Below are 72,089 nucleotides of genomic sequence, written 5' to 3'. Positions count from 1 at the left end.
TTATGGCTTAATATGTCTGTTCGATGCTTTGAACCTTAGAGAGTTAGAAAACCAAGAACAACCTATTCCTAGATGAGGTAGATAACTGTAATCTGATATAGATCTTGTAGAAAACTTGATCGACTTTTAATGTTTAGATCATTTCGGAAAGATTGTATCTGTTGAATATTCCTATGCGAGTTTAATTTCTGTATTCGCTTTTGCTTATGTAATGGCAAGTCGTGCTTTGTTTGTTAGGACCCTGTCGTATGGAATGATTTGGGGTACCTGTTTCAGTCCTCGGTTCCGAGTTGACTGTTGTTTTGTGGTAGTGTCGTATTTGGTCATATCCTTTGTGTGGGTGTCGAATGATGATTCGTGTTTGACTCGATGGTTGTTCCCTCCTTCTTGAACTCTGTTCGTCTGACCATGTGTATTCCTTGGGTTTTGAGTTCGTCTGAGTATAGTCTAGTGTCATATGGGAAAGTAGCTTTCGATTGGGGGCCGCGCCCAAAGTGGCTGCTAGGTAACCCGTCGAAAGTGAGTCTAATAAGTGATAACCTAACAGTAGATTAGAATGTAATCTCTAAGTGAGATAAAATTTGCCTCACACATGGGACGAGTGCTAACATAGACCCGACATGCTGTGAGAAGGCCTGAAATGGCAAACCATCATCCTTGTCTTCACGAGAGGATGTGTGGGTCCACATGAGGCTTGGATGGGCCGGAGGCTCAGATTTGGTTGCCAGGGTAACCCAATGTATGGGGCCGGGACCTATGAAGACCTACCATGGTAACCGTACCAGGTTGTGTGATGACACTTGTCCCTACGTTCACTAGTGTGTTGTCGTTTTGTCCTGTTAGGAGTACCTTTGTGGGTTGTCCTTTTGTCTCTGCCCTTGTGAGTATCAGTTTCATGTTAGACCTTGGGTGGTGATGGCTCAGTCTTATGGATGCTCTTCTGGACCTTTGTCTTAGCTTTGATTATGTTCAGCTGGATCCTTTTCTTTTCCGGGATCGTTTATGTATTAATTGACCGATGTGGTCATTTGTATATTGTTTATATTTCGCCTTGATGGCCGGATTGTAAAGGTGTAACCTCATGTATTCTTAACTTTATTATTTATCAGAGGGGTCTTGCAGTTGAGCAGACCCGGAGATGTAGCCCTTTAGGGGTGAACTCCGAGATCATTATGGTGTTATGTGATGTTATTCTCTTATGTTTCCCTTATTCAACTTTATCATGTATAAATAGCTTATGTTAGAATGGATAAGTGGATAAATGGAATTAACTTTAAATACTTATATGCAGTCCTTTCTTGAATGCCTATTTTGATCGAATGCATAAGTGGTTTAGATGAGATTTATCGTAGATGCATGTATGCAATCGTCTTCTAAAATGCAATAAATCGGAGTATGAAAGAATGTAACTTAGAGTAATGGAATATATTCAGTTGTTGTTAAGGAAATTAAGTAAGCTTGAAAAGATCTCATATGTTTATGATGAAATTCTAGTGTGTTAGAATATTAGATGTATGGCTTGTAATTTTAAATGAAAAGCTTGAATGAAGATTATGAATAGATCTTAATGGATGAATCTTTGCTTGTGATTTATATTTCCATCTTTTGAAAGAAATTATCCTGATTAAGAATTATCTCGTTATTAAGATAATCGGCTTATTGGATTAATTGTGTGAGTTAAGTGAATTGTGAAATTTAAGTAATCTCGTTGGGAAACTCTTTAGGTGTTAGTTGATGTCTTCCGCTATGTAATCTGAATCTTTGATATCTTGTTGTATCTTAATGTGGTGTAACTTTTTTTTTTTAAAAAAAAAAAAAATTTATTGCACTCTATTCTTGTGTTGTGGCTTATCCCTTCGGGGTTTCTTGGCGGGGCATTACAAGAATCATGATGATAGTGATACTCCTTCAACATCATGACAACAATATTTCCAACTGTAGACATCTAAAATTGTCCTAGCTTAATTAAATAAATATTTTTTATTTAATTATTTTATTCCAAGTCTTTTAAATTAAATAAATTCTTATTTATTTAATTAATTTACTTATCCTCTTCTAGCCCTTTTCCTATTTAAATAAATATTTGTATTTATTTAAATTATTCTTTCCCTAAATTAAAAAAATATTATTTATTTAATTCGTCCCACTTCCTCTATTAATTAAATAAATCTTTATTTATTTAATTAATTCATTAGCTTTTTCCCTTCTATGACACATGTCATTTATCTCTTAATTTTCCTCTACCTACCCCCTTCATTATTTTATTATTTTTCCTAACTACCCTCTTATCATTTTATCATTTTCTCTACCTACCCTATAATCCTAGCCGACCATTTATTTATTTCACCTCTTAATCTTATCCCTCCATTTTTTAAAGTGTCTTTTATATAAGAGGATTTTTTTATCTTTTCAATCCTAGTCAGCAAACTAATCTAATCCAGCAATCTTCATGCAATCAAGTGACTACACAACCACAATCCGTTCTTTGTTGAGCTCTTGTGCACATACAAAATCTGAGAGCCAATATATCAAACAAGATCAATGGAGATAGGATACAATGAAGATTGAACCCTACTTGGCATGTGAATGGTATTATTGTTTCAATGTGTTGATTTGCATGTTCTTAGGTTTCTTCATTAGTGTATGGTGAATGTTTTATTGTAGAACTAGGGTTTGTTGTGGTTGGATCTTTATGGTTCTACAATATTTTGTCATCATTCATTTTTCACCTCACACACCAACAATATCACCCTTTATCATTGATGGCAATCCATAGAAAAATAATTTTTGAATGCAACATGAACATAATTCTCCCCTTGACTATAATACTCCCCCTTTCTTCAATTGTCTCCTTTTGATATCAATAGAAAAGTCTTCATGGAGATGAAATATAATATAGTGAATAGCTCCCCCTAAATGTATGCTTCTCTTTAGGAATTCAGTGACTATATGAGAGTGACATTACTCTCGATTTCTTCCTTAAATACTCAAATGTCACTCTAGGAATGGGCTTTATGAAGATATATATAATTTGTTCATTTATGGCAACATACTACAACTTTTCATTATCTTTTGCAACCTATTCTCTTAATAAATGATACTTGATAGGAATGTGCTTTTTCCTATAGTGCATAACTAGAATCCTTAAAATATTAATTGCACTTGTATTGTCACAAAGTGTTGGAATAGGATGATGATATTCTACCTTTATGTCCTTCAATTCTGCTTCATCTAAAGAACTTGTGTCCAACATGATACTGTTGTTATATATTCTTCCTTTTCTATGGATAAAGAAATGAAAGGTTGTTTCTTGCTTAATCAGGGCACTATATTGTTTCCATGAAAGAATGCTCATCCACTTGTGTTGTTTCTATAATCAATACTTCCACACCAAATTTGCATTTGTGTATGCTACTAGGGTGAAATTTTCACCTCTTGAATACCACAAGCCAAAATCCAAAGTGCCCTTAGATATTTAAATATTATTTTTATTGATTGCACATGACTTTATTTTGGTGTTGCTTGAAAACATGCTACCATGTCAACTACTCGCATAATGTCTAGTCATGATGTTGTTACATATAGTGGGCTCCCAATCATTGACCTATATAATGTTTGATTTTCTTCAATAGACTAATCATCTTTACTTAATTTACAACTTGTGTACATGGGTGTGTTAATTGATTTGCAAACTTCCATCTTAAATTTCTTCAATATTTCCTTGATGATTTGGTTTGTGCGATAAATATGCCTTTTTCAGATTGAGAAATTTGTAAACAAAGGAAGAATGATAACTCACCAAGCATGTAGACATCTCAAATTCCATTTTTTTTCCTTTGTGAACTCTTGGCACATTCTATTACTACTACCTCCAAAAATGATGTCATCAACATAAACCACAACAATCAAATTATTGTCACCTTCAGTCTTCATGTAGAGATTACTATCTATAATTCCTCTTTTGAAGACTTGTTGAGATATTTGTCAAGTCTTCAATATTGGCCTTTGGAGGCTTTCTTTGGCCCATAAAATTCTTTCTTCAACTTGCATAATTAATCCTTAATTTTTCAATAATAGAAATACTTCCTACTATTCAATGTTTACTTATTCCTCTAAATTACCATTAACAATGACATCCATTTAATAGACTTTAAATTTATTGGAACAAGAAAACACCTGAAAATTTTTAATAGCTTCTAATCTTGAAACAAGAGAAAATGTTTCTTCAAAATTAAGCCTTCAACTTCACCATTACCTTTACAAACTAACCTTGCAATGTTCCTAACTACTTGACCATATTCATTCAATTTAATTCTTAATACCCACTTGGTACTAAATACTTTATTATTTTTTGATCTTAGAACAAGTTCCCACATGTCTCATTCTTTTCAATTTGATTCACCTTTTCTTCTATAACAATAGTATAATGTTTGTCTTCTCTAGCTTATGAAAAGTCCTTAGGCTCTATTTTATATATCAAGGATAAATTTACATGTTTTGATGCACTTTCTAAACCTCTACTAGTCTGTATCCTAGTATTTTTGTCGCCTAGTCCGTATCCTAGTATCTTTGTTGCCAAAAATTAGATTTTTTTAGTGATGCTTCTAAACAAATCTAGATGGTTTCTTTGTATCTATTCGTCCTTTTCCTTCTTTTCCAACTTCTTCTCCTTCCTTGTAGCTTGAGTTATTACATTCTACTTCCTTGTATGTTGAGTCTTATAGGTGATCATTTGCTTGTATTTTCTCCTTTTGATTACTTGCTTAATCCACTTTTATATTTGCACTTTCTATAGTCATTTGCAGTATTTTATTGTAACATCTATAAGCATTTCTTCTTGAAGAATAACCAAGAAATATGCCCTCGTTGAATTTTTAGTCAAATTTTCCCAAATCCTCGTCATCTCTTCTAAAATAGTACTTGCTTCTAAAACCTTTGAACTACTTTTTTGTCGATGGTCTTCCCTTCCATAATTAATAAGGTATGTTTCTATTGTTGACTCTAATTTTTCCTCTATTCAAAATCTAGAATTGTGTTAATTTCTTCTCTCTAAAACTTGTCTAGTAGATTAGAATCATTCAACATTGTTATAGCCATCTCTTTTATGGTTCAATTGTTTCTTTCTACAACTCTATTATTTTGTGGAGTCCTTGCAGCTACAATATATCTTTTATTCCGTGATGCTCACAAAAGCCTTCAAAATCATTTCAGGTAAGCTCGCCTCCATGATTTGATCGCAAACACTTCATCTTCAACCCAATTTTATTTTCAACCAAGACTTTAAAATATTTGGACTTCATGAATGCTTTATATTTTTCCTTTAAGGAAAGTAATACATGTAATCTATAAGTAATAATTAACAAGAAGTATGAAATAACTCTCACACAGTAATCTTTGAGTTTTTGTAGGCCAACGTAGGTTTGTATGAACAAGCTTCAATGACCTTCTTGTTGATTACTCCTTTGATTTGAAGCTTTCTCTTTTATGTTTCCCATGCTGACATTGCTTCCAGAGAGTATTTTAAAGTTTTGAAATCTTCATCATATCTCTTGCAACTTGTTTGGTGTTTATTTTCACTAGATTATCAAAGTTTATATGGCCCATTTTTCTATGCCATAACTAGCTTTCATCAATTTGCTTCATATAACATTTTCCTCTCTTGATCTCACTGAGGATGTACAAATTATTTGTCGATCTATTTTCATCAACAACAAATTTTTTGGTTCTTGACTGAGTGTTCCCTTGATCACACATTTGACTCACACTAAGAGTATTATGCTTCAAACCTTCAACATACAAGACATTATCTATATTTGTCTTCCCAGTGTCAAGAATAAGAGTGTCTTTTCTTGTTATCCTTGTTGTAGTATTGTCTCTAAATTTTATTGTAACTCTATTGACTTCCTTCAAAGGGAAATTTTCTCTTGTTCTTGCCATACAGCTTGAGAGTCCACTATCAATATACCATTGTTTTCCTTCATTTTAGGTATGAAAGGCTATTTTCACAAGCATATAATTTTCCTTCTATTTTTTTTATCTTTCTTTCTTTTCCAAACTATTGTGGATTCTTCTTTTTCCTTTCCAAGGTTATCCTCATTTTTTATGAGGTTCCACAAAATCACTTCTACAAGAACCTATTGTATGACCATAGTTGTTGCACTTATAGCACATAATGTTGAAATTCAGTAAGGGAAAAAATGAGTTCTAGTCTCTCTTTAAGAACCTAAAATAATTTCTTTCTCATACCCTACAATATATTACTTTATGACCAAACTTGTTACAAAAAAAGCAATGACTAAAGAAAGAGTTTTGGAACTTGGTCATGTGAGACAGCCTTGGAAGGAAAGATCTTCTAAATTTTTCATTGTTCTCCTTTCAAATCATGTAGGTATTTTGTGGGATATCACTTTCTTCTTTCTTGGTACTATGACTATTGATGGAGCTCATAAGTGCATCGACGTAGCCTTTAGGCTTTTCTTCATTTACCTTATTTGGTAATTTTGTAGCCTTAGAACTTGAATATTGTTTGGTAGTCTTTTGATTTTCCTCAAAGCCAAGACTAGTCTTAATGAATGGTGATATTTGGGAATTGATAACATCCTCCAATATTTTGGTGTTTTTCCAAACTTTGTGCTTCTATTCAACTAGGTAGTTGCTTCATCTAGTTCTTTTCTCAAAGAAACAATTTCATATTCTAGCTTTTTGTAGTCTTCTTCCTTTGTATTTAGCTAAATTCTCACTTCCTCTTCTATCCTTTTTGCCTCTTCAAGTTGAAGCCTTAGATTGATGATGATCTATTCTCCTCCTTCAAGGATTTGGAATTTCTTTTTTCTTCAGTCACAATTTTCTTCTTCATATTTCTATAGCTGTAACTTTTGTTTTGAATTATTTTTTACGAGCTTCTTGATTTTTATTAAGGCACAAATGAGTTATTCTTAAAGATCCACCTCTCCATCCATTTTCACAATTCCTTCATGTTCTGAATCCATTTTATCTTTTCCTTTTTCTTCATCTTCCAAGGAGTCATTATTTGCCTCTATCGCCATGAAGAGAGTTTCTTCTTTATCATTGTTGAAAATACTTTCATCACTTTTTTCAGATAAACTACTATCTTTTTTGGAATAGAGGCTTTTATTGTTCTTGCAAAAGTTCTTTTCGTGTGTACCTTGTTTGTGACTCTTTTTTTATTGATGATGCCTATTTCCTTTCTTCATGTTATGATCTTCTTCTCGCTATTATCATCTTCTACCTATGGACACTTAGCAGCAAAATGACCTATTTTACCACAATCAAAACATTTGAAGGGTAATTGATCTTTATATTTGTCAGATCCTTTCATGATCCTTCTCACAAAGTTGGCTTTCTTTGCATCAAATTTGTTGTTGGAGTTATCACTTGATATGGGATATTCATTTCATCTTTTTGGAAGCTTTAAAGTTTCCTTCTTGATTTGATGGCTTCTCCTTTTCAATCCTCATTTCATATGTCGTGAGGATCCCATGCAACTTGTCCATATGCAGTTTATAAGATCTATCGTTTCTTCACTGGAAAAAACTTTTGCACCAAATCATAAGGTGTGAGACATAAGCACCTTTGGCATGATCATAGAATCTTCAAACTTCTCACCAAGTCCGCAAATGGTTTTGATTTCATCCACATGAGATAGGCTACAATATTTCCAGATTTCATCTTCAAGCTTTTTAATTGTCTTCTATGGGTTCAAATATTGAACTTTTTAACTTTGTCATTGCCTTCATAGATATTCTTGAGTTTGTCCCAAATTTCTTTCACTGAATCACAATGCATTACCTTGACAAACTCTAATTCATATAGACCACACAAGATAGAATTCATGGCTTTTGTGTTGTTTTCACTGGCCTTCTTTCTAACAAGATTTGTCAATCGATTTGATGGAGCTATATAACCATTCGCAACTGATTGTCAAATATCAAAGCCAAGAGCCACTAGATAAGTTTGTATTGTATATTTTGTTTCGTCAAACAATGGAGCTCTATTTGAAGAAAACCCTTCTTGACTCTCCATGTGTGCTTTTGAGACCTACCTTCTAGCAATTAGGTTATTCTTGAAGGAACCCACTTTGATACCAACCTATGAGCACACACACTTATTTTCAAAGGGGGTTGAATCAGTATAAGATAAAAAAAAATTACTTATTTAAATCCAACAACCATGAAAATTGAAACCATATAAGATCTACTATGAGACACAAGATTTATATGGAAATCCTTTTGGAAGAAAACCAGAGAGAAATTACTGCTTGGATCTATTGTCCAAATCTACTAAACAATAAATTTTTCTTTACAAATTTGAATAGGCACCAACACACTGGAGACACCAATCCCCAACACTAAGCACCAAATTAGCAAGAGACATCAATCTCTTCTATTGAGAGGCACCAACCTCTAAATGAACAAAACTTTTCCTTCTTGAAAATAGATTCTTCAATGGATGAAGATCATTTGAATTTCCTTCATAAAATTTTCTCACAACTTCTTCATATATACTCTCTTCAAAAATCTGTTCAAAATAGGAACGTATGACTTTAATTGTGTGCTTTCATTTAACCCCACACAATTTTTATTTATATCTTCCTTATGCATCTTCACCAAAGGGAGGCAATCCTAGAAAGGGGGTTGGCCTAATTTGGAAGTAATAAATTTATTCTATTTTCCCAAAGGGGGGTGACCAAACTAAGAGGATCGGCCCATTACAACAACCCTTAAATAATATTATAATTATTTTTAATCATCTTGAGAAGTGGGCATCCAATTTGGATGAGGTCGATCAACCCAATAAGGTCAAGATTTAAAGTTTAAAATAAAATAAATAGTAGCAAATATTTTTATTTGATAGCAACAAATATTATCCTTATTTTTGTTTCATTTTTCTTGGCATGTTGATTCTCATTTGATAGTAGCAACATGATGGCAATGATACTCCTTTGACATCAATAAAAACAATATTTCCAACATGATTTTCATTAGTATGATGGATCCAACATCTTCATATGTTGCTCTAATATGTTTACATTATTATGATATGTTTATAGGGATCTATAGCAAATTTCTTGTTGATTGTAGTAATTAATTTTATAATTTGTTCATACTATCAACATTTAATTTTCTCAAGAATATATGTTACTTTACTTTTCCATTTAAAGTTTAACTCATTACTTAAGTCACCCTTCTAGAACATTTTAATATCTAATTTGATGTCTCTAAATAGTGAAAATATGTGACAAAGTTAAATAGTGAAAGCATGTGGCAAATGGACCATGTTTCGCCTACTAAATGCAATCATAAGGAAATAAAATCTATCTTAAGCACAAGACAAACTATAGAAGAATATGCACTAGGTTGGTCTTGTGGCTAAGTCAAAATCACTAAATCCTGCACATTAAAACATGCTTGTGAAATATAAATAAAATTTATAATACTTTATGTAGCGATCTCGAAAACCTTATGTAGCATTCCAAAGAATTCCATATAACAATCTTAGCAACGTTTTGTAGCATATACAAAATAACTTACAATACATACAAAAATTCTTATGACATTCTTAGGCAATGTCCAACATATATAGAATTTATGATGTAACATATATAAAAATTATTATGGCGACTACAACACAATATGCAATGCCCTAAAACATACAAAGAACATACTACATTATATAAAGAAATTTCTACAATATATGAAGGATGTCATTAAACAAATTGTAGCACTTATCCCACATCAATATAAAAAGAACCTACATCATCCTATAGTACTTATCTTGTAGAAACCTCGACGGCCTACAAAAAATGTCAAATAGTAACCTACAAATCTCATGTAGTGTTCTACAACAACCTATAGTATTTATTTTGTAGCAATACAAAGAATGTCTCATAACACACTACAATGCATGTCCTATAGAAATATAGAGAACATCTTGCGACAACCTACAAGTCTATCAAAAAATACCTTGAAGCATCTTACAAAAATATGTATCAAATTGATTAATAAACACCACCAAATAGTTTTATCAATGCTTCCTTTATTAGTTAGCTCCATCTTACAACATAATCATACATAAACACTATTGATTATTTTATTAACCCTCTATATCTCATCTTACAACATAATATCTATGATGACTCCACATTAGTTAGCTCCATGCTCTAATCAATTAACTACTCTTCAAAACCTAATCAAAGAAGGTGCTCTCATCCATTATTATTGGTGTTGGTGTGGAAGCTATTACTTCCATATCTTCTAGATTTGTATACTTTAAATAGTTTAAAAAGATTACGTAGATATAGTTGTGATGCATTTTGGTTATTTTCATTTCATTGAGTGTGATTTGTGAAATTTTTCATGTTGCAAATCTACTATTTTTGTTCTAAAGTGTTTATTACTATAATACTTGAAACTTATAGGGTTAAAGATGAACCAATACTTCATGAATAGAACTAATCCATTGAGAAAGTAGAACCCTTCTTAAAAAATTGTGTATCTCACCTACTACTAAAAAGATGGTTAAAAAAATAATCATCTTGGCATCATTTTCTCTTTATTGAAATTAATATAATTCTAATTTGTTTGAATGTCATTCAAGACTATTAGGATTAGGTTGTGTCCACAATCTGCATGAGAATGATATTTCTATCAAATCCAAAGTTGTCATTCTATTTCATTCATTTTGGTTCAAAATTTGAGGGGTTGTCATTTTGAGATTGCATTCATTTTATCTCTCAATAGGAAAGACATCATAAGAATGTGACATGCATAATCTTGTAATAAAGATTTTTATTGAGGATTAATCATTGATCAAAATCTAGGTTAAATTTGGAATAAGCAATCATAAAGCAAAGAGTGAAGAGTGAATATGTCTTGACCTCTTCTCAATGAAAATTATGAACTAATATAAGTATGAGAAGACCTAATAAAAGATGGATTAGGGGAGAAAGAATTGAAAGAGAAGTTTATATTTAATTTCTTAATTACTAGAAGCATCTAAGAGAATATCCTTGAAAACAATAATATTTATTAAAATCTATATATAATTCCTTCTCCATTCTCTAAAGATTAATGTGAGATATTTTCCTCTTATGAGAAAAAAAAAATTAAAAGAAAAAAAAAATCTCTTTATCAACTAATTCTACTAACCTATAGATTTTGTTTGTCATGCATATAATTCATTATATATTATTTCAAATTTCTTATTTTATAGCTGTCTTAAGAAGATAAATACAAGCTTGAAGCATTTAGATTATAAGATTAATATAATAACAAGCATAATGGCAAAGTTATTTTTTCCTTCCAAAAGTTAAAATATTTTTTCCTTCTAAAAGTTAAAATTGTTTTGGTTTTGTTTTGGTATGCAAGTCTTAACAGAAAAGTTCCCCTGATATATGAGCTTGAGATCATTTTTTTTTTATAAGAATTGCCTTTTCAAATGATACATTTTAAACTATAAAATTGTATTATAAACCTTTCTTATTATTTTTTTTAATAATGATATTTGTCAATTTTATATTTATGATTTTTATTAAAAAAAAATAAGTCAACACTATAATGGAAGACTCTATGAAAAACACTTTTCAATCCCATAATTAATAAGCAAAATAATTAAGAGATACTTTAAATAAAATCAATAGATAAATATATCTAATACACTACAAAAAAATAATTACAAGTTTTATAAGAGACAATTATATTACATATATATTTTAACTATTTCAAATTATCATTCCTGTTATTACACTGAGAGGCATTCCTATACAGTCACAGCAGGGGGACTGAAGGATAGAATAAAAGTGGAATATTTTGTGTAAACCCAAAAGAAACAATTAATATTCTGGCAGTTACGTTTTCAAGAAGTTGGATGGTCATTTGATAATATTTTATTTTATTAAAAAAAAAACACATCTACATTACCATGATTACTTATTTTTCATGAGCTGTCAATAGTGATTACTAAAATTGTGTGTATTTGTAAATGCAATATGAAACGGTTATGAAGTGGTTGATTGTAGTTCTCCATGCATGCTACAATGCTCAATACACAATATTAAATACTCCACAATTTGATCAATGGATTGCAATATTTGCAAGGGAATTCTTTGGCAAGTTCTCTTATTTGCTCAATGCAAGAGATTGATTAGCATTCAGCTTGAATAATCATAAATTATTATTTTCTTATCCAGGTGCTCTGATTCACATTTACCTTGCATAAGTAATGTGTTTCCCGTGTGCTCAATAAGGAAGGAGGCATCGCACTTTTTCTTTGTATCGTTTTAGTTTTCTATATGCCCTGACTTCTGGTATATACCTCTTTTTGTGCTTGATCTATTTATTCTTTGTTTGTGAGCATTGTTATTTATATTGTGCGTTTTTTTGTTTTCTTGGTTACTCCTATTAACAGTTTGCAGAACAACAAATAGGTCTTGCAAAAATTTTCAGCAAGGGCATGTATAGAAGAAACTTGGTATTATGTTTCACGGGTATAAACCTAAAATCATATGGTATTACATTTATTTGTTGGCTCAGATCCCCAATCATCTCGCGCATCACTTGGATTTTATGTTTTTTGCAAGATTGGTTTACTTGTGCGATCTCCACATTCTCCAATGCCAAGCTAATCTTCTCCAAGGATTTGTTCTGTGTTTTCACAATTTTTCATCTCATCAAGAAGGCTTGGTAATAAGATCAAACCCCATGAATTTAGGGAGATGCTAAAGGAAATTTGTGTGCTCAATCGCATCTTCAATATTGGAGACTATATTTCTACCATAAAATGATTTAGGGTTTTCGATTTTCTATGTATTTTAATCACTTCTTGTAGTTTCCGATTTTCTGAAGAATTGACTATTAGTATGAGTTTTAATTTTGATTTAGATGCCCCACCTGTCTGCGTTAATAAACTAGGGGCATCTATTCCTTTTAAATATATTGTGTTATCATGGAACTCCATTAAGTTTTCTCTATATTCATTACAATCTGATTCACAAATAAAGAAAAAGTATTGCATTTAGAAAGGACTATATTATACGATTCTTAAATTTATGTTGTCAATTGATTTACAAATGGTTTGAAATGAAAAATGCAAGGAACGGGCAAGAAAAAAACAAGTTGCAACTACAATAATGTAGAGCACAAGTTAAGAGAGGATTGCATGCTTGTTGCCCATGATTTAATTCATTAAATTTGATTGATTAGAATAATAATATATTTTATAATTATATCATTTATTAAAATTAAAATATTTTAATATATTTTTTTATGTACAAAAGTAAAAAAGGTTTCATTTATATCTAAATTTAGTTTTAAAATTTGATGATTTATTTAATGTTTAGAAAAAATAAAATTTATTTAAATTTTATAATTTAAAATGAATTGCATGCCAAAAATAAATAAATAAATAGAAATGTTACTTAGGAAAAATATAGAAAGATTCTATTTACATGGGAAAAGCAAAAATAGAATAGATATGTTGCTTATATATCTAAAAAAAATTAGAAAGGTTTTATTCATATCTAGATTTTAGTTTCAAATTTGTTCTTAAATTAATTGTTTATTTATTTATAAATTATAAAAAAAAGTTTAATTTTATAATTTAAATTGTTTTGCATGAAAAAAAGAAATTTATTTTAATTTTATAGTTTAAAATGATTTTCATGCCAAAAAAAGGTAAAATAGAATAGAAAGGTTCTTATTTACATGCAAAAGGAAAAATATAATAGAAATGTTGCTTATATATCTAATTCAAATTTAGAAAAAATTTATTCATATCTAGAATTTAGTTTCAAAATTTATTCCTAAATTAATTGTTTAATAATTTATAAATTAGAAACATAGTTTAATTTTATAATTTAAATTGATTTGCATGAAAATAAAAAGTATCATAGATTTTTGTCTTTAATCATATATTTTATGTATACTTCATTAAAAAAACCTTATAAATGAAAAAATGTAACTAAAAGAAAATAAAAACATCAATGACTCTGTAAGGTAAGACATGTGTAAAAGGTCAATTAAGCTTTTAGAAATTACTATTATAATTTAGGGGTAAGTTAAGATTAGGGTTTAATCAAGGAAGGGTATAATTTTTTATTATAATTAATATTAGAGTTATGATTTGAGATCCATAAAATGGTACAAATATAATTTATATCTAAATAATTATTTTAGAAAAACAATCATTGAAAATAAAATTATATTATTTATTAATAATTCATCATCTTAAATTTTAATAAACTATACTTAAAGTATTGTGTAATTTTATCTTTAATGGTATATTTATGTATAAACTGTATTGTGTAATTTTGCTTTTAATCATATATTTATGTATACTTTATAAAAAAAATAACCTTATAAATAACTAAAAAAATATAACTAAAAGGCGATAAAAATATCAACAACCCTTTAAGTTAAAAGAGGTGTAAAAGGTGAAATGAGCCTTTACAAATTACTAATTGAACCCTAATTGTACCCTAATTAACTCTAATATAACCTTAATTGAAACCTAGTAACCTAACCCTAAAATTAATCCTAACCTTAATTAAACCTTATCTTGAACAACAATATAAACCCTAGCATAGTCTTAACCCTTAACTCAACAAGTGACATTGACCTTGACCCTAATTAAACATTTATGCTAATGTAACCCATAACTTAACCTAACCCTAAATAAATTCATCCTTATTAAATATTAACCCTAACCTTAAACTCAAGCTTTATTATAGAACCCTAACCCTAACAACATGTTTTATCCTTGAAACCTAACCTTATTTGAATCATAAGCATAAGCATAACTATAATCCTTAGCCCTAACCCTAACCATAACACTAATTGTAACACTAAACCTTAACCCATTTAATCTTAACCCTAACCTTAACCATGATGTAAACCCTAACCCTAACCATAATCTAAACCCTAAATCTAACTCTAACACTAACCCCTAATCCTAAACCCTAAACCATAATTATAATCCAAACTAACCTAACCTAACTTAACTTTGACCTTATCCCTAATATCTATGCTAATGTAATCCTTAACCCTAATTAAACCTTAATCGTAACCTTGAAAGTGAGCCTTATTATAGAACCCTATAATTAAACACTACCTACAACTTGAGCCCTAACCCTAAACTAAACACTAACCGTAGTTGAACTCAAATCCTAATTGAATTCTACCTGGAACCATAACCCTAATTGAACTCTAATCCTAATTTAACCCTAACCCTAACACTATTGTAACTGAAGCATAACCTTAATTATAACCCTATTTGAAATCTATTACTAACCCTAAGTATAATTTAACCCTTGTCAAAATCAAACCCTAACCTTGACAATATCTCCAATCTACACCTAATTGAACCCTAACCATAAGTACTGACCATACTTGAAACCTAAACATAACGCAACCCTAAACCCAGTTGTAACCCTAAAATTAAACCTTAACTACAACTTGAACCCTAACTTAACCATAATTGAACCATAGCCCTAATTATAGCCTAAGCTTAACCCTAAACAAAATCTTAGTATAATTTCAATCTAAGCCTAAAATTAACTCTAATCTTAGAATTAAACCCTACCTATAATTTGAACTATAATCTAACCATAATTGAACCCTAACCATAAACTAAGCCCTAACCCTAATTGAACAATAATTATAATCATATTCTAGCCCAAACCCTAACCCTCAATTAACTTTAATCCTAATTTAACCTTAACCCTAATGTAATTGAATCATAACCCTAATTCTAATGTTGATTGAACTCTAATACTAACCCCGACTATAGTTAAACACTTACCATAATCAAATGCTAGCCTTGATAGTATCCCTAATCTAAATTAAATTTAATCCTAACCCTAATTGAACCTTTGGGTTAACATAACCATAACCCTAATTAAACCTTAACTCTAACCTTAAAATCAAGCTTTATTGAAGGAGCCTAATCCAAACATCATGCTTCATACTTAAACTCTGACTACATTTGAATCCTAACACTTACTCGAAGGGTAATAAAACCCTAATTAATTGAACCCTAACCATAAATGAAAAATTATGTCTATAACCTTATTGAATACTAATCCTAATCTTAACATTGATTCTAACTAATCACCTACCCTAACCCCACATATTAACCTAGAATAGTAACCTTAATCATAACCTAACCTTAACACTAACCTCAATATAGCCTTATATTTGGCCCTAATATAACCCTAATTGAACCCTAACCATAACTCAACCCTAAACTTATCCCTAATCTTAACCCTAACACTAATCATGATTTTAAACCTAACCCTAAACACAATCATAACAATAACAATATCCCTAATCCTAATCATAATCCTAACAATAACCTTGAACCCTAGCCATAGAAACAATCCTTTGTCCTAACCCTAAAGATTAACCCTAACCCTAGCAATAATCCTTTGTCCAAAACCAAAAGCCTAACCCTAACCATAGCCCTAACCATAACCCAAAACCTATCCTATCCCTAACCCTAAACCTATATCTTAACTCTAAACTAATATCTTAGCCCTAAACCCTAACCCTAACCCTAACAATAATGTAAACCTAATCCAATCATATACCTAAGCATAATCCTTAGCATCAACCCTAGATGCTAACCCTAACCCTAACTACTATATTAAATCCTATCCTTAAACATAACCAAAATGCTAAATGTAACCCTAACCCTAACCCTAACCATGATGTAAATGGTAACCCTAACCCTAACTACTATGTAAACTATAACCCTAAAATTAACCCTAACCCATACCCTAAACCATAATTCTAACCCTAAACGTGCGTGTAACCCAAACACTAAACATAACCCTAATCCTAACCATGATGTAAACCCTAACCATAATCCTAATCCTTGACCCTAAACATAATCCATAAACCATAACCATAACCCTAAACCCTAATCCTCATCATAATCCTAACAATAACCCAAACCAATCAAAACCTAACTTTAACTCTCAAATTATTGCTAAATATGACATAAACCCTAACCCTAATCAAAACCATATTTCTAACTATGATCCTACCATGATCCTAACCTTGACCCCAACCCTAACCATGATGTAAATCTCGACCCTACCCATTATTTAAATCCTAACCATAACTTATCCCTAACCCTAACCTTAACCCTAACCATAATCATAACCCTAACCCCTAACCCTATCCCTATCCCTAACCCTTATTATAAACCTAAACTTGACCCTAAACTTCATCTTACTATAATTGAAACCTAACTATAGCCTAACCTTAAATCCCACTCTAATCCTAGAATTAAACCCTATTAAACTATATTCCTAAACTTAACCCTAACCCTAATTGAAATTGTAATTTTAATTGAACTCTAATCCTTGACTAATATTAACCCTAATCTAGCCAAAACCCTAACTATATACTTAACCCCAACCATAACCCTAACCATAATCCTAAACCTAAAGCAAAAGTGAACCTTGATGCTAACCCTACCCATTATCTTAACCCTAACCCTAGCCCTAATAATGATGTAAACCTTAACCCTAGCCATAATACTAACCTTAACCCTAACACTAAACCCTAACTCTACATTAAATAATCATAAATCAAGGCGTAATCCTAACCCAACCCCAATTATAATCATAACCCTAACCCTAACTATAATTATGGTTACCCTAACCCTAAATTTGATATAAACTCTAACCATAATTGAAACACTAACAATAAACCCTAACCCTAACCATAACCATAACCATAAACTTAACCCTAACCATAACCATAACCATAACCATAACCCTAATTGGAATCCTTAACACTAACTCTAACCATAATCTGAAAACTAAACAAAACCTTAACCTTCATCCCAACCCTAACCATAATATAAACCCTAACCATTATCATCACCTTGACCTTGAAACCTAACCTTCATCACAACCCTTACCCTAACCCTAACAATGATGTAAAACATATCCTTGACCATAATAGTAACCTTAACCCTAACCCTAACCGTAAACTTAACCCTAACACTAAGCCTAACCCTAATCCTAACAGTAATCTTAAATCCTAACCCTAAACATAAATCTAAACCTACACCAAACCCTAACCTCGATGTGAACCCTAACCAAAATACTAACCTTAACCCTAACCCTATCTGTAACCATAATAGTGAGCATTAAATAATGTTTTATACTATCATTAAATAAAAGTTTAATAAATATCTTACAATTTTGTATATCAGAGATATCAATTTTGTATATGCTTTAATCTTGTAACACATAAATATTTATTAAAAATAGTCTTAATGGATATATATACAATTTCATATATCTCCACATAATAATATAATAACATTATAATACTATAATATAATTCAATTCAAGAAAAAGATACTATATAATTATATATTGCATTTACTTTATGTTTTTCATGTCGCGTCACCCAACTGCTACTAGCTTATATACCTTAAATTTTAATTTAATCTATATAAAGTACGCCGAGAGATATCCTTCTCGAGGCGCCTATTTTTTTTATCAATTTTACACCCTAAAGTCAAATAGGCGCCTCGAGAAAGATATCTCTTGGCGTACTTTATATAGATTAAATTAAAATTTAAGGTATATAAGCTAGTACAATATTACTATTGTTCCAACGAGCTAAAACTAAATCTCAAGACTTACGTTTTGATTTTCTAAATCTGTTCCTTATTCATAATCGCTAAGACATTCTACTAAGATTATTTTTATAATTTACCTATAGCTTTAATATTCTCTATACCGCTACTGGAAGAAACTAGGAGAAAGTTGCTACTTATTATCAAATGTAAACCTATATTCTCATTATTCTTTTCTATTCAAACATCTGATACATGTCATTTACTTCATAGAGTTATCTCATTGCTTTGCGGTATACACTTCATATGTTCCCACAAATCTCAAGGCCAACTTTTTCATCACCAAAAGAACAGCAAAGATTTTCAAAAACTTGGAATTTTGTTGGTCCTCGGTTTCGAACATGAATCCAAGTGCAAAGAAAAACGGTTCCTCATAAAGTACTCAATTTTTATTACCAAACTAATTTCATCAACTTTTGTTGTCTCGTTATACAAGTTAGTATATTTCTCCACTCGTTACAAAAATCGTTTATTTATTACATTACAACACAGGTTAGTAAGTATTCTTCTTCGTGCATCACAAATCATTGAGGTGAGCCCAAACGTACAAAACCTGTAAATTTTAAACACAGTTTAAATGCAACAAAAAGGTTCCATATCAGGGTTGGGTTACTCATCATAACTCTTCATTCTACATATACGGAAATTTCCCACATGTGAAAACTACAAAAAAGCCTTTACATTGGTACAAATATCAGAAGTTTTCTAAAAACCTTGATCCCTGATTTAGAAGAAATATGCCTTTAACAAACAAGCATCAATGTTTCCCAACAAAAAATGCAGCCATGTAGTCTACGCAATTGAGCTGTTTCAAATATGACTGTCACCCTATTTCGCTAATACGAAGTGCCTTGGAAGTCCATTGCTACTGTCTTCACAAAATGGATATTTGGCTAAACAAAATATATTGCATCTGGCAGCTTAACTTTTAACATTAAAAACTTGTACGGAGCTAACATGTTTGCTACAACAGAAAAAGATGTATATATTAAAGATCCTTTACATTACAATCAGAATAACAGAGCCCTAAGAAATGAATTCTTCATTGAAGACGCAAGGTCGCAAATAACCATGCATCCCTCAATTGGTTACTATGATGAGAACCACAAACTTTTGTGGATAGTAATTGAATAATAGAAAAGTATACCACTTTTGCATTTCATACAAACTAAAATCTCCATTCAATGATCAAGTATATCATTAGCACATGAAATTAGGACGCTGTGGTGAAGGACCTTTAAGACAATATATTGCCATGATAACTGAAGTGTAACAATTCAAAAAAGCAAAAGTACAAGCTTCTAGGTGGAAGCCTGAACACAAACAAGATGATCTGCAATTGCTCCAATGGTACAATGACCATATCCATCTTCTCAAGTCTGCAGTTTCATAAAATCTAACTGACTAGAAAAGGTGTTCAATCTTACTGTTTATCAAAGAAGGAAGAAAGGGGCACTGGCCCATACTCCTTGCTTTCATCGCTAGAATCATCACTTGAACTTCTGGATTGTCTCTGTCGAGACTTCCGTTTTCTCTCTTTCTTGGACCTCTTCGACTTTGATCTCTCTCTTCTAGATGGGTGTCTTTCATCATCACTACTTGACGAATCCAAATCAGAATCTGATGAACTATTTCGATGCCTCTTTCTAGAATGCTTTAAAAAAAGGCAACAAACACTATTAGTCAGCTAATTGCAAATAATAAATCTTCAGTTCACAAAAACACAGATAAAAATAATAAAAAAACATGGTGTTGCATGGTTGTTTGTGATGAACTTGTTTTCCATGTTTTGTTTGGTGTACAATTTTAGTGTTTATATAATGAAGCCCATGTTCCTGATAATTTTTTAATAAAATGATTATTCCATGAACTCTCTGAATAGAATAAACGACATCTTGATCATTGTATATAAAATAAAAGATATGGTGCAAACAGCTCAGGAAAATTAAAATCTGGAAATAAAGTTGTAGTTATACTTGTATTTCTATCCGCTTGTATGTGTTCAAGTGTTGGCTGTTCAATATGCTCCTACTTGCAATAATACGAAGTTTGAATACCCACAGTTTCCAGTGTGGCAGATGCAAACCCAGTGGAATTTGCAGACTATTAGCCAACTGTAGAATTTGTAGAGATGGAGAAAAGCCAATCAAAGGTGGCTTCATTCTTTTAGGGATGGTGCAAGACAATCCTTTGAAAAAGTCAATAAATCATTGCTTCAAAAGGGCCTAATCTCAGGAATATCTCTTGTCAATTCCAGCAACTTCTAAGGCCCTTTCCTGCAATCAGAAACCAGCCAAAACCTGATTCAACACTCTTTAATACAGGCTGGGTATGCATCTGGTTCAGTCTTAAAGAAACTTGATTTTCGGATTTGTTGTTTTACACATTAACAATCCTAGTTTAGTGTTAGGAATCCATAGCGTTTGACCCTGGTAGAGGAACCTGTTCATATGTACCCCTTTCAAACAAAATAATCAGGTTTAGTTCAAAGCGAGAAACGATTACCTGATTTGTGTTTCCTGATCTCAATCCTGTAAGCTTGGTGTTATGACATTGATATTTTCATTTCCATCTGAAAGTAGACAAAATGTAGTAAACTAGCACCTTGCGTTAAGATCTAGGTAGAAATAGAGTTAGGAAAGCAAATCCCAAATGAGAGAAACCAGATATTTACATACAAGCAACAGAATCAAATTCTGGGCTATGATAATGCTGCTTTCAGAAGTCAATGGCAACAGGAGCAAGGTCACTAACCTATGCAATACACAATAAGGAATCACAATATAGATCTTATGAGAAACTATAAGACCATATCCAAACTGCCAAGAGAAAAAGAAAACATCAGTTCGGACAGAGATGCATCATTCAAAGATATATGAGGAATCGTGGAAGATTTTGATTTAGACATACTAGAGTAAGTGGTAGCAAGCATTTTTGTTGAAGAGAATTCAGTTGGAAGTAATTTTTCTACATGCTAAATTGCTCTTTTCGCAACAATCCCTCACTGCCAAAGCTTTTGTACTAGTTAAATATGACTTTAATAATCCCCTATCATTGATCATGCTAATCAAGATTCTTGGGTTTTGTAGGCCTTCAACTAGCCTTGAAAAGTTAAAAAATAACTTTGATGCATGCACTGAAAGGTTCATCTATCTTTCACAAAACTGTACTAATTTCCTGATCTTTAAAATTTCACATCCTCATTCCAATGTGCAGCTCATAAAAATCATTCTACATACATCCGATGAGATCAAATTGCAGTCAAAATTTTCAATGTGTAATTCATAAAAAATCACTTAACATTGCATTAATATCAAATTAATTTATATATGAATCAAAGATTGATGCGACCACATATTGATTGATCAGATTGTTTATTACAGATATACACTCGTCACATGATTTCATAGAGCATATGCCACAAGCATGAGATAAGCAACAGGTGTCTATGGCAGGCAAAGATTGGTTCCCACAATTTCGAAAAGTAAAGCTTTTGTTCCACAGAACATTAGTCCGATGCTTCTGAGATCACAAACCCACCACCGTACACTCCTTCTCCCACAACTGCAAACAGACATAGAAGCATGTTCTCAAGTTTTACTGGGGTCAGTAGCTAGAATCGAGCAATAGTTTTGTGCGTGGCCCTCTAAAAACCCTCGATTGATTTCATCCCTCTCAAAGCAAGCTCAATACATCATTGGACATTGGCTCGACTTCAATGTCGACTGAGAGCAAATAAGTTATTTCGTGTTCTAGCATCTCCCTAGCCAAGCAACTATAGTCACAAGCCGAGGCAGTTCCGTGCAGGGAGGTCTCGTTAGGGGGCGGTCCTATCCAACCAACTAAGCACTATAGTTGGAAAAAAGGGGGAAGTTGGGCAGAAAGTTGAGATTGGCAGCGCCCTAGTGCGCCAGATGAATTCTCGGGAAAGGGCTGGGCTGGAACAGTGAGAAGCGAGTAAGAGGGGAGCATTTGCCAATTACGCGTATCTCGTCGGATCTCCACGTTCCCTATCCAATTCTCAATTCCGGACTTTCCGATTGGGCGGACAGGGCTAGCAGGCGTACATTAATTAAACCCCCCCCCCCCTTACTATTTAAAGGGGGGCTAGCAAGCTGATTAATACTGATGATAGGGATTATGCACAGACAAAGACACCAGTATCAGAGGTAGCAAAGGCAGATCCAGTACTAGTACCTCAATCCCACAGAACACCTGGCTCTGGCTATCTGCTGGGCTCCCGGTCCGGCATCTCGTTCGTTGGGGTTTCGATCGACAAGACGGAGAGATGGATTCACAGCCATTAATGGCATTCCTTGCGGGGACTTAATTATTCTGCAGGGTGATAAATTAGGAACCTTGATTCTAGAACTATTTTAGTTACTCTAGCCCCCCTTACCCCGATCACCGATCTCGTAAACCGACGTATCTCTGGGGACTCCTTCGCACAATAAGAGACCGGTTGCTGTTGTCGGCAGAATGATGGGATGCCATTATAGGATTTTCCACCGCTTTTGGTTGTGGTCTCACTGTTGCTATCTCACACGATGGAGATAACACGATTGAGAGCTCCCTCCCTTACGAAAGATTCAATACCAAGGCCTAAATAGCAGCTCATCCCATTATTAGCTCAGTCAAGCTCGTCCCATCAATAGTTCATTCAGCCGGTTTCATTCAAGTAGCAGCATTATAAGGTTCAATCAATCGTAACTGGGTAAACTACCAGGAAGACTATGGAGCTAGACCTGTGAGAGTCGTGCCCGCAATAATAGGATAGATCCACCCCCCTTTGATAAAGGCGGCAATCCAGGGTTCCTATGGTTCATGGGGAATTAAAGGTGAAGTGCTCAAATAATCCGCTTTTCTTAAAAAGCACCAGTTCTGCTTTAGTCCGGGTGATGGACACCACCACTCAATATTTAGGGCAGTTTGCCAGAATTGCTATCTCCTAGCCGGATACCGATCCCTAATAAGATGACTAGATGAAGCCCCTTAGAATAGTAGGGCAATCCATATAAAAAGATCTGGTATGCACATCTGGGTTTCGATCCTGATCTAGATGGATAACAGCATTTGCCTCTGAAGCACCATGGTGGCGCTTTTTCTCGGTCCATTCCTAGGTATGCATACATAAGTTGTGATGTTCCATCATTCCTGTTAGTTCCTGGGAGATTGGTCCCAGGATTTGTGAGTGTTCCAATAGGCTATGTACCAACTTCTGCTCTGAGCATTCCTACTTATGATGTTCCTACAGGCGCATTAATGAACATCTCGCCCCATCCCCCCCCCCGGCTAGATTGGTTCCAGCCGAAGCATACAGATAGTGTGTTACCAAGAAGTTGATTTAAGGGCAGCTGAAGCTGTCGATGCCATTCATTTTTCGAACCAGTGTTTCGTGCCTTACGCAAATTATCGAGCCCCAGAGAATGCAAGATAGAGTTCAGGGCGGGGGCGGGTTTGGGAACATCGACCAGGTCGAGAGCCTTGCCTTGATGGAGATGGGTGAGACAAACAAAGCACATTAAGCAACGGGTGCTGCAGCAGCTCTCGTTGGCAATGCATTAATATTAATTCGTTCACGCTAGTCCAATCACAATGTACTCATAGCACCAATTCGCAAAGGGTCTGGAAATAGCATTAAGCACGCAACTCACTCAGCGTGGGATTCCAACAACTGGAATGGGGGCCTCGTCATTTGGTAGGTGGTCCATTCAACGCCTTTGTGTCATTTATGCCATCTTTCATTAGCCACGATCTGATTAGGCCACGCCCGTTAGACATCCATCCGCCCTTCATCTGTTCCCGCCCTATCCAAATAATCTGCAAGCCTTAAGGCATAGCAGTGAGTCGAGAAAGAAAGAAAGAGAGGGGGGGTTAAAGCTATAAGGGCATATAGACTATCTCGCCCAGAGACACGACACCTTCTTCAAGCAATTATGGATGGGAAGCTATAGCAAGAAGGCAAGCCCAGAGAAGGTAGTTCAATTCAAGTTACCAGCTTACCAGAAGGCCATCCTTCCCCGGTTGCATATGTAGTTTCTAGTATTACATGAAGATTGTGCGTTGCTAGATAGATTTCTTCAAGTTCCCGCCTACAAGGGGTTTCAACCGGATGGCCGATCGAGCGAGGAGTAATGTATCTATAGATATCCATCCCTGGACCATAGGGTCTAGTTGCTGAAACAACACGGGGAAGGTTGAGTCCTATTAGGTGATATGAATGATGCATCCATCCGTTACGAACCACATCCCCGAGGGAATGACTTAATTCATCGACAGGTGCCTGCTACCAACTCATTCTCTGGGACAGCACGTTTCTTCTGCAAGCCCTACTATGGGACAATCGTGTCGGCATCTGTATTGCTCAAGATGTCACTCATTCCCCATGCTGTTTATTCCCATGCTTGATCTTGAGCTAGAACTGGATATGAATCAATTGAATAAACAGGGTAACAAGCTTCCACTGCGGCAAGGTACACCTAGAGCAAAGACTAAAGATGCACGAACAGTTCCAGGTCCAGAAGTAGCAGTTCAAGTCCCAAATACACCAGTATGAGGGTCCGGAATCACTTGATCATACTCCTTACTTTGGCTATCGAACCAGGGTTTGTATGGGAGCCGGAAGCTATTGTCGCCGCCAAAAGTGGAGCCAGGCCCGAAGTGAACGGAATGGGCTTAATCTCCACCCACCTTATGTTAGCTTATCCTAGCAGCTCCCGGGGTGGGTGGGAGGAGATAGGGCGGCCGCCCCGCTCTCCTCCTATCTGGTCCTCGCCCCTGTAATGGGAACCTAGAGGACTTACTTAAGCACAGCAGCCCGATCTGAGTTTAGAAACGCCTGCCACCTAGCTTCACCAGAGCGAGCTTTTTCCCTCTCGACTCTGGATCTTAGCACCCAAAGTCTGTCTGCATCACTGAAATGGCCTGTCAATATTCTTGAACCAACATTCAACTAATAGAAAGTGAATGCTTCCACAAGCACCTGTAAAGTTGGGGATTTCCAAGAGAATTTGCACATTTAAATTGTTCTGCAAACCATTTCTTAAATTTTCATCTTATAGTTGAAGACTTTGCAATGGACCTGAGATTTAGTGCAAGAAGCCTCTGTTTTCAAACTTTTAGCTTTAAAAAACATTCTTCCAATCTCCAGAAGTCTAAAGATTTGCATTTGTTTTCCAGTTGAGGGTATAAAACACCAATGTAAGTACAGGTTCAGTTTGTCTTCCTCATCCTCGCATTCAGTTTAATTGTTGAACTTACATACAAACAGCTAAACAAATTTCTTTGAAAATGACACTTCCAAACTTGCACTAGATCATGATGATGCAATGTCACCTTCTTTGACATAGGTGTTCAGAGGGGACCCTTTAGCCTATTTCACTCCTGTAGGCTAATTTGGAGGGTTTGAAAGGGAATAATTTAGTTAATTAAATTTAAGTTGTCTTACATTCATATTTTTACAGGCAACTTTGGTTTAAGTAATTATTTTATTAAAAGTGACCATTTATGTTAAAGTGACTTTTCAGGGCCCAGAAGTGAATTCTAAATTAAAAAGTCACTTTATGAAAAATGAAATAAAAAGTTTCTCGAAAGTTCAAGAGGGATATAAAAAGGAGTTGCAAATGGAAATATCACATCTTTTGGTCATTTTCATTTCTCATTGTGAAAATTGGACATTTTGTTCAACTTAAAACCCTAGGACAAAAACCCTAAAGGCAGTCAGCTTCGGAGAAGGGATTTCTTGTTTGCCAATGCAGAGGTGACTCAAACAAGATTCACGGATATGCTAAAAGAATGAAGATTGAGAAGCTTGTGAACTATTGTTGAATATCTTTGATATTTTATGATTTCCAAGAGGTTGAATCAATAGATATTTATTGAAGATTTGGAATCAAAAAAAAGATTCTTTATTGGCAATTGTGTTGTTCCTTCCCCTTGGTTGTACCATTAGGATCTCTTTGATGGGTGCCCAGCTTTCAAGTTAAAGAATTTAATGTTTGTCAGGCCACAGGAATGCAGGCTGCTGTTACATATTGGCATATCTTGGTAAATCTTGACCCATTTTTGGAGTATTTGAGGGGACATGAGGATTGAAGAAGGCAGCGGTTTCTTCTAGAAGAGAATCACTTGGGTTCTAAGCTGTTGTATGGTCTACTAACTTGGGTGAAACACTCATTTAATAGTTGACAGTAAGCAGCATATGGAAGTGGAATAGAATTATTTTCTCACTGCTCTTTAGAATTTCTGGGTTTACTGCATCAGCTATCTGGAAGGTTTATTCCAGCACAACTAGACTATAAACTGGGTAAAATCTCATCCTGAGCTGTACAGACACTCTGCTGAACTTAATAGCATGTAATGTCCCCACTTTGAAATATAATTTAATAATAATAAATAATAATAATTAAATTAAAATACAAAAGAATAAAAAATTAAAATTAAATTAAAATATAATTAAATATTAATACACTTATTTAGTACTGATCACTCATCCATATCAGCAATATAATATTAATTGAATTAATTAAACAATATAATATTAATTAAATTAATAATGAAGCAATATAATATTAATTAATTAATTAAGCAAGTGTTAATTAATAAAAGAATAATTATCGAAGTGCCTAAGGAACTAACCTAAGAGTCACGATCTTATTAAGGAAACAATGATTAGAGGAGGATGTGACTTTCAATAAAGTCATGTCTCTCCCCAAAGGCAGCGAACCCCCAGGCCACTTTAAATATGGGGCCCAATACTTCTCACATGGCAGGGCAGAAAGAAGCAAAAAGGAATCGCTGGAATATATCTTCAGCCATCTGAAGACTCAGCAAACCATTTAGAAGTCTGGCTTTCTTCCCACGGGCAGAGAATAGGAAGAAAAGATATACTACGATAGGGAAGGAGACACACAAGAGGAAGTTCGATTGCCTTGGGAAGGCATTCACACAGTCACTAGAGGTAACTCCCTAACCGTAAGGGAGGCAGCAGGTATGAACCATTACACTGAATGTTCACGGTATTAAGATAATAACTTTAATTAAATTCACAGTATTACTGTATTCTCACAGCATGATAATGATAACTTTAATCACATTTACAGTATCACTGTATGTTCATAGCATTATAATAATAACTCTAATCAGATTCACAGAATCACAGCAAATTAATATAAATATAACATGAGAAGATATGGGACTGAGCATACTCTAAAACACTGGGAACAATTAATCAGAATATAGATAGAGATTAATTCTAATTCTTTGAAATTCTATTCATAAAGTCATAAATCTCTGCACTCTCAATCTTATTTGAATAAATGGAATTGATCTGATCAGATCAGTACTGTTATTAAGTTACAGGAATTGGCAGCCTCCTAATAGGGGACATTACATCTAAGCTGTTGTATGGTCTACTAACTTGGGTGATACACTCATTTAATAGTTGACTGTAAGCAGCATATCGAAGTGGAATAGAATTATTTTCTCTTCGAATTTCTGGGTTTACTGCATCAGCTATCTGAAAGGTTTATTCCAGCACAACCAGACTATAAAATGGGTGAAATCTCATCCTGGGCTGTACAGACACTCTGCTGAACTTAATAGCATGCAGTTTTTACATACAGTCAACTGCGGGAGACTACTATCTAGTCTTAAACAGCACGTTCATGCATGGCAGTGGTATGAAGTGCTGCAGCGATGTATGAAGACCATCTTCTTGTGTTTAGAGAACTGGTATCCTGTGTTGAAGAAGAAATGTGCCCCTTGAACAAGCAGCCTTTGCAACTCTAAACTTGTATATATGCATCACTATAACTTCTAAAATCACCCGTCTAGTTATTGTAGGAAAGATTATAAAGATGCATGGGCCTAGAAACAAATGCTACCCTATTAGCTTCAGAAATGAGCAGGCAGATCGACTGATGCAAGAGCATCTCCAAGGTCAACCATCAGCATCGACCCAAATTTATTTTTGTTGAAATTTTGGGTTTTGTCATTTAATTCTCTGTTTCCAGGTGCAAGAGGCAATCTTACACTTCAAATTCAAATTCAAATATTTTCCCTCCCGATTTTTGTGTCCCTCTTGGAAGAGAACTTTGTTGTATCCAAATTGACACTTGTTCTAAGGTTCATAACACCTAGAGGAAGCCCATGGGTCACAATTTCTCATAAGAGCACTTGGGCGGTGAGCCACTTCCATGTTGACCTTTTGACTTGCATGTGTAACCCCCATTTGCATGCCATTGTCACTTATTACAGTGTTCATGTGTGGAGTTACTTTGGCAGGAGAATCTTACAAATATGGTCATCTTCATGTTGACTAGGTGGAGGTTCCACTTGACTATTTGACTATGCATTAATCCTTGATGAATGGCACCACATTCGGAGTAAGTTCTCTTGGATGGAGTTACAAAGTTGACTCGTTGACTTCAAATCTTGAACCCTTGAGAAAATGGTGCCACATTTTGAGAGAGGTGTATTTGGGAGTGCCATACTTGGAGAAATTATAAAAGGAGGAGAAGGGAGCTAAGTTCAGTTAGCTTTCAATTCTTATACTACAAGTTAAAGGTGGGTGAAGCCCTTTGAAGAGTGCGTTTGCAGGGTGAGAGCACAAGTGGGGAATTTGGGGTGTGTTGGTGGCGTAAGAGTTCTTACAAAATTGCAAACTGAGAACCAAAGTTGTTGGTTTGTCATTGGATTGTAGTAGTTGCTTTAAATTTCAGTCTTGAATGTTTATAGGACAATTGTAGTCTGATTTTAAAAAATTTGTAAGGGTAAATGCCATCTAATTTTTCATGGAGAAATTTGAATGCGATTTTCTTTTTTTTTTAAGCAATGAAAATCAAGATATTTCATCATGTATTGGGTTCATAGTTTGACTACAAAATCAGTTAATTGACATCTGAATGTGTAATGTTTCAAATCAACAATTTAGGGTCTTGTGAGGTGGTTATGATCTGTTACAAATCAGTAAACGATAATTTTTATGATCTTCAAAAAAATCTGAACACATCTAGTTTGTGAAGATCTTGTTTGAGGGACTAGTTTATTACATTTTCAGTTTAGGTTTATGCCTCTTGGGTGTTATTGACGTGTTTTTTATGACGGCGTCCAACACAGAATAAAGTTGCCCAACGGTCACTTCACTCTCTCTTGATCAAAGTACGATTGCATGCTGATATTGTAGGAAGATCAGACAAATCGACTCCAAGGTTCCTTTATGCTACGGGTGTGACTCAGTTGGCGGATGTGATTGCTGGTAATCCAAGGGGCCTTACGTATGTCGGAGAAATTTGTGTAAGCTCAAGACTTTGTTGACACGGATGATTTGCAATGAAGTTCTAAGTTTTAGATTTTCGGATTATGAAATATGCAGAAAGTAAATAGGAATAGGGTAGAGGGGAACTAAACTAAAGGTAATCTAATCCTAGGAACAAGGAGACGGGACAAACTTGTGCGAAATCCAACCGCGCTTCACTTCGCCAGCAAAGCACAACTTACACAAAGGCGGTGCAATCTTCAGGGGGAGTGCTAAAGATTTTCAAATCGTCAAAAGAAACCATCAGATAGAACAATCTCTTCTAACAATCGAAGTTGAACATACCCTTATAATGAGGCTCAGACTAACTTTGCACGGTATGCAACAATCACCTGCACACCAAAAGTATGAGCACGAATTTGGCAACAAGCGATCCTATCAAATCCAGTTCATTTAATTGCATGAAAACAAATCTAATCTATGAAGAGAATGAGACCATGCGAGTTCCAAAACAACACAAGAACACGCCAACAATTGAACAATGTATTAAGTGTTTGCTTCAAAAACTCTTAGCAACAATCTCTGACAATAGTCTCTCCTCCTTACAAATGAGGGGGTCACCCCCTTATATAGGCCTCAAGCCCAGATTACATGCAAAACCCTAATTAGGGTTTGCCCAAAAGATTCTCCACACATGATGCAACAAGGTGGGAATCTGCATTAAATAACCCATTATGCCCACTTACAATAAATTTAAAAGGGCCTAAAATAGCGCCCATGATGATGATCATGCCCGAAATATAACTAACGTCGTCATAAATGCCCATCACTCTCCAAGCGACGGCGGCATGCAAGAAGAATCCGTCATAAAACCATTATGAGAGGACGACATGCAAGAAGATTCCCTTATCCTGTGGTGGCATGCATTGACCGGTCCCACGCCTAGTCAATGTTCTCTTCAGCCATAAATACGCCATCATGGTTCAGTCAAAAGACTTTCGTCCAAAAACGGACGACCATTATCTCGCTCATTAATGGCATAAGTAATGAACCTACCGACAACGGCTTCCAATTCTCCGATGGAGACACTTGGCACATTCTCGATGTTGAATTCCATCAAGGCAATCTCCTCTTCGCTTCTGGAAAAGAAACCTTCCCAATCTGCCATGGCCTCCTGTGTTTTCTTCATCATACCGAAGAATGAAGAAACATTTGCAAAATGTTCCTTGGGAAACGAACCGACGAAGAAGAAATCATGTAACTGGGATTTCAAGGAATTCACTGTTGTTCCCCCATCGCTGAGTTTCCTTGAAAATAAAGCTTCCATGGCACTGAGGATTTCTTCTTGTATCCCTTTGATGGATTCCTTCAAGGTGACGGAATCAATGCTGAATTTATCAAGGGTGTTCTTCCCTGAAGAGATGACGTAGAACCATCGGGGAAAGTCGTAGGCTTCATTCTCCTGGATTACTTTCCCGTCTACCAGTGTTTGCCTTGGAGTCCTCATCAGAGCCCTGAGTCGGGAAATGGTTAAGTCTTGGTAGACATCAACATCTTCCCATGGTCCTTCCGTCGTTTCCAACCTACTTAGGAGGGCCACGAACCTCAAATGGAGCTAAGCTAGATCTTCTACAAATTTCCCTGCCTCAACATAAACATCCTCTACCCATTCTCGAGAATTCTGTGCCATTGCCTTTGTAAGTTCTGCATCATCAATTACTTCCTTGGGAAGGAAGGGAGGGGGAGTGGATGAAGGACCTGCTTCCCTGAGGGGTTTCTTGAAACTCCTGACATACTCGCATAGAAGTCCGTTTTCCTCCTTCGGCCGCTTACACTTTGCTTTTGACTTCAGCAATTTCTCCTTCATGGCAAAGGAAGAATCGTCGAAATCTCCCATTACTTGACCGGTGGAAGCATGGCCAAGATCCACCTGTCTGATGACGTAATCTTCCTGCCTGATCTCACTCCTATCCTTATCCACCGCAGGTTCAGCAATGTGCAAGGTCCGGGCTCCGGATTCTTCCCTGACTACCTTGGAAAACTTTCGGGGGGCCTTTCTTTCTGGTGGCTGATCCATCCTCTTCTATAATTCTTCTAATTCCTGAGCAAGATTGGGCTCCCCTCTTGCTTCATTTCCCAATCTGCCTATCAACCAATCCGGCGCGGGGATGGAATGGCTGTAATCCTCTGCATGCTCCCGTTCTTGAGATTCCTCTTCCATTTCGCCAAGGATAGTCCCTATGAAATTATCCTGGCGAACTTCTTCCAGGTGCGGGGAAACCTCTTGCCTCTAACTTCTTGGCTGATGACGGCCCTATGAAGCATTGATGCTAAGTATATCAGGTGCTGGAACGTTTCCTGGAAGTGGGCCTGCGGGATGTGCGAACATTTCTACTTCTTGTACGCTCGCGGAGCTGACTGGTGAATGTTCCCTTCCTGTCCTCGTTCTCTGTTGTGGAGGCTCCTCTGCTAGGTTTCCTGCTGAACCTCACGCGGGACTTCCTGTTGGGCATCCTTCGTCTTTGTTATCCTTGGCCTCTTTGGGGCACTTTTCCTTTGTCTATTCGGGCCTCTCTTCCTGCCTGACCCTGTGAAGAGTCTTCAGTTGCCTCGCTGTGAGAATCCAGGTTTCCCATCAGCTGGTATGTCAGAGGGACATGGTTTTCAACCAACTTTCTTGTCTGCCTGTCAATCCAGTGCTTAGTGAATTTTAGCACTGGCCTAGCCAAAATGTTCAAATCATCTAACTCAGGCTCCGACCAATCTGGCAACAGGATAGGTTGACCCTTTATCCTCTCGAATTCGGGTTGCATCAAATCTGAGTCTTCCTTCACCTGGTCTGGCACCTGATGGATCTCACTTATTCTGATGGTGTCGAGGGGCAGTCTGGAGTGCATTCTTCTTCGGATCTCAAAGTCATCCTCGGCACCGGCCTAGTAATCCTCCAAGTGAAATCTATGTATGAATTTGACACCGGCAACCTTCCTGATCTGGCTATAAGGATCATATTGGGCCCTGGAAGTGTAAAATGGTAGTGGGTAGAATGCCAACTCGCTTGCTGCACTTTCAGCAGCCTCCAATCCTGGGCATATCTCCATGAAATCCCCCAAGACAACTGGAAATTCAATAGATTGCTTCTTCTTCTTCTTCTGTAGCTGATCGTAGGCAGTCAATTGCCTCATGAGCTCGAGCAATATAAGCTTATCTGACGGATATCTAGGCAATTTGTAAAATTGGAAGGAGAAACCCTGTGTCCTGATGTAGGTGAACTTGGGGAACTGCAGGAACGCGGCGCCATACTTCTGGACTAAAGCACTTGCTTGCAGAGACAACCTCATGTGCAACTTATTTTGCATAAGTCGTGTCAAGTACATGGTGAAGGTGTCATTCGCCAACTTGTAAGAATTCACGTTGTGGAGATGTAGCTGAGGATAACATTCATGCACCTTTAGCTGAGCTGGCCCGCAGCCCATGATTCCTCTTGCTGACAGCCCATAGAATCCACCCCTTCGTGCCACCATATAGAATAGGTAGGAACTCATGAAAAAGGACTGAGACTTTGTCTCCTGCAGGTTCTTCAATTGCTCGTGCAAGTAGTGGTTGATCAATCTAGCCCAGTCAATCAATGTATTAGAATTCATGATCTCGCCAATGTAGAAGAACATCCAAGGCTCGAAGTTCACCGTGTGTGAGCATCCCATTACTCTGCTCAGCATTTTTATCATGTCCACATATTCCTGCTTGAACTCGAAGATTGTGAGAGTTTTGGGCATCTTGGAAACGTGTACTCTAGGTTTCAGCAACCATTGCTTGTTGATCAAATCAGCACACTTGGTGGGGCCTGCTTCATAGACTACTTGGGCTCCGCTGCTGGTCCTGTATGTCATGGAGTAATGTGAAGGGATTCCGAAGGCTTCACCAATCGCCTCTGGAGTCAATGTTGCCAGTAACTTGCCGTCTGGCATTGAGATCGTCTTCTGCTCCAGATTGTAACGTGCTGCACATTCCAAGACTAGATCTGGGCATTGAATGGCGGGAGGAAAGCCAGCTGCTGCAACTATTCCACTTCTCACAATCTTGACAGCTGTCGGAGATGGATTGTGTCCTGTAGTTCCGAACATTCTTATCTTGAATGCAGCCCAGTTGAACGTGCCGAAGTTGGTATCACTGATCTCTTCCCATCTTGAATTCAATCGAGAATGGGGAAGAAAACCCTTCGTCTCTGCTTTGATCATTGCCTGCCTGGAGATAGTAGCTGTCCTGCTAGGTTCCGCCATCTTGGGAATACTTCAAAATGATGAAATAGAGACTAAGTATAAAAAACTTTTCACTTTTTCACTCTTCCTTTCCTGAATCTCGCACGTGAAAAATGAAATGTTTTTTCTAACTTATATAGAATTCTCAAGAGGCATCAAATTAGTAACTGCATTTATGGCGTGTCATACTTTCCTTAATCACTACGACATGCAAGGCAGTTTCCCATGCGTGTGAGTTCAAATTTAGAACCTTCCTTAAATGCTCCCAGTCATGCGTCATACTTGGACGATTCCTCCTGCCAACTCATTGATTCCATACTTTCCAATTTTGGAGGGAGATTGCAAGATTTTTCTCGGGATTTGCTCAATTCCACTCCGACTTGTCATCTCGTGTTGTCGAAGGAACTTTCCCAGCTTTTCTCCATATCCCTATTTTTTAGGGATCTTCCTAGATTTTAGGAGTCGGATTCATTGGATGGGGAATTTCATCTTGATTCGGAATCTATAAAAATTTCCATATTTGGCCGGGATTTGATGTCTAAAAATAGCATAATTGAAAATTCGCCCGAGGGGAATTTCTGCTTTCTATTCTTCCTTGACTCCTTGGAATTCGTGCCTTAGGCAAAATTTCAAATTTTCTGTTTGGGTGAAATTTTACCATGCCAAAGATTCATGAATTTTCCACTTGTGAATGCCTTCATGGATTCAGCGCCCCAGATCAGACCTGGGCGCATTTTGGCTCTGTCCATGGAGAGGCAGAAAATTGTACTTGTGAATGCCTTCTTGGTTTTAGCACCCCAGACTTGGCTTGGGCGCATTTTCACCCTGTCCATGGAGAGGCGGAAAATTGTACTTGTGAATGCCTTCTTGATTTCAGCGCCCCAGACCTGACTTGGGCGCATTTTCACCCTGTCCATGTAGAGGCGAAAAATTGTACTTATGAATGACTCCTTGGTTTCAGCGCCCCAGGCCTGACCTGGGCGCATTTTTGCCATGTCCATGGAGAGGAGGAAAATTGCTCTTGTGAATGACTCCTTAGTTTCAGCGCCCCAGACCAAACCTGGGCGCATTTTTGCCATGTCCATGGAGAGGCGGAAAATTGCAGTTGTGAATCCATCCTTGTTTCAGCGCCCCAGACCAGACCTAGGCACATTTTCACCCTGTCCATGGAGAGGTGGATTTTCTCGCTTGTGAATGACTTCCAGACTTAGCCTATTTTGACCTTCTATGCTTTTGGAGTGTTTTCCCGAGCTTTCCATTTTAGGCATGGATTTCCAGCACTTGACCCATTTCTGGCCACCTTCGTCTGCTATCTGACTTTCCGGAAATAGAAATGCCTGTGAATGCCTGATCCTTGTCGCTCTGGCTAACTGACCCCGCCTGTAATAACTTTCCAAAAATAGAAACTTTCCAGGTGTCAGCGTTAGATCCCTGAACCAGGTGCAATAATGACTTACTATAAATAGAAACTTACTAAAAATAGAAATTAATAAAAATAGTAAGTTTGATTTTTGGCAAAATGGCGACATTCCGGGACTCGAAATTATCCCTAAAAAATAGGGACTTTCTAAAAATAGAAAGTTACTCCGTTTGGGCTCAAATTTTGCTAGGAGGTCCCCTGAAGGGTCCCGACTCCAGTCGTATGCTTAGTTTTTCCGAAACCCTAACAGGAACCCCTAAAATCTAGGACAGAAGGCAAAACCCTAGAAAAAGGACAAAACAGGCCCTAGACCTCACAAAATTTGCTTGACAGAGAAGCAAATTAACCCCAACTGACTCCCAAACACCCGTAACACGGAGAGATTGAAGAAATTGCCACTAACACACACAAAACGAAAGCCAAACGACCAAAAGGGCCTAAAAGCAAAGGGGGGTCCCTATCTGGGATGGGGTGATGTGTGATTAGGTCACAACAGGTGTGTCTTCAAAATAGATTTTAGCTTCTGTAATAGATCCCATATTGACACCTTAGAGTGATGATCTAAAGTCTTGTTGCATGGGAAGGTTGTCATTCATTTGGCTCCCCACCTTTTACTGCATCAAGTAGTATTAGAGCTGGTTTGTCCTCCATGTGGGTGTGTAAAAGTGATTATGAAAATGTCTCAGAAAACAAGCAGGGTGGACCTAACAAGACTTGTCAAAATTGTGTTTGTGGAGAGAGTGGAGAAGGCTTGGCTAACGACAGCTCTTTAATGGTTGGATGCTCCTGATAGGAGGGGAGATGGCATTAGTGAGAGAAGAGATGAGAGGCTAGAACCTATGATGGATGGTATGTTAGATGAACATACGAAGAAAGGTGAATGTGTACAGCGTGTATTAAAAAAAAGATCCTGATGATGAAGGATATGGAGCTGCTTGATGTTAAAATTGAAGAAGAGATAGAAATGGTATCCCCTTTGGAATAAATAACGGTGATGTCAGAGATAACAATTGTTGAAACTAAAGAAGAAAAGGCAGAGGGAGGGAGTTCTTTGAAGTACATAGAGGCAGTCGCGAAAGTAGATCAATTGAGTGCAGAAGAGGAAAAGATATGGAGGTGTCAGGGAATACACATGATAAGGAGTGCCTTGAGATAGTACAAGTGTGGGAAGAAGTGGGATTGTTGTGGAAGAGATTTTCAGTTGGAGGGAAGGTGTCGGGAAAGAGGACCTGCATATAGAGATGACACAGGAGAGGTAGAATTTGGTGGAGGACAATAGACTCTGGTGGACATAGATCTGTAAGAAGAGTATCAATGTAGGGTAGAACTGTAGAACTTGGCAGAGGAGGATGGGACATGGCCAACCAAAAGCTAAAAGTGGAAAAAGAAGAGCAAATTTCTTATGAGGTGCCTATCTCCAATGTTGGGGCATAATCATGTTCGTTCGCAAACCAAGAGGGTGGTTTTATCACCTAGCCCTAATTTGTGAGCACTAGGCTCACAAATTTTTATCTAGGGTGTCTATTGTAGGATCTGTTGTGACGTTTTCACACATCACCCCATTGCAAATGGGGACCCCCACTTTTTGCTTTCTAAAGTAGTTGTCGTAGTTTAGTCATCTAGCTTGGCAGTAGCTTTAGTGTTATTAACCTTTTGCTTGTAGGAGGTGCAGTGTCTTTGATTGTCAAGAAGTGATGAAGTCTAGTCTTCCTCCAGGCTAGTTTGAGCCTTCTTAGCTCAAGATGCTCAAGTGATAGGTGCAGCCCAAGTGATGATGAAAGGCCCTGATGATGAATGTGGATATGGAGATCTTGAAATGGATGGAATAAGGATCAGCATGATAGTAAAGGCAAATAGATAGGCTACGAGTTGAAATTAGCAAAATTGAATAAGGCAGAACACTTCCATTTCATGTTCAAATCCACAGTCTACCTTGAGAAGTTCCACTTCCTCACCCCCTCAAGATCCATGGACTTGTTTGCTTCACTTCCACTTGCTTCACTTCCACTTGAGGCCCAAATGTTCGGCCACCCCTGGCCTACTTCCACTTGGCTATCAAAAGCCCAACTTAGATGCACATGCCCCTCCACTCGCTGGCATCCACGCTTGGTAGAAGTTAACACTTGATGGTTTTAAAAGATAATGTTGAGTACAGCCTATGAAGTCTACCTAGCAGGGGAAAATAGGGATGCCTTGCATGATTCATTGAGCAAGTGATACTAATGATGAAGGAAGTCACCATTTCCAATGCCCCCCTAAAAGCCTGGCCTGCCTTGGTTGATTTACACTTGCACACAAAATCCACAGACTTACTTGGCTACATTTCCACTTGCTATCAAGATCCCCAGCTTGTCTTGGATAACTTCCACTTGGCTATCAAAAGCCTGGCCTAAGGAGGTGCAATGATGATTACACTGCTGTCTTAATGCTTGAATGATGACAAAAGTTGCATTGGTGAGGAAAGGTAAGGATGATTTGAATGTTTGATCAGACAAATGACTAAGGCTGATGAAGAAATGAAGGCAATTAAGAAGGGAAGTCACCGCTGCCACTTGGGGACTAAAAGCCCGGACCTTCCTTCACAACTTCCACTTCATGGCAAAAAGCCCCGCCAGCTTGAGAGCACTTCCAGTGACCCCTCAAAAGTCCGGCCTGCCTTAACACATTTCCAGTGGCCTCTCAAAAGCTCGGCCTATCATGAGAGCACTTCCAGTGACCCTCCAAATCCCCGGCCAGCTTAAGACCACTTCCAGTTACCATCAAAAAGCCCGACCAACATGAAGAAGTCTTCCACTTCACATCAAAATCCATGGCAGCACAGGTGGAAAATCAGACCTGCTGATATGAAAATCAGCTGAGACTGAAAGCTCCAGATTAGACCTGAAATCAAAAAAAAATTAGACATGAGATCAGATGTTAGAACATTATTTCACCCCATTGGGAAGGCATTTCAGTTTAGAGAGTTTGAGAAATAGGTAAAATTGGTATATATCAGTCATGTTTTATGCTATCTTGTTTGCTGTTGCAGATGATCAGATGAAGGAGCTAGCTGCAAGTAGCATCAAGGTCTGATGCAAGAAGCAGGCTCGAGGAATCAAACACAAAGACAACAATGCAAGAGAGAGGATTCTACAAGGGAAGATATCAAGATATGCAAGGTGGCAGATTGCTCCACATGATAAACATCCCAAGATTCATCAACATGGTAAAGGAAGCGTAAGGACTCGTCATCACAAAGTAAAGATCAATGTCCCGAAAGAGCAAACATGAGAGTGAAGGTGCTAAAGGAAAGTATTTTACAAATATATTGAATTTCCTCCGGAAATCCAAGAATCATTGCCAGTATAGCAAGAGAGTAATCCAAGACGGATGCTTCAAGTGAAAGAATCCAGAATCATTACAACTACAAGTATGAAGAGTGAATGCACTACATTTAGAAGGAATCACAAGTTAGGAGGCGAAATTGTGTAAGGGGATCAAGGAGATAGTTCCAAAAGAATTAATCAAAGTTAAAAGGCTTGATCCCAAAGCAGGATGCAATTTGGGAATATCTCCCACCATCATCACATCAGGCGCTTGGAAATGTTGAGTATCAAAAGATATTGCCTGAATCGCAAACACTTGTGATGAGTTACGAGGGTTAAGCTGAGGTGGTGCCTAGTCATCACCTACTCAATTACATCATTCCAAGTAAAGGCGTCCAAGTTCATTGCACTTGACTCATCCAACAAGGAGGATAACTACCACATGTGGGCACAAAGTTCAATATAACTAACCTCATCATTCATTGGTCGAAATTCAATGATGGACATGTTCCCTCAAATGTAATTAAATCATCGGTTAAGCATTAAAAATTATGTAATGGGTGTAAATAAACCCTAATTAGGGTTTCTATCTTTCAATCTTGGCCATTGTTTGGATTTGATCCTAGCCATTCAATTGTATTGAGAAGCACTATAAAAGGCTTGCTCTCCTCATATGTAAGGGTTAACAGCAGGTTAGTAGTTAATAGTTGATCAATAGTTTATAGCGGATAGTTGGAGTAGAGTAGGAGAAAAGGAGATTGTTGCCAAGACTTTGTTGCAAGAAGCATATTATTTTCATTGAAGATATGGTGAATTTCATGTGTTGATTCAACATTTCGCATGGTCTCTACTTCTCATTTATTTTGATGTTGATTAGATGGATGGAAGTTATTGTGGATGGTTAATAATAAACTTCACATGTTCATACTACTTGTATTTTGCTGATTGCTAAATACTTTACATGGTCAACTGAACTCTTTACATAAGCTTAACTTCGATTGCTACTCACCCATTGATATGCATCCCATTGATGGTGTCTATGTTGGTGGTGGTGATTTGAACATCATAAGATTACCTTAGAAGATCACACTAGCTTTGTGGAGTTGTTCTTTGCATGGCAAAGCAAACATTAGTAGAGTTTCACTATATCATTCATAATCTCTTAAATTCTAGGATTAGACTAACTTTCTTAACCCTCAAACCTTTTTATCTTTTTTTCAAGTCAAGTAAACTTCCAAGTTCCAGCCGCATTCAAGCAACGTTCATGTTCAACATAAGTCCCCTTGTGATTCCAGCAATATCACATCAACCATTGAGCTTGCCCACACATCAAGAACTGACATTTGGAACTTTGGAGTCACCTCAAGTGATCACTTAGTTCAGCATTTGAGGAGATTTTGTTCAAGAGAGGATAAGATATATTTTATTCTGTGTATGAAGTGCATAAAAAACACATCAACATGATCATTCAAGGGTCCAAATATTTTTTGTTGCAAATTTGGGATTTTGTGATCTAATCTTGTGTTTCTAGGTGCAAGAGGCAATCTCTACACTTACATTCAAATTCAAATACTTTTCCTACCAATTTTTGCATTCTCTCTTGTAAGGAATCTTTAGTGAATCCTGATTGACACTTGTTCCGAGGTTCATGACACCTACTAGAAGCCCAAGAGGCACAATGTCTCATAAGGGCATATGGGGTTGCGGGCCACATGCATGCTAACCACTTGACTTGCATGTGTAATCCCCATTTGCATGGGATTGTCACTTATTAGGGTGCTCAATGTGGAGTTTCTCTGAGAAAATTGCATGCATAGTCTTCTTCATGTTAGCTAGATAAAGGTTACACTTGACTTCTTGACGTTGCATTAATCCTTGATGAATGATGCCATATTAGAAGAGAGATGCATTTGGGAGTTACATTGTTGATCAGTTGACTAGAATCTTCTAGCTAGGGGCCATACTCGAAGAAGTTACAAAATGAGAAGGGAGTTGAGCTTGGTTAGCTTCCTAATGGTTTTCATACAGATTGAATGTGTGAAAAGGCCTTTGAAGAGTTTGTTTGCACTTTGCAGGTTGGGACCTCAAGGGTGGAATTTTGGATGTGTTAGAGGAGGAAGAGTTGTTACTGCAGATTGAGGACAACAGTTGTTAGTTTAATGTTCGATTGTAGTGGTGGCTTCAAATTTCAGTTTAGATGTCTGTACAGTCATTGTCGTCTGATTTTATCAATATTGTAATGGGAAACACTGGCCAATTTTTCCCATGAAATATGGATATAATCTTGTTAACTTAATGCAATGATAAACAGCATATTTCTTCATGTATGGGGTTTCCAGTTTGTCTTCAAAATCAGCAAGTTTGAGAACAACTGGAATCTAATTTGGTTACTATTTAAGTCAGCAATTTAGAGACCTGTGAGGTAGCTATGGTCTGCTACAAACCAGTGAATAATCTCAAAGGTAAATTCTAGATTATGAAGGTCATGTTTGACTGACTAGTTTGTTGGATTTTCGGTCAAGGTTTATGGCTTATGCCTCTTGCATGTGTCCTTAAATTCCGTCTTTCCTTGTGTATTGACCCCTTATAATGATGTTAAGAAGTCTCGTTACAAGGGAAAGGTAGCCTTTTTTTGGCTCTCTACACTTGATTGCATCATCTCAAAGGAGACAAACTGCTCATTATACCTAATTGATAAGTTGCGGGTTACGTGGGTTTGGGACAGCGCACCCACACCAGGTTCACCCAGGGGTACATCCAAGCGTCCCAGGTACACTATGGGTACACGAGGACATACCCACAGCGTACCCGGGGCACCTAGGGTGTACCCTGGGCAGACCCGGGCATAATATCAGTTGTAAAACAGCAGAAGTAGTAATGAATTCTGACCGAAATGTTGCTAAATCGCATGAGATCTGGGGGTAGACTGTGCGTGTGAATCAGATACAAAATCCAAGCGAAATTGAGTGGTAAGTGAAATTGAGTGGCCCTGTAATTTGCACTTCTACTGGGTATGTATATTGCTGAACCTGGGCACCATCCCACTGATAACACATCCTGATGGTGTTTCACTGAAACCCTGTGATGACTTCCTTGCCTTAGTGCTGGATAAATATAGTGCTTAAAAACATTTTGATTATATTAATAAATTTTGCATTACTCCACTTGAGCGGAGGGGAAATGACAATGCAGCTAGCAGTCTGCTATTGTTACAATCCAAGAGTTGTGAGCTAGAATAACAACTAAAATTCACTATATTTTTTTCTTCTTAAGTTCTAATATAATTATGGTTAACATTTTTAGCATTGAATGCTGAAAAGGCTCATATATATTTGATCAAAAGTTATATAGTTGCATGTTGTTTTATGACCAAGCCTAAGAGTGAACTGTTGTTCTAATATTTTACTGCAGCAGTTAAGTAATACAGAGTTGAGATCAAGTGCCATCAGTATGTCAAAATTGGCATCTGGCATTGATCAATAATGAAGTATCATACTCTCAAATGTATTTAGTTTTACTATATATATAAATAAAACAAATTTAAAGAAATCACCAATCAAAAAAAAAAAAAAATTTAAAGAAATATACAGAATTGTAAAACTAAATACATTTGATGGTATGATAATTCATCATTGATCAATGCCAAATGCCAATTCTGTATAAACTAAATACATTTGATGGTATGATAATTCATCATTGATCAATGCCAAATGCCAATTCTGTATAAACTAAATACATTTGATGGTATGATAATTCATCATTGATCAATGCTAAATGCCAATTTTGATATATATATATATATACACACACACACGCGCGCGCGGATGTACCCACAAGGGCAAAAAAAGAATTGCCTACACCCACGTACCATGTTCTTGTACCCATACTCGTGCCCGTACCAGCAACTTAGCCTAATTGCTAAACAAGAGCATGCCCAAATACATCCCCTGGAATAAGGATCTGGCCCAGACTGCACCCTAGCTGTATTAAGGACTTATCCCTTGGGCACATGCAGAACCTAATGGATTCTCATGAACTAAATGTCATGAATGCCTCAATTTGATCAAAAACATGTAAACAGTAGATTTAACTAAATCTCCTGCAATATTTATATTAACAAAATCATAGGAATTACAGTTTAAAATATCCAACACAATGTAGGACTATTATAAAAACAAAGTATTAATTTTGTATCAATCATGAGGAGACATGGGAGACAGGGATAGGGGCATTATTAGGATAGGTGAGTGTTTATGAATAACTTAAGGCTACACAGATGAGGGGACAGGTAAGGTGAAGGTTTCTCTGTCCCTGAACCCAAGTTTCGTAGTGAAATGGCTCTAATACTGAATTTTCACATCCTAAAAAAGTCGCAATTTGATCAAGAATATTTATTATAAGAGATTCAACTATATTTCCTGAAAATTAGTCTACATACATGCATGTGGCAAATTTATATAATGTGTAAATTATCTACAAATAATGTACATCTGTCATCAACCCTAAAAACAATGTGCGACTCACAAAGAAAAATAGCTATGAATAAAGGAATAATCCTTTACTCACCTCGTGTCACTTCCTCTTCTGTCCTCCCTCCCCCCATAAACTTCTTTGTTATGGTTGCCATTTTGGTTATGCAGATCTGCGCATATCCAATAGGAAATTGTCTTGCATGCAAGTCATTGGCTTCCATGACAATTTAGCTTCATAAGTACTCCTTGTGTTGTCATGTAGGTATCTGACCACCTTTGAACTCCTTGACTTTGGCAAGTGTACTATAATTTCAATAAAAAAAATGTGGTATACATTAGCAACAACGAATGAGACTCGCAAAAATAGCAAGTACTCATTAGTCATTTTTTGGGACACACTATTCTTCTATCTACACATATCATGTCTTGGCAAGTCTGCACTGCAACTACTCGCAAATGCTTGGCAAGTCTGCAACATGAACTCTAGATGTGAGTGCAACTAGAATGAGTTTGAGACCATTCACATGAAAAAATGCAACAAGTTGACACAGTAGCACCTCAATGACCTCATCTTTGTGCAATACAACTCTAACTTTTGGATAAAGGTAGACACAACTTCTTAGGAGCCAACTAATTTGGATGACATTGATCCATGTAGTGACTAGAATGCATGAGATGAAAACACCCCCATGTTTACAAAAGATGAGACTGCCAATTTTGAAAGGCAAATCAAGCAGAGGAGGGTGCAGCAAAAGCAACAGTTGTTGGATTGGCTGACATCGTAAGAGATGATGATGTTGAGATAGAGGAGTCACTGCCTTCTAGTTCGAGGGTGGAGTTGTAGCCAACTACGAGCTATCACTAGAATGTATATGGGGAAGAGGAAATTGTTTATTGTTTAACTTGCAAGGATATGTATTTTTTGATTATGATTTTCAATAGTCCTAGAACATATCATATTTATGGGTCATTATATTAGCATGACAATCTGATACTATGATCTTTTTGTATTCAAATCTAGTAGAAAACGTTTTCCCAATGCTTTACACACTCATGTGATACATAGTCTAATTGTATTTTCCATAAATTTATAAGTCTAATTGTATTTTCCATAAATTTATAATTTTTAAAGGAATTTGAGTATTTTGTTAATTTTTCAAGTTTTTGAACTATGCAGCTTGGAATCATTAGAGTTATTGATTTTGCACTTCATACTATCTCTTGTATACTATCTAAACTTGCTTTGGCGCACAAATAGTGATCCAGAGCATGTCGGGAGTGGTCTAAAGCACTCCGGGGTTGACAGAACTGAGAAATACAAAACTAATTTTTCGGTATTTTCTACATTTCAATAAATCACATTTTCGGAGGTCTTCGGAGGGGAATTCAGGGTTGAAAGTGTCACCAGTCCCTTAACTTGATAGCCGAAGGCATGGTGTTAAGGGACTGAAATTAGATCTCTTCAAAACCTTTCCAACAGTGTAAGCAGTTTCAATTTGTGAGTTCCGAGCTGAAAGTTATGACCCCGTAATTTGGGGTACCTAAATTCATAGTTTTTTGAAACTTTGTAGTTTTGTTTGTTATTTTATTTAGCAAAACTCTTCATTTCAAATTTGTTGGAATCTGGAGACTGTTTGGATTCCAGATAGATGTTTTGAACTCAGTTTTGGATAAGATAATGTGACATTTGGATGCAACTCTCCTACAAGTTATGCTATTGTCCATTTTTGCAACAATACTTGCAGGTTTCCACTTACCTTTGTATTGTTAATTGAATTCCCTGCTGGATTCAAATCACATAGTTCGTTGGGGTATTCCAATAAGAAAGGTCTATGTTCAAATGTAGACTTGGATCTCTCTACAAAATTCAACAGCAATCTCTCTTCAGCTACAAAAAAGAAGGAAAATAATATCTGAGTGATCGTGCATTTGACTCAATACCTTTTCAGAATCAACAACTTATTCTCATATGAGCTAGTCGTCATTTGCATCTAACATTTGAAAGGTGAGATTTATGAGCAAAATGATGGTTCTGCATGAGCTCCCTATTATCACATATCATGGCAAACTTGTTCATGGACTCACTTCATCTACAAAGTGATTGGTAATTCCAATATGTGGATGACAAATAAAAAAGGCAACATAGCATAGAAAACCTAGAGGAACTCCTAAATCACCTAACTCACAATATGAAATATCGAGCTCACAAGTGAGATAGATGAAGATAAAAGAAAATCTGTTCATTATTGTCTTAAATTCCTACTCATAAGAAATGAGGATGATTCTCTGTCACATCAAATTTGTAGAATGAAGACTTACATGGAAGTGTACATCAAAGCCAATTCATATCATCATCCCTCACAAAAGTTTGAGATTTTCAAAACAATCTTCCCCACAGCACCAAGAAAAAAAAGATACAGATATGGAATAAAAAAAGGGACATCTTATTGATGCAGTCCAAAGAAGACAAAAATCAGAAAAAGAAAAAGAGGTCCTGGGCAAGAAAGGTCGGTCAAACCAATGAAATCATGGGACAAATCTTTTTTCTCCATACCTACAAGATACCTCAAAAATAATAACTAGGATACTAAGAGTAAGAAGGAATGGCCTAAGAACCTATTTTTAACCAACACAGAACCTCAGGACAAAGTTAGGAACCATAAAGCGGGTACCCAAGGCTAAGAAACAAAGTTTACATCATTCCTTGCTAATGTGAGAAACATTATATTGGTGATACAGGACACTCAATACAGACTAGAATTAAGGAGCAATGCACAAAGTTGCAACATAGGAAGCTACACAGGTTGGTTGGCCTTAGCCCACATAATGAGGGAAAAACATGAAATCTGCATAAAAGATACCAAAATGCTAACTGTGAAAATTGAAAACACCCTTCCAAATTAAATAGGGATGACAGTTGCTGACTAAGCCATAATTGGATACTGTTATTGCATCTATTGGATGACAATAAACTCCTTGTTGCTTCTTATTAGTAACCAGATCTCAGATCCCTCTCCCATCTGAATTATATTTAAATTTAAAATTTGCTAACTTAAGTACAAAGGAACCTGTATAATTAAGGATAATGAATCCAGTTCAATTTTTTAATATCAAAGAGGAAATAATTCATAATAATTATTTACACAATCTGTTATTGAAAATTAGACTGTCTGTTAATCAATAATATTGTTATTATTTTTTAGCAGTTTTCCACATGGAAGCATCCCCAAGGATCCGGGTAACTGTAATGTCCCCTTGTTAAAATAGGATTTATTTATAAAGAATAATACAAAAAAATGAAAAACAAAATTTAATGTAATTGAAATTTAGTTAAGTTTGATGAATGGTCAAAAGGCATGCAATGAAAAGTTGTGACTCCCTCAAACATGAGATATAAAAGGGAAAGAAAAGAACTTCATTTGGAAAAAAACAGGCATGAAGGAAGAAAGAAGGGAGCAAAGGAATAAAGGAGGCATTAATGGGAAGAAGATAAGGAAGTGACTCTTTCAAAGGGGCAGCAATGATGAAGAGTTGTGACCCTTTCGAAAGGGTGGTAATTGTGAAAGGTTGTGAGTCGTGACCATTATAAAGAGGTGTGACTCTCCCTCGCATTGGAGGATATAAAGGGGAGAATTTTTCATTTGAGGAGGAGATTAAAAAGGAGAGATCAATTTGGGGAATAAAATATTATCCTCAAGGGCAACAATGAAACATGGTGACTCAATCCTTATGAAAGGTGGTGACCCTTCCACCAATAAAGTATAAAGAAGAATTCATTCCAAGCATTGAAGGGGACTTATCAATCAATGGAGAAAATCAGTACAATTAACATCAATTCTCCTCAGAAAGCAAAGGATCTTCAGCAATCAAATACAGATCAAACCATTCAGCAATAGCACTCATCCAAGAGGGCAGTGTTCAGCTTTCAAAGAGGGAAACAGCATCGAATTGAATCTGTCCAAATTACCACAACAGACTGAAAATACATAACCTGCAATAATTTTGCAAGTATAGTGAGTAAGATTAGTGTCCTCCCAAATGGGGACATTACAAATGGTATTAGAGCATGATCCTGCCACCTGCTAGCCTGCAGGGTAAGGATAAATTGATTATGCATTCTAATCAATGAGAAGGGATATATTAACTCAGTCCAAAAATATGGCAACAACTAAATGACTATGGCAAGACAAGATAAGAGATTGTTGAATATAAGCTAAGTCACAAGGTTCAAATTCGAATTCGACAGCCATGAAATTCGGATGAAATTTGACAAAGGAAAAATTCGAAAAAAAATTCGGATAAAATTCACCTTCTATAATTTTGTTTATTTTTAAATATGTATACTTCTAATAAATTATCAGAATAGCGACCCTTGTTGGAAAAAATCCGAGGGCGATCTAGCAATTGGAGACACCCATGACCCAATAGATACAAAGCATATACAAAGAATACCCACGACCAACTGAGTTGTGTTTAGAGGCGGATAACAGTGCTTTATAGAGGAAACTCGATTAAATTCGATTTTTTTTATAGAAGTTTGAAATTCGATTAAATTCGAACCTCATCCATGAAAATCGCCGTATCCTGTGACTTAGAATATAAGTGTATTATGTGCGAAGAAGAGGATCAAGTATATTATATATACACCAGATTAAAAGAGAATATTATATGAAGATCTAAGGTAAAGTATATCAAGAGTTTGTAACAGACTTTTGAGAAGCGATTATGGATACTTTATGACAGTCTTATGATCAGATTATAGAAGACTCTATAGCAGATTTGTGGAAGACTTTATAACAGATTTGTGGAAGAGATTTATTGTGAATTATGGAATAATGATTACCCTAAGGGATGGAACTGGTCATAATTGGGTGTTCCTGTGTCTTGTGGGCCAAGTGATGAATTGGTTACCCCAAGGGATGGAACTGGTCATAGGTGGACGTTCATGCCTCTTGTGGGCCAAGTGATGAATTGATTACCCCAAGGGATGGAACTGGTCATAGTTGGACGTTCTTGCCTCTTGTGAGCCAAGAGATGGAATTGGTCATAGTTGAGCATTCCTACTGCCTCTTGTGGGCCAAGTGATGAATTGAATACCCTAAGGGATGGAACTGGTCAGTTGGATGTTCCTGCCGCTTGTGGGATGTGAGATGAATGGCCACGATTTGGATGTGACACGCTCTCGGACTTAGTTGGGTTGGGCAGTTTACAGGCGACCTTTTGAGTTTCCTACCGAACTAAGAAATGATTGGCTATAGGATAATTAGCTAGTCATAATGTTTATTGTAATCTGCTTGTTCACTATGTCTATATATATGTGTGTGTGTGTGTGTGTGTCTGTATGTGTGTATTTTTATTTTTATTTTAAAGAATATAAGATCAAAAAATGATAAATACAATCAATTATTAAGTATGAATAGAACGTCACAACTTTTTTTGGGCAGAAGTAATTACTTCAACTTCCTGATATGGAGACATAATCTTGTCTGATCCAGACAAGAATCACAACTCCAAAATCAATCCATATCACCAAAATTGGCTTAAGCCATACTCAGATGCTAATCTTACATACTAGTCTTGAAGGAATCTTCCAATAAGCCTAATGATCTTTTCAATATTATTAGAATATTAAAATATTGTTAATTTTAGTATTAATGCTCAATAGTGTATATTCTTTTTTAGTAAGATCTTCTACGATCTTATCAGCAGTTTCTTATTAGAAACTTGCTATTCTTGTAAATACTCCTGTACTATTTATGAGCATCTTGCTCATTCTGTTATTGAATCAATTCTTTGAAATCCATATGCTTCTGCATTTGTTTTATGGTATCAGAGCGGTAGTGATCTTGGGCGGATTTTTTTTCCTGTAATTCACATTTTCGTGTGAGGACCTATAATACACGTTTGTGTGTGAGGACCTATAATTCACGTTTTTTTGTGTGGGGGCTATCGCAAGGTTTTCTTTTCTGTGTGTTTGTGCCCGCAAGATCTCTGTTCTGTAACTCCCGCGTGACCTCTGCTTCAGTGTTTCGTCTGTCCGCGACCTCCGTGCGTCTGCGACCTCTGTGTGTCCGCGACGTCACGCGACCTGCACCCTCGGCGACGCGACCTGCAACCGCGACGCGACCTGCACCCTCGGCGACGCGACCTGCACACTCGCTGCGACGCGACCTGCAACCGCGACTCCCGTTTTTCTTCCCTATGCCAAAGATCTTCTGTCTGCAAATTTTCTGGGCATCTCATGGCTTCCACGACCCTCTGATTTTTTCGATTAAGGTGTTTACCTTCAAGTTTTCATCAAAAATAAATTTTTCTTGCAAATTCTTGGTGGTTTTTTCGAAACCTAATCTAGGTAGTTGCCTGATTTTTCTGGGTGCATCGTTTTCCGTGCCTCGATTTTCGAGCCAACGGATTTGAATTTGGTTTTCAGATTCCTTCTGGGTTTTCTCTCATCTTTCAGTACATTGGGAGACGTGCAAATGGCTTCTCTCACCAATCTGATGTTAGAAGGCAGTCAACGCTTTAATGGCCACAATTACAACATCTAGAAACAGCGTATGTTGACCATTTTTTAATATAGGCGTCTTGACCAGCTTGTTTTGGGAAAAGAGCTCAGTCCTGGTACACATGGTGCAGATCAAGATAAGTTTGATGAACGCAATCGGGAGGTAGTTATGCTTCTCAAACTCTCAGTGACTGATGATCAGTTACCGCAGATTCCTTCCGGCAAGACAACTTCCGACATCTGGAAGCATCTGAAGGAATTGCATGAGACATCTGACAAGAGCCGAGCATTCTTTCTAAAGAATCAGTTGTTCTCCATTGTGATGGACGAACGTATGTCCTTACAGGAACACCTCACGAGGATTAAGGACATTCGAGATCAGCTCGAAGCTATTGGTCGGACTATGGAGGAAGAAGACATGGTAGTAATCACTCTGAAAAGTCTTCTGAAATCATATGAACACTTCATTGAGACCCTCAATATTACTTCCACTAATGTTGATATGAAGTTTTCAGAATTGTGCACCAAACTTCTACAGCAAGATCGCTGGAAACAACAGTTTGGTAGTGGTACTACGTCAGCCTCCTCGGAAAATGCCTTCACAGCCCAATCCTTTCACAAGGATAAAGGCAAATTTCAGTCCTCTCAGTCTTCTCAGCAGAAAGGCTCTTCTCAGACACAGGATGGTGCTAAGAAGAAGAATATGCAGTGCAATTACTGTCACAAGTACGGCCATATGAAGAAAGATTGCCGTCAGAGGCTCGCTTCTGAACAAAAGAAGCAGGGAGGGTCACACCAGAAGGCGCATGTTGCTGAACATTCCGAGCAGAAGGAGTCTGCCTTTTATGCCTTTATGGCTAAGAGGTCTTCAGATCATGCCAGGTCATTTGCTTGGTACATCGACTTTGGTGCATCACGTCACTTTTCTCATCGGCGTGACTGGTTTACAGACTTCTCATCTTTCAGTGATTCCGTTGTATTTGGCGGAGGTGAGGAGTATACAGTTGTTGGCAGAGGCACTATTCAGATACAGTTCTGTGGCAGGACTCTCATTTTCCTGAATGTGTACTATGTTCCTGGTATGGAACTTAATCTGCTCTCTGTTAGTCAGATTATGAGGAATTCTCCTTAGCTAGATGTGGTGTTCAATGCTCACAAGTGTTCCATCATTGATCGGGAGACTCGTCTTACTGTTGCTGTTGGTCTAGAGGATCATGGCCTATACAGGCTTCTTGACATTGGTGATTCTCCTGAAGTGGCTCTGGCAGCTCGTGTTTCTCCTCTCAGCACTTTGTGGCATCAGAGATATGGACATCTCAACATTCAGTATCTCTCTCAATTATCTCGGGAGGGACTTGTTTCAGGGTTACCTGATATTCAGACTCAGCATCTTGGAGTATGTGGCGCCTGTCAAGCTGGCAAACGGCATCGGACTTCATTCACACATGGAAAGTCTTGGCACGCATCTAAGGTACTTCAATTACTTCATGCTGATATTTGTGGTCCTATGAATACATCTTCTGTTACTGGTTGCAAATATTTCTTGCTTGTAGATGATTTTAGTAGAAAGATGTGGGTGTACTTTCTTAAACACAAATCCGATGTATTTAGTATCTTTCAGAAGTTTAAGTCCTTTGTTGAAAAAGAGTCTGGATGTAGCATCATTACTCTTAGGACAAATAACGGGGGGAATTTTGTTCTTCTGCATTCTCCAACTTCTGTGATACCCATGGCATCAAACGCCAATTGACTACACCCTACACTCCTCAGCAAAACAGTGTTGTCAAGCGTCGCAATCGTACGGTTGTTGAGATGGCTCGCTCTATGTTACAACACCGGAGTGTTCCGAATAAGTATTGGGCTGAAGCAGTGTTTACTGCTGTCTACCTCCTTCACCGTTCCCCTACTCAGGTTGTTAAGGGGAAGACTCCATAAGAGGTTTGGTCTGGTCGGAAGCCTAAGATCAGCCACCTGAAGGTTTTTGGCTCTGTTGCCTATGTTTGGATTCCAGATGCTAAGCGCTCCAAGTTGGATTCCAAAAGTCAGAAACTCATGATGACAAGATACAGTGATCACCATAAGGCCTACAGACTGATCGATATAGACACTGAACATCTTATCTTCAGTCGTGATGTTGTATTTGATGAAGACAGAGGATTCTTTCAGTCCCCTTCTTCTGAGCAGAGTTCTGAGGATCAGCCTCACAGTGTTCTTATTCCATTAGGTTCGCCTGATGGGAGGGATGATGCAGAATCTATTTTCGATGATGCACTACCTGAGTTCCCTCCGGAGTATAATCCTCCTCCTGTTGCTCCTGTTCCTGATCCTGAGCCTCTTCCAGCTCCTCCAGATGTTAGCACTTCTACTCTCCGGCCTAAATGGTGGGCCAAGACCATTGGTGATCTCAGGGATACTGAGCTCATTGAGGGTAGAACCTCCCGTAATAAGAGCAAACAGCAGCATACAGTCAATTTTGCTCTCATGGCTAACATACACAGTGTTTTTGAGCCTCAGACATATTCAGAGGCTAAAGGTATACCTGAGTGGGAACAGGCTATGGAAGCTTAGTTCCAGAGTCTTCAGAAGAATCACACTTGGGCCCTTTCTGATCTTCCTTCAGGGAAGAAGCCCATTAGCTGCAAATGGGTGTACAAAGTAAAATACAAAGCTGATGGAACCCTAGACAAGTATAAGGCTCGTCTTGTTGCTCGTGGGTGCTCACAGAAAGAAGGCATTGACTACGAGGAGACTTTTGCTCCTACAGCCAAAATGAGTACCATACGGCTCGTTCTTGCCTTGGCAGCCCAGTTCAGTTGGAAAGTCCATCAGATGGATGTCAAGAGTGCTTTTTTGAATGGTGACTTACAGGAAGAAGTCTACATGACACAACCCCCAGGTTTCAAGGTTGCTGGTCAAGAACAAAAGGTCTGTAGACTAGTCAAAGCACTCTATGGTCTAAAACAAGCTCCTCGGGCTTGGTACATGAAAATTGATAAGTACCTGACAGATCATGGTTTTCAGCGGAGTCCATCTGATGCAAACCTGTATATCAAGCATACTAGTAATGATGTTCTGTTTGTGGTTGTCTATGTGGATGACTTAATCATTACTGGCAGTTCAGCACATTTGATCACTGGGATCAAACAGGATTTGTGCCGCACCTTTGATATGATAGATTTGGGACTTCTACATTACTGCTTAGGAGTTGAAGTGTGGCAGATTGAGAACAGTATCTTTCTCTCTCAGTCCAAGTATGCCAGAAGTCTTGTGGACAGGTTCAGAATGCAGGATTGCAAACTTGCCTCTACTCCTATGGAACCCGAGCTCAAACTTTCAGCTCAGTCATCTTCACCAGTTGTGGATGAATCTTTGTTCAGGCAACTAGTGGGCAGTCTCATCTATCTTACTGCCACTAGACTTGACATCAGTTTTGCAGTGAGCTACATTTCACGCTTCATGACAGCTCCCAAGGCTGATCATTGGATAGCAACGAAGCGTGTGTTGCGTTATGTGAGTGGCACTCCTGATTATGAACTTTTGTACACTCGGAGTTCTGATCCTATACTCAGTGGCTACACAGATTCTGACTGGGCAGGTTCGGTTGATGATCGTAAGTCTACAGCAGGGTATGTGTTTAGTTTGGGATCTAGTGCTGTCACATGGACTAGGAAGAAGCAGCAGGCAGTGGCTCTCTCCTCGACAGAAGCAGAGTATCGGGGAGCAGTTAAGGCATCTTGTGAGGCGGTTTGGCTTCGACGAATGCTTGCGGATATGCATGTCTCCCAGGCAGATCCTACTCCCTTATTCTGTGATAATCAGGGAGTGCTCAAACTTGCCAAGAATCCAGTCTTCCATGAAAGAACCAAGCATGTGGAAACTCATTGTCACTATATTCGACAGCTGGTTGAAGACGGATCCATCCAGTTGCTATATGTTCCTAACTCGGAGCAGCCAGCAGACATCTTCACCAAGCCCCTTGGTCCTGATGAATTTGTAAAATTCAGGGGGTCTATAGGTGTAGTTAATAGATTGAGCATTAAGGGAGGGTATTAGAATATTAAAATATTGTTAATTTTAGTATTAATGCTCAATAGTGTATATTCTTTTTTAGTAAGATCTTCTACGATCTTATCAGCAGTTTCTTATTAGAAACTTGCTATTCTTGTAAATACTCCTGTACTATTTATGAGCATCTTGCTCATTCTATTATTGAATCAATTCTTTGAAATCCATATGCTTCTGCATTTGTTTTAAATATTGATTTGGCAGATTCATTTTCCTCTACATTATACAACTGCAATAATTCACAAAGATTTATCAATCTTCTGACTAGAATGAAGACAAGATAATTCTATCACGTCAAATAAGCATTCAAATGCTGCCACGTGGACCTGTGCTATTTTTTTGCTGCTTATGCACTCAAGAATTGATGGGATTAAAATTTAAAAGGACTCAATGATCAAGGTGTTTATAAGAGCCCCTTCATCAAAAGAATGCTACTAGAGTCACTTCCTGAATATACACCAACACCATACCTTTATCTCCTTCAGCTGAAACTTCATTCTTAAACAAACAATCATCAGTAAAGATCTGATTTTTCCTTTTTAGTTGGTGCAAGATTATACCATTATTTGCAGAGTCACTTCCTGAAATACATCCAAGTAAGTCATTTCTATCATGAGAATCATTGGCTAGCTCAAAATCACATAATTCAAAAGGAGGATTGTCCCTAATCTTGGAACCACCACAAAATTCGGTTGGCAAATATAACACATTGAACCTAGTCCAACCATTATTATTCTCAGGATTTTGTAACTGCTTCTCCATTTTCATCACTGCTGTAACATCAATTTCAGGTGCAGCATCTATTATGATTTCATTTAAATACACACATGAAGCTTGAGAAGTTAAAGATTCTGTTTGTGGATCATAAAATGAATTAGCCTCTGGGCATGCGGCTAATGTTGATGTTAACTCACATACTACCTGCATAGGGTCAAATCTGACAGGAGGCACCCCTACCTTTCTCACAGAAAGAAAGTTGTCATTGAGAACACGAACAGGATCTTCATTGAGGATACATGCAGATTGAGAGCGTAAACTATTCTCGCCTTTGACAAGTTCAACTAGACTATCTTCATATGCATGCATTCCTCTTTTTGATAATTTTTTATCCTCAGACTTTTTATCAAGAAATTCAAACAAAGGTGTATTCATACCTCTTTTGATATGGCTGGAGTTACAAATGAACGAATCTATTCCAACTTAAGTAACATGACCATTTTTGTCCTCAACGCTACACAAAAAGTCACCATCTGAACCTTCCAAGCACCAATTTGGAATAAAAACAACACTATGTTCCTCTCGTATTACCTCTTTTATTTGGGGAGTAAATGATTGCTCAATTTCACTCATTTGCATGCATTTCAAGAGAGACTTTGGTTCTTTACAAATTTTTTGTTGTTGGTGATTATTCCATGGTATTGGTAAATTACTCGGCTCGGCCAACACTTGCGCAGAGTCTTGTTTACCAAGAACAAAAAAGTTATAAGAACCTTGGTCTTCACTTTCTGATTCTTCTTTAAGCAACCTTAGTCTTTCTACTGCTGTTTGTAACCTATGAATCTCTTGTTCAAAGTCTTTGAGCAAGTAATATCTATGACACAAACCTCTTACTAGCAGTGCAGATTTGTAATCTTTAGATGGATGTAATCTTTTCTTTTCAGCCTCAGAGATACTTTCTTTGAAAGCATTCCAAAAAGAATGAAGTATCTTGTCATCTTCAGCCAATATTTCCTCTATTGTTGGTGTAGGTCGTCCTTTGGATTTGAACTGATTTCATGCATTGGTCTGGCGCTGAACCATGAACTGATTTCTTGCATTGGTCTGGCGCTGAACCATCATTCTAAGATTTTCAATTAAATAGAGTCGCCAACCTCCATTCTCGGGGAAGCACTATAAAAGATTTGAAGCAAGGAGGGACTGACCTTTTCGTTTCGTTCCCCAGCAGAGTTGCCAATAATCTGTTGGTTAACAGATTTGTCACTTCTGTTTTATACTCTTTTGCCCATGTCAATGAAAATCTGACCAACAGTTGAGTTGCTCGCAATGGTATTTACAAGTGCTCTCTGCTTGTTTTACAAGGCGTAGCTACCTTCAGATAATATACAATGAATGGAAACAAAGGGTATGCTTTTCACCAGAAAGCAGAAAAGGCAAACCAACACCTAACCATAACCATTAAAGTAGATGTAGAAGATTGATTTTATAATAAAGTGAATGTAGATAAATGACACAAAGTTTTCTTATTCCACACTCACAAATGATATCCACGGAGAGAAAGAGCAACAGAACCCTTTAACAGATGATATAATCTAAATTCAAAGTTTCAGAATTAAATGCATACACAGTCCATTATAGCAAGATAACACTGAAAACAATTGTAAAGAAACACAGTTCGTTACAATTTTTTTAAAAAGTTCCGAAATTCAAAGATTCAAAAAAAAACATCTTCATAACTCCTTCCATATCAAAATATAAGTTCATAGATTCAATATCATATACCATAAAACTGTGCAGAAGAGAAAGTTACACTGCCTTTTTCTCCTTCCCCTCCCCCTTTTCTTTATCTATACTATCATCTATTTATACGAAAAATCCCTTTTTTCCGTTTCCAAGAAACGGTTCATTCCATAATAACTGTCTTTGAAAATAACTGCCTTTAAACATATTTAAGGAAAACGAAATTATCAGAAAGCCCTATTAAAAGCACTAATCCTTGCATTATAAACAGCTACTAGCTTTACACTTCTTCTTCATTAGGGGTCGGGTTCCGACCTGCAATCTGATTGTCAATCCTCTCAGCCTTTGTCTCCTCTTCAATGAGCACCCAGAGGACAGCTGAAAATTCATCTTCATCCTCTATAAGCTCTCGAGCAAGGTCGGTCAAGTCGAAAAGGATGTCGTCCTGCATGTGCTCCACGTTTAGCTGAATCATGGGTCCCTTCCTTCAAGCACCATGTCTGAAAAACTAATTACCAGGTCTCCTTCTTGCCGCAATTTCTTCTTCCAAACATTGTTCGTGATTTCTAGCTTGCTCCACAATCTTTTCTAGCAGAGCGATAGTTTCTCTATATTCGGCAAATTGAGTTCGTTGTTTCCATGCAAGAGACCGCAATCCTAGGATAATATTCCCTTGCTCAATTGCTGGCCAATTAGGTCTGGATTATCAAATGGCAGTTGACCATCATGAGGGAGAACCATCTAGGACAAAGAAGCTCATAATGACATGCGTTATTTTGATCGGCTCTTGAAGGTGGTGCACTAAATTTCCTATGAGAGACGATAATATCAAGTTTTACAGCTTTCGCCGCCACCTTTACGTGCTTCCAACTGTTTAATCTATCATAAATAACAATACTTGCAAATATTTCCTTGATATGTTTCTTGGAATTTGAGCATTGCATGGCGACAAGCTGAGCCGGAAACTCGACGACTTCAACACAAGGTTCTATCATATCAAGGCTTGATTGCTAAGCAAACAAGGCTAGTCCATACGGATCGCTTTACAAAGTGGTGGTGCTCGAGAATCGAGGCAAAATCTTTAGATCGCATAGTCGTGAGAAATCAGAACTCCACAACCAACGATCGGGACTTCGAGTTTTTCAAAAACTTCAATCCAAGTGATCAAAACAAAGAAACTAAGGAAACAAGTTGGACAGTCAGGAACTTATAGAAACTCATAACCCCACAACATAGTTATGAAATACAAGGGACGAGCGACTAGGTTTGAAAACACATAAAAGCTATGATTTGAGACTTAGATTATCAAGCGAACAATAAGGTTCACGAAGCGGGGGAACATAAAGACCCGAAAAGTAAAAAAAAAAGCACAAGGCTTAGATAACAAGAGTATACTTGTCCCAGACGGCTACACACATAGGTTCCTTTGCCTCAACCCCTGAACTTGGGCCCTCCTCTACACACATCTTCAATTGCACTTCTTTAATTGTCACTCCAAATTCTTCCTCTTCTTCATCATTCTCCAGCCCTTCTACCTTCATGTATGCTTTGAGCCAATCACAACCCTCATTCATCAGAATTCCCATCAATTTTTTTAGAAAAGTGATGTTTGTGATGATGACAGGCTTCCTGTCTTCAAAGGCCACCAAGTCAAAGGTGGTTATGATTGGCAATTTGGGCACATCCTTCCCACCCCACTGAAGATAGAAGTCTTGTGGCAGCCTAAACTTCAATTCTCTGTCAATGTTTGCAACCACACTATCCATATCACCCAAGAAAGAGTCTTGGAAAATCTTTCGGTATAACGTCTTGGCACCGATTTTGGTGTCCCCAACCATCAGAGTAACTACCAAAAACATCCCTATAAAATCCATATTAACTTTGTGCCTATGGTTTGTGAGCAGAAATTCCTCTCCCAAAAACATTTTGACCGCATGCATAACTAGTTCGTTCAAGTACTTGAGAATGGCTTTGAGCCTTTTCTCAGAGACCTTCCCCACAAAAGACATTTGTCTTTTATCCGAGAGCAAACATAATGGGGTATCCATAATTGCTTGCAGGTATAGCACTCTGAGAAGGGGGGTATGAGTCACACCAAGCTGCCGAGAGGATAAATTAAGAAATGCAACACTATGTCTACATATATTCATGTGTATGCTACATGTTTCATGTGTATGCTCCGTGTTTTCCTGTGTATGCTCTGTGTTTAGTTCATGCCTAATGCATTCCCAACATGTCTATTCCATGAATCTCTATGATTATTGCCTTGATTTGATCTATAATATGAGAATAAATCCTCATCTTAATATATGTTAAGATCACCCATGCTTTAACGCAAAGAGATATCCATAGCATGGTTCAAGCGTTGGGTCAACCAAATTAAAGAAGAAATACCAATCTCCAAGGGTTGACTTATTCAGTTCTTAGAAACCTACATTACTTGAGGATGAGCAATTTTGGGAAGGGTGGACTGTAATGTCCCCTTGTTGAAATAGGATTAATTAATAAATTAAAAATTAAAAAATTAAAAATAAAATTTAATATAATTGAAATTTAGTTAAGTTTAATGAAGGGCCAAAAGGCATGAAATGAAAAGTTGTGACTCCCTCAAACATGAGATATAAAAGGGAGAGGAGAACTTCATTTGGAAAAAAAAAGGGGATGAAGGAAGAAAAAAGGGAGCAAAGGAATTAAGGAGGCATTAATGGGAAGAAGATAAGGAAGTGACTCTTTCAAAGGAGCAGCAATGATGAAAGGTTGTTACCCTTTCGAAAGGGTGGTAATTGTGAAAGGTTGTGACCATTATGAAGAGGTGTGACTCTCCCTCACATTGGAGGATATAAAGGGGAGAATTTTTCATTTGAGGAGGAGATAAAAAAGGGGAGATCAATTTGGGGAATAATATATTATTCTCAAGGGCAACAATGAAAAGTGGTGACTCAATTCTTATGAAAGGTGGTGACCCTTTCACCAATAAAGTATAAAGGAGAATTCATTCCAAGCATTGAAGGGGACTTATCAATCAATGGAGAAAATCAATACAATTATCATCAATTTTCCTAAGAAAGCAAAGAATCTTCAGCAATCAAATACAGATCGAACCATTCAGCGATAGCACTCACCCAAGAGGGCAGTGTTCAGCTTTCAAAGAGGGAAACAACATCGAATTGAATCTGTCCAAATTACCACAACAGACTGAAAATACATAACCTGCAATTATTTTGCAAGTATAGCGAGCAAGATTTAGTGTCCTCCCAAAAGGGGACATTATAGTGACATCCCAGAGTCCTAGGGACTTATGGGGAAATCCCTTATTCTCAAGACTGGACAGTCTGCTCCATTTAGTGCATAATAATTAAAAAAAAGGTTTTCTTTTCAAGGAAAATAATGCTAAAAACTTCTAAAAAGCTAAATGGGGGGGAATTGGCATTGCAAATTCAACACATCATATTTGTTTTTTAAATTTCAGCTGCTTTAGGTTGTTTTAGTTATTTTAATAGCCATCCCCTAGTTGTACCCAATAGTTGAGAAACAATTTGCCATCCCAGAACCATGTCCCTCTGTCCCAGAAACTCAAAAAAAACACTGTTAAATAGTGTTTCCAAATCGGTTGATAGTATGAAAACCTAAACCCCTTCAGCTCAACAAGCTGACCTTTTACAGATATATACATGTTTAAACAAAAAAAAAACTCTTTCTCCCCAAGAAATAGGCTTCTTTTCCCTAACGACTAGTCTAATGCAATGTGAAACATTGATGATTAAAGGGTAGACATAGCTGTATCCAGAAAACTCTACATAGAAGCAACATTATGATAGAAACCTGAAAAATCCACTTTATAGTATCTCCTGTACTTGTATAATTATTCAGCTCGCTGCTAATGGCTTGCATTGATATTTAAACATAATCATAAGTGAAAGATGAGCAAGAGACAAATTGTTTAGCAATCATTTCCAAATTTTTAAAGATTGAACAAACCAGGGAAATATGTAAAACTCTCCAAAAATAAATTGAAAAATACACATGTCTTTAAAAAAAAGACTTAGATCACTTAATGTGAGTAGAGAACATTCTGCTAAATTGCATAAATGCGGTTAGTGTAGTTTTCAAGGACAACATCAAATAAAAAATCACCACCTTTTTCCTCTTGCTGTTCCGCCCATCCTTTTCTTTATCCTTCTTCCCTGCAATAAACATGTCTCATATAAGCAAAAAAAATGTACTGGAGATGCAAAGACCATAACCAATACATCACATGAATGGGGATTATCTCCAATTAAGCAGTCCTTGCGAATGTGCCCTTACCTTTGTCTGAGCTCGGCCTCTTACCAGCATGGTTTCTACCCCTTGCTAGCTTGCTTGCTCGTTCAGCATCTAATTGTGCTCTGTATTCTCTCATTTTACTAGCCTCGTCAGCTTCTAACTCACCCTTCTTCCTTTCAGCTTCCTGTAACGTATTCAAGTACCAATAAAGACAACTCAATAACTTAAAGCATAAACAATGTGAAAATTATGGAAAATGACTATGAATTTTAAACATAGAAACCAGAGTACTTTATGCTCCATAGGCAATGCCAGCATTCAGTCATTCCTTTTGTCTATCCATTATTAGCAAAGTGACTTTGCTATATAACTTAATGTTTTAATATGTTCTTGTGCCTGAGATTTAGAAAAAATTGATGAAAAGGAACTTCGACAAGTTTATCTATAGCTTTTTCAATATTGAAAATTAATCAAAAAAGTTTATTTTTACAGTTTCTAAGCACTTAATGAATATCTATCTATTAATTACCTCTTTGTATTCAAAAGATCATACAACATTCTACATTCTATGATTTCCAAGTACAAACTCTGACTGGTTTATTTGCTGATTTTGAAGTCTTCAAAGAGTAAATTTTCCTAACATGTAAGAGTTGCAACTTGCATGAACCTAGAATGGATTAGGTTCCAAGATACAAGCCATAGACAGCAATTTGGCAATCTATTTCCTGAGACAATGCTTCCTCTTAACTAATGTTTGAGTAGCAAGTTAGCAACCAAATTATCTGCTAAGACAAATATTAAGTAATTTTAAATGCAAAAATATGAAAACCCTTTAAGTGCTTTATTTGATACAATTGAAAGTAAAATACACAAAATTTAATGTGTTTTCATGATCAGATTACATTAAAATAACAGCACGGTTGTAATAAACTAGCCAATGATTGTCTACTTCTAAAAGTTCATACAGATTTGCCATAACTTTACATGATTAGTTTCCACTCATTACCTATCACATTATTTCATAATCTAAATCTCTATCACCAAAAAAATTGAATGAAGAAAAAATATTGAAACCTTCTAAAGGCATTGCAATCAAAATCATGGAAAAAAATATTCTCAAGGTTCCTTGAATCGTTTGATATTATATAGTGTTCTATAAAAGATTAATTTCTTAAACCTTTTTTATTTGATACTTTGGATAGAGACATTTTCAAATGTGAACTGCCTAACAGTTCTATATTTTCTTGCATAAGTCAGAATGCTGCATAACGTGTTTTATCAACATCCTTCAACTGCGAGAGCTAATGTACATAACGTCCCCATGTTAACTTTTTAGTTAGGTGGTTGTATTACAAATTTTATCTGCATCCCTTAATTTCCACTGTTAATGTAACGAGAATTTCCATGTTATTTCTATTACTTATGTATGTAGTTGAAATCATTTATTTCATTGTCCCTTCAAGTTAACAAGTGGCATCCTCCTCCTAACATACCAAACCAATAAATTATAAAACCCATTACTTCAATCATAGAAAGAATTTATAAGCTTGGTTATAAAAAGGTCTCGAAATGGTCAGAAAAACAGTATCCTTGATACTGCTATGGATTCACTAATTTTGTCCCTTGATTGATTTTAAATTTTTAATGTTATTGTGATTATTGACAATTTGGCACTATCATCTGTGTATATGTTCACATTGTTACATCAATGCAACTACGCAAGGAAAATCAATACAAAGCATCAATGTCATTGCCTGGTTCATTGGAACCCCAAGCAGCATCAGTACTACTCCCACTAGTTGCATCATGCAAGTCTTTAGCCTCATATCTCTCATCCTCAATTGAAACTAACAAAATCTGTTAGGGCTAAATTGAAACTAACAAAATCTGTTAGGGCTAGTTAGGGATTTTTATTTCTTTGACTTTTTCACTAAAAATGACCTTTTACATAAAATTTACTTTTTTGGTCCCAGGCAGATTTTTTTGGGGTTTGGCCAGGGTCCTGCCCTAGGCCTGTGGATTCAGTCTGGATACTTTCAGACATACCCAGACTGAATCCACAAGCCCAGAGAAGGACCCTTGCTGAACCCAAGCCAGACGTGGACCAAGACCTGTACCCAATCCAGGTTCAGCCAGAGTTCTTACAGAACCTAGTAATAGAGGGATGCAATAAGTAACTACTTTATTCAGTTTATGTTTTCCATTCAAGCAATTAAATGATAAATCTTTACTCGCTACTTTCTGCATCTTCAGCTTTAAGAACATTTTTTACAAAATCTCTCTTGGTGAACATTCAGAATCACAGATTTCAGATCAAACTTATTTAAGAAAATTAATATCTATGTTGTCCACACTAGATTTGTAGCAGTATATAGCAAGTTTCAGTAGGAATCACACCAGAGAATTTGTTAAAATTTAAAACCAATCATCTTTGAAATTAAAAAACAGTAAGGCCAATTATGCGTAGGAACTAATCTTAACAGTATAGTTCTATTATCATTACAAATACTGTCATTATCCAAGTAGAAAGTATCTTCTTACCATTCCACAAAATCTAACTCACACATAACTTATTTATGCCTTTATAGCCGAAAGTTGTGAATATTAATATGGTATATCACTAAATAAACCCTGAAAAATAACCACAAGCCAAAAACAAATGGCCAATGCCACATAAAAAGTGGTTATTCTAATACACTGCTTACATACTAATCATTAACAAACAGATTTTACAGATCCCAAAATTAGTGACTAAATAAAGAAATAGTCTTAAACAGTAATTCAAAAATCTCTGATTGTTCATATTAAGATCTTATGTATTTCAGAGCTGTGTCTGTTTGACTTTATTAACAAGTGATTAAACCAAAATATGTCCTAGAACAAATAGAAAAATTAACAATTATTATTCAATATTGACTAAAGCATACCTTTTGTCGTCTGTTGAATTCATCCCAAGTGACTGTGTGAGATGTTTGCAAGCTTGCCAAACGAGCAGCATGCCACTCTGGTGAATGAAAAGATCCATCCATCTGCGATAGTCCTTGTCAATAACTTTCCATGCCAATAAAACCATATGAGATTTATCACACTTTTGCAATTTTTCCATAAGTTCTACCCAAGATAGTATACTATTGTGAATGGCTCACTGAGAAACAGATATTTCCTAAGCCCAGTCTCCACAAGAAGGCTACATGCCAGGGCTCACACTCATTGCATCAACTAAACTCATATTGGACCTTGTGCATGGTAGCAACATGGCTCCATTGGAAATATTCTAAACACAACAAAGTGGCAAAAAGAAAAGTAAAATATAAAAAGAAGCATATATAAGGATAAACATGTAGATCACAAAGTTAGGAAAAATGCTGCATCATTTTCAACATATATTTATAAAAACGGCTAGTTATTAAGTTAAAATGATCTGCCCTTATGGAGAGCTTGAACTAAAAAAGTTTGGCAAAACCAGAGATAAATCTTGATACACCACCTACGGACAATGCTGACCACACTAGAGGAGAAGCATTATAAGAAATGACAAATAATGTCCTTAGATGCTTGTTTTGCTCTACACTCAGTACCTAATTGAAATACAATGCAAATAACAAAGACAAGATCTCATTGCTGGAGAAGGCAACTCTGCCTTCATAGGCAAGGCTGTGTACATAATAAGCAAGTGACCTGAATGCCAAGAGTCTCATTGTTGACGGCAACTCTGACATGATTGTTAAGGTTCTATAAAAGGCTGAGCAACAGTTAAAGATTGAAAGAGCAAGTCAAAGAGGCAAATACCATTACAAGATATTTTTAATAAGTTCAATGTACACAGTTAACTAGGAGATCTAGATAGACCATAGTTACCAAATCCAACCAGATATGTATATTTTTGGACCAGCCAGATGTGTCTGATTCAGTCCAGACTTTTCAATTCCTATAGAAATTTTATCAATTTTTTTTTTAATTTTAGAACTCCAGATTTCCAAATATTATTGACCTCCATAATGAATGTATTTTTTTAATCCTGATAACTACAAGATAGACCACAAGGATCAGTTGCAAACAAAATATTAATCAAAACCAAAACTTAATCAAAGAAAGCAAAAAAATCAATAAAAGCAAAAAAAAAATACTAGGGAATAAAAAATTTAAAGATCTCATGAGGAAGAATGTTCATCCACCTTATCAGGGTAATTTTGATGATGAACAGAGCATTTAGTGAAGACACGGCAGCGATACCCTTACTGTGGAAAGTATCTGTTAGACCTATAAATGTGAGCAGTTTTGGGCAATCATAGACAGTTAAGCTCATGTATACATTTAGGAAAATTTGAGTCTTTGATTCTAGCACTATTTGGGCAAATTTTCAATGGTTTTATCAGAGAGAAATGGGCAGGATTAAGAAAAAGGACATTGAAGCTCATAATTGCATTTTCCCCAGAAGCAATGATGGCAAAGTGAACCATTTAGTGCAATGAAGGTGTTCTTTGAACCATTATTTATAAAAGAGGCATCATGAAAATTAACTAGATATTAATGTGCAGTTGATAACTAAAAAATGATAATACATGATGATGCATTGCAGAAACACTATGGAGCTCCATGGTGAATGGTTCATAAATCAAAATACTTGCTAAAGGTATGGCTAAGAGAGTAGCAAGCTATGCAGGCCTGCTTGTGAATAGACTCTATTGTTAAGCACACTTGAGCTGGAATATACTAGGGTGAGAAACCTTCCAAGAAGTCCTAGCACTTCACTCCTACGAGCATCCAAGATGCAATGAATTTCAAATAGACCATTCAAGGTCATAAGTTGTCAAGGTCATAAGAGATTGGTTCCTGTGAACCACAACTCATGACAGATTGATCGTGCCATTTGACTCAATATTAGCATGCAGCTGATTCCCAATGAATTGTATTCTTTAATGATGTATTATGGAAACATGAAATGTATGCAATGAAACATGCACAGAGCTCCACAATGAAGTGGTTCTTACTGAAGGCTTCAAAATAGGAGTAACAAGCAGGCCTAATCGTGGGGGAAACTCCATAGTTAAGCACATTTGAGAGAAGAAAAATAGGAGTGATCTCCTATGAAGTCTCAATGGTTCACTCTAGTGAACATCACCTTGATGCAATAAATGCCAAGTTAACTATACAAGCTCATGAGAGATCAATCTTCTGAACCACTACTAACGAAAGATGGATTATGAAGATTGATTCAATTTTAAAATGCAGCTGATTATAGAAAAATAATATAACATTATGATATGCTAATGAAACACCAAATGGATAAAAACTAAAAAGTTAGGAAGCTTCATAGTGAATGGTTCTTATACTACAAAAAGTGAATGGTACATATACCATACTACTTTTTGAAGGTTTTGAAAATGGGTAGCAAGTTAAACAGATGTGATGGTGGGGAAGAAATTGTGCATAAGAATGTTTGAGAAACATTAGTACTAGGATGGGTGACCTCAACAAATGTCCCAGTGCTTCACTCTTGTGGGCATCACCTAGATGCAATATATGTCAAGCATGCCATTCAATCTCACAAGAGATAGATTCTTGTGACCACTAGTAATACAAGACAGGACACAGTGATTTGCTCAATTTTAAGACAGCTCATTCCCAGAAAATGATATTACCTAATTGGTGGGCTACAGAAACACCAAATGGATAAAGAAAAGTGAGTTGGAAACCTCAACAATACATGGTTCGTGAGGCACAATACTTGCTGAAGGTTTTATAATGGAGTAGATGGAGTAGTAAGCTAAGCAGACCTACAATTATGCATGCTTGATCCAAAGTAGTACAGGAATGGGTAACCTCCAAGGGAAGTCCAGTTGCTTCACCCCTGTGAGCACCATCTAGACACAAGGAGTGCAAATGGGTTCATTTAACCTCATGAGAGATTGGTCCTTGTAAACTACTACTAAACATGAAAGATGGGCAATTAAGATTGAATAAATATTAACATTTATCTGTTTACCACAAAATGAAAGAGTTGTGAAAAAGGGAAGGAATATATATGATACAAAGACAACAACACATGGCAGCATTATGTCCTAGAAAGCCTTCTGAAAATGTGAGATATGGAAACTGTCACCCGGACATTGAACTTTGAAAAACCATGGCAAATAATTGATGACAAAGAAGTGGACAGGAGGTGCCGGTACCTCACCAAAGAAAGGCATAACATTGGAATTGAAAAATTGTATCTCTGACCTAGGGACTACATGCAGGTATAATAACACTGTCAACCTTACAGCCACGTTTCCAATAGAGTAAAACTATTCTCTAGTGGTTTTGGTAAGAATACACGACTGGTAATGGAAAATGACTTAAATGGATAACGATGCATGTTTGAGGAACTTGGAGAAAAATTAGAAAATATGCAGCAAGTAGAATTAAAAAACCCATTGCTTCCAAAGCATGATAGAGGTGCCCTCGCCACAATGTATAATGAGGTCAAAAAGAAAATTTGATCCATTGGTTCCTGTCATAGGCTTTTTTGCATTCTTAGTATAATTCTCAACTCTGGCCAAATTTGATCCTGGTTTCTGTCCAAGAAATGTGAAGGTCGGTGCAAACATAAACAGATTGGATTCGTAGTATTTTTTGGACTATGACTACAAAGAAAATTACAACTGTTATATAGTTTGATTATTCAAATGGATTGTGGGCGTCAAGTTTCTATGCAGCCCCTCAAACCAATTCTAATGAAAGCTTTAGTTTATTAAAAAAAATATGGATAGATGATGATAGTGATTGTGAACTATGACACTATATAAGACTGACACATGTCATATAATGTTTCTATATAGACCATCTGACCAATATCAATACAAACTTCAGTTTTAGAAGACAAAACTTTCTGACTAGGGGACCATGGTGTAATGGTAATAGGAACACTCCTAAGCGTAGCCCAAGTTCAAGTCTCTCTCACTGTGATGAGATAGCCCACAATTCCAGCAGACATCTGTCAAGTTGCGGTATCAGGAAAGGGGAATCCATTAAAGTAAGTCTGCATTCCAAAGTTCCCAGACTCGGACTCGGCTCTGACTCGGCAAGGCTGACTCGACTCGTGACTCGGCTCAAACTCGGCAACGACTCGGCAAAATAAGAAAACCCTTGAAATTTAGAGATTTTTAACGATTTAAAACTTGTTTCATACACCCATTATTGAATTAAGCTTAAAGACACTATAACATCATCAAATAGAAGCTAATTTGATCACATACATAAACATACATCCATCACATGGGTAGAAATGTAAATTGTAGTTGAAGGAATTAGAAAACATAGATATATAGAGTTATAAATGTTGTCCAATATATATAAAATCCATGACTTCAAATGTTCCCAAACATATATGTAACTCTAAAGTGTAAACAAAAACAAGTCTATGGCTCAGGCTCTGGCTCAACCTCGTCTATCTGCCTCCTAGAAAGGCGTCTAAGGTAGGTCCTGGATGACTGAGTAGCCATAGTCTCTGCCTGTGATGTGCCAGTCTGAGTAGCCATAAGTGTTGTGCCTGATCGTGCTCTATCCTCCTCCTCTGCCATAGCCACAGCATCAACCATTCTGTCTGCCTGGTCAACCCACTCAAGGTCCTCATTAGTGAAGACTGGATCGGTGGACTCAGTGAGCCAATCGGACTGTAGTGTTGCCCCAATGTGATTTGTGCAAGCTTTTTACCTCTTCCTCTCAGCTGGTTGCAAAACTATGGCTTCCTATTTTTCCAGTGTTCAACGAGCATTGGGGACGAGCGGCCGCGTTTCCAGGATGGGGGGACCAAGGGCCTAAGTTTGGGGACGGCAGGGGGACGACGACGGGGGGGTGGCGAGGTGGTGGTGCTGATATAGTTATACATATACATATAGTACTTGAAAAACTAGTTTTGAAAAGATGTATGACACTATTACAGTATAAGAATTACATTGTCAAATGAGACTATAGGAAATTTGAAATACTAAATCTAAATACCAATTACCAAGATTTCTAAGTTGTGTTGTTATATGGAGCCTAATCAGACTCGTAGGTTAGATTTCCCTACTTCTATCGGCGCGATTTCCCCCTATATTTTTCAACGGGGGTTTGGGGGCAGCGCCCCCAAGTTGGGGTCAAGGGGCATCGCCCCTCGCGGGGTCAAGGGGCAGCGCCCCTTGCGCATTCCCTGTCGCAATACAGGGCTGGGTCGAGGGGCAGCGCCCCACGAGGCCAAAAAATCATTAAAAAAAGTTGTTTTTTTTTTACTGCACTGTTTTAAGTGACTCTGGCCGGGTCATGACCCTCAAACTCGGCGAGTCAGGGAGTGACTCGGCGAGTCACGCCCCCTAACCCGTCCGAGCCTAGGTCAGGGTCACCGTGACCCGGCAGGGGTCACCCGGCCCGTTGACTCGCGTGACTCGCCGCGAGTCACGGAACTCTGCTGCATTCATATCTTTGGAATGTGCCCCTAGGTTACCCTAAGATGCCTCCTAACAGCCAAAACTGATACTGCAAACCTATGTCACCAAGCAGCTGGCCTATAACCCATTGTTTTGAGGCTGAGGATCCCAAGAGAATGGACTCTAATAATTACTGCAGACTCGCCTTGGGAGACCTGCCAAACAATAATAAAACATGGTACTAAAAATTGCAAAAGAAACATTAGTTGAGCTTCCCCAATATCCCTCGATTTAAAATCTAAATTTATCCAAATTCAAGCATCAATGAAAGTAAAAATAGGATATGCGGGATGAAGGACTCGATCTTTATGATTTTAGTCTATTTTCAGATGATTTTGATTGAGTTTTGATAAGGTTGAAGTTAATTTGTCAAGTTTTACCACGTCTCTACCCTTTTTTCTACACGTCCATATCCTAACCCAAAATGGGCCTGGCAAGGGCAAGTCATGTCCAAGTCTCAATGCTAAGCTGCAACTCGACATACGTGGCGAAGTTCTGGTGTGATGAATATATGGCACATCCGGCTGTGATCGATATTTACATCTTAGAAATGCGGCCCAAGTTTGTCACACGCTGGTAACAAGGACGTAGCCAGGTAAATCTCCTAAAGGGGTACCATTATCCATTATCCCTAAAAACGATAATTTTGAAAATGAGGGGATATTGTAACAATGGTGACAAAGCTAGCTCAATTTTACGGTTGCCAATGCAACAACTGGAATCATTATACAAGATTTTAGAAAAAACGAACATCCATTCGACAGTTTCTTTCAAATTAGTAGGCAGCAACTGGCATCTACTACCCAAAAACACTGGTTGGAAAATGTCCCAGAGCGGGAACTTTTTTAAAAATGCCATTCAGTGCTAGGGTTTCACAAATTCAACAGGAAACGTCTTGGCATCGGATCCCATGGAGTCACTTGAGTTGCATACAAAACTGAAGCACGAATGACAAGGAGCATTCGTTTCAATTAAAAAGGAGGACAGAAAATGAACAGATAGAAGGGTATGGAAGGGTACACACCATTCCGTCTTCAATTTCGTCTGGCCCGCCAGCAGTGGCCATCTTGGCCCTCTGCATGGCCTTGTATGCCTGATTCTTCCCCATCTTCCCCCTCTAATCGCCAGCCCCCAATTCGCTTATCTGTGCGTCTGATGCGACTGGATCATGCAACCTGTGATAAATTAAACATACAAGGAAACTTGGGTCTTCGTACTTTTGCCCGTATTGCCCAGTGTGAGATCCAGCTATTTATTGTGCGTTGGAAGAAGAGAGGAAGAAACAAGCGTCGGGATTCATCTTCAAAATTTCCACTCCTTGTATCTCGTTCGATTTCATCTGACCAAACAGCTTCGCATTTTGGGCCCTGCCCGATTTAAAGATACCAGTATACAGTACAACCTTTCTCTTGGTTGGATAAAATGACAATGAGTTTTTCCCCGTTTGTGGCGATACCCTACTCAGTACTCAACCATGGACCTGCTCTGTAAAGTGCTTCAGTTAAGCTGCACGATTGTATAATAATTATAATTAATAATTATAGATAATAGTGATTGATTTTTACATCTATCCATATGAGTAGGCTACCTAGTTTATGCTTGTAAAGCAAAATAACCTTGATCTTAGTTTAATTTGGGCTACTTTGGTAAATTTCTATATTCTTTATTGTCTATATAATTTTATAATAAAATTTTCAAATACAAACAATATTTTTTTAACATTTAAAAATAAAAAATATTTGTGATGCTATGCAAAAAGGATTAAAAAATCTGTTTGATGGCAACACACACAAGAGCACAAGAAACAAACGTTAGTGTTAGCAACAAAAGATTATCCTAAACAGGCATATCAAGAGAGATATTAAGCATGAAATAGAAAGCATACAAACATAGAATAGATAAACTATACTCCTCCAAATGCTAATCAAGATGCTCATAGTTGCTCCTCCCTTGTTCCTCTCCTCTCCAAGTCCCAAATGAGTGTAGCTCTCAGCTTTTAGCACTATCCATGGATGTCATATGGAGATTCAAGATGGTTAAATATGATAAGCAAATGCTATGCAAGTGTAGACAATGATGCTATGAGAAAGCTCTATGCTAATGTCAGTATAACAACAATACTCTAATGCTTCTCTCTTTTGCTTGAAGAGAAGGGTTCTATTTATAGAAGAAATGTGGAAATGAAGGGTTAAGATTGAGCAATCTTAACAAGGGTTAGGATTGAAAGATATTCAATCCATGTCAGACTTTCAATCCAATCCCATGTTGACAAGTGTCGCCATGAGGAGGCTTGAGAGGAGAGATAAGGAGCATTAAATGCTTGAGGGGACATGATGGTTACCTTAGTCAAAGAAATAAATGCTTTGAAGAGACACATGGGTTACATGAGGGTTAAGTTAGGGGTCGAAGTCCTTAACCATGGGTGCAAGTGGAATTAACCATTAATGGTCATGTAAGAGTCATAAGTGGTTTGGAAGACTTTAGAGGTTAATTTGTTGAACACACAAAGCATTAGTTGCTTTTCAAAGACTTTGGAGTCTTTGAGAAGTGACTCCAATTTGCTTAGGAATGTGACAATATTTAGGGGATGGATTAGGTTAATTAGGAAAGGTTTAGAAGGATCTAGAAGGGGTTTAAGCATGCAAGTGGATTTTGTAGGAAAATGCAAGTGGGAGGAATTTTGGTATTTTCAATTAAAATAAAATCATTTATTTCAATTAAATGGTGTAATTTGCATTTGGATAAATATTCAAATAAATATTAATTTATTTAAATAAGAAAAAGGAAGATAAAGCATTAAAATGCTTGAAGATTTTGAGGGAAACCATTAAAGGCTTGAAGACTTTAAGGAAAACCATTAAAGTCTTAAGAAGACTTTAAGGGAAGCCATTAAGTTTGAAGACTTTAAAGCCATCAAGTTTGAAGACTTTAAGGGAAACCATTAAAGGCTTAAGAAGACTATAGAAG

At 36.9% G+C, this 72,089-nt stretch overlaps 1 protein-coding gene across 2 annotated transcripts; it reads right to left on the bottom strand.

Annotated features, from left to right (window-relative positions):
* Window positions 1–19,635: 19,635 nt before the first annotated feature.
* On the bottom strand, window positions 19,636–70,628 carry LOC131060773 (uncharacterized). 2 transcript variants are annotated; one of them, XM_057994159.2, is made up of 5 exons: window positions 70,147–70,628; window positions 63,603–63,704; window positions 60,718–60,859; window positions 60,550–60,596; window positions 19,636–20,329 (listed from the first exon to the last, which is right to left on the bottom strand). In XM_057994159.2, the coding sequence occupies exons 1-5, from the start codon at window positions 70,228–70,230 to the stop codon at window positions 20,099–20,101; spliced, it is 606 nt and encodes a 201-aa protein (XP_057850142.2). In that variant the 5' UTR covers window positions 70,231–70,628; the 3' UTR covers window positions 19,636–20,098. The 2 variants fall into 2 exon arrangements, with proteins under 2 accessions (XP_057850142.2, XP_057850143.2); XM_057994160.2 differs by lacking the exon at window positions 63,603–63,704.
* Window positions 70,629–72,089: the final 1,461 nt, after the last annotated feature.

Source organism: Cryptomeria japonica, chromosome 10, assembly GCF_030272615.1.
Source record: "Cryptomeria japonica chromosome 10, Sugi_1.0, whole genome shotgun sequence".
Classification (NCBI taxonomy): domain Eukaryota; kingdom Viridiplantae; phylum Streptophyta; class Pinopsida; order Cupressales; family Cupressaceae; genus Cryptomeria; species Cryptomeria japonica.
Note: the sequence above shows the minus strand (reverse complement) of the source record. Positions and strands in the feature narration are given on the sequence as shown.

What these genes read in the sequence shown, in the direction of transcription:
- LOC131060773 (XM_057994159.2), bottom strand. Translation starts at nt 70,230, where the DNA reads ATGGGGAAGAATCAGGCATACAAGGCCATGCAGAGGGCCAAGATGGCC. An exon ending in GAGGCCGAGCTCAGACAAAG is followed by an intron (nt 60,597 to 60,717) that starts GTAAGGGCACAT and finishes TGTTTATTGCAG; the next exon opens with GGAAGAAGGATAAAGAAAAG. An exon ending in GGAACAGCAAGAGGAAAAAG is followed by an intron (nt 20,330 to 60,549) that starts GTGGTGATTTTT and finishes CTTTTTTTAAAG; the next exon opens with CATTCTAGAAAGAGGCATCG.